At 39.5% G+C, this 72,089-nt stretch overlaps 1 protein-coding gene across 1 annotated transcript; it reads right to left on the minus strand.

Moving 5' to 3' along the window:
• Window positions 1–5,481: 5,481 nt before the first annotated feature.
• UBE2A (ubiquitin conjugating enzyme E2 A) lies at window positions 5,482–45,649 on the minus strand. Its single transcript, XM_089684905.1, has 6 exons — window positions 45,111–45,649; window positions 44,949–45,029; window positions 31,813–31,838; window positions 11,006–11,095; window positions 6,865–6,953; window positions 5,482–6,771 (listed from the first exon to the last, which is right to left on the minus strand). Exons 1-6 carry the CDS (start codon window positions 45,152–45,154, stop codon window positions 6,643–6,645), a joined length of 459 nt encoding a protein of 152 aa, XP_089541031.1. The 5' UTR covers window positions 45,155–45,649; the 3' UTR covers window positions 5,482–6,642.
• Between the last annotated feature and the right edge of the window lie 26,440 nt (window positions 45,650–72,089).

Raw genomic sequence — 72,089 nt, forward strand, 5'->3', positions numbered from 1 at the left:
AGTCAAAAGGTTTGCCCACCCCTGGTCTAATCTGTAATTTGATGCCTTTTGGAGATTTTTCCATCTTTCCTTGTCTTCTTTATGCACATTAATACAAATTTTTAGCTGGGGTGCCCAAACTTTCAATCCCCACTGTACATGTGGTTTATTTCATTTTTTATTTTTAATAAATTGTAAAGATTTAAAAAAGAAATTATTTCACGTTGTCATTATGAGGTAATGTTTGTAGAATGTTGAGGAAAAAATGAATTTAATCCATTTTGGAATAAGGCTGTAACATAAAATGTGGCAAAAGGTAAGTGCTGTGAATACTTTCCGGATACACTGTATACTATCCTATACCCACATGCATACTGTAATAACAGCACAATTTATTTACTATTCCTCACATTTGACAGTACCTAGATGCACTCCATTCTTCTTGCCACCCAGAGCATCGATAGCAGAAACAAATACCATCAACTTATGCCCTGCTTTAGATTACATTGAAGGTCAGCAAGGAAGCAGGTCTAGGAGCAAGAGCTACCCAGTGAACGCACAGCTTTACTAACAGCACTCATAACTGTCACACGTGAAGAGAAAGTGGGCCTAGAAAGAAGTACAGGTGCTGGAGTCCTCCTTTAAAAGAGTGATATTCACAACTGACCTGTCTTGCACCGTTTAGGAGATAAGGTTGCCAATAAAAATATGCACAAATGCCAGCTTACCTGGTAATACCAACTACAGTAATATGTGAAAACCCAGGTAAAAGTGCTCTTTTAAAACAGTTTGAGAAGAATTTTACGGTTCCTATTCCCATTGGAGAGATTTTACCTTGCTTCCTGGTCACTAGTTCTGGCACAAAACTGAGGCAAATCTATTCAAAAGACACCTATAATAAAAAAAAAAAACCCAGGAAAGGTCTTCTCAGTCTTGAATTGTACTATAAAAAGAGAAGTATGGCCAAAGTTGGGTCAAAGGAGTGCACCTATTTTTAAACTCCTTCTACACTCCAGTGACCCAGTTTCAGCCAACAACAGGGTAAAATATTCTGTTGGCTAAAGTCACAGAGCCAGTCCAGTTTTTGCAGGGATCCAGACAATAATGTCAAGATCCTCCCAGATGCCTGACACTGAAAGCCTGAGCCACCCCCTCCACAACCCAACACTCCAGTTAGCACTGGAGGGGCAGAGTGCAGAGTTGGTGACTGTTTTTGCTCATGAGAACTGAGCAATCACACAAATCCTCATTTCTTGGCCTTAGAACCAGCAGGGGACTGATGCAGCCACACAGGGGTGGGGATGTGTGTTAATTTATTTATTAGATATCCCATGCTTCTACTTTAGGACTGGAAGCACATTTCCTTTTGTTCTCTTGATGCATTGCCCAACAAGTGTGAATTGATGTGCAATAGAAATGAGTGCGGGCAGCACAGTGGCTAAATGGTTAGCACTTCCGCCTGGCAGTACTAGGGTCGTTGGTTCGAATCCCAGCCACGGCAGCTCCTGCCTGGAGTTTGCATGTTCGCCCTGTGCCTGCGTGGGTTTTCTCCAGGTTCTCCGGCTTCCTCCCACACTCCAAAGACATGCTGGTAGGTGAATTGGATCCTGTCTAAATTGTCCCTAGTATGTGTATGTATGAATGTAAGCTAGGGCCCTTAGATTGTACACCCCCTGAGGGTTAGGGACTGATGTGACTGTAATATATATAAATATATAAAAAAGAGAAGTATGGCCAAAGTTGGGTCAAAGGAGTACACCTATTTTTACACTCCTTCTACACTCCAGTGACCCAGTTTCAGCCAACAGCAGGGTAAAATATTCTGTTGGCTGAAGTCACAGAGCCGGTCTGTATACTATATACAGTCAGGTCCATAAATATTGGGACATCGACACAATTCTAAAATTTTTGGCTCTATACACCACCACAATGGATTTGAAATGAAACAAACAAGATGTGCTTTAACTGCAGACTGTCAGCTTTAATTTGAGGGTATTTACATCCAAATCAGGTGAACGGTGTAGGAATTACAACAGTTTGCATATGTGCCTCCCACTTTTTAAGGGACCAAAAGTAATGGGACAATTGGCTTCTCAGCTGTTCCATGGCCAGGTGTGTGTTATCCCCTCATTATCCCAATTACAATGAGCAGATAAAAGGTCCAGAGTTCATTTCAAGTGTGCTATTTGCATTTGGAATCTGTTGCTGTCAACTCTCAAGATGAGATCCAAAGAGCTGTCACTATCAGTGAAGCAAGCCATCATTAGGCTGAAAAAACAAAACAAACCCATCAGAGAGATAGCAAAAACATTAGGCGTGGCCAAAACAACTGTTTGGAACATTCTTAAAAAGAAGGATTGCATCGGTGAGCTCAGCAACACCAAAAGACCCGGAAGACTACGGAAAACAACTGTGGTGGATGACCGAAGAATTCTTTCCCTGGTGAAGAAACCACCCTTCACAACAGTTGGCCAGATCAAGAACACTCTCCAGGAGGTAGGTGTATGTGTGTCAAAGTCAACAATCAAGCGAAGACTTCACCAGAGTGAATACAGAGGGTTCACCACAAGATGTAAACCATTGGTGAGCCTCAAAAACAGGAAGGCCAGATCAGAGTTTGTCAAATGACATCTAAAAAAGCCTTCACAGTTCTGGAACAACATCCTATGGACAGATGAGACCAAGATCAACTTGTACCAGAGTGATGGGAAGAGAAGAGTATGGAGAAGGAAAGGAACTGTTCATGATCCTAAGCATACCACCTCATCAGTGAAGCATGGTGGTGGTAGTGTCATGGCGTGGGCATGTATGGCTGCCAATGGAACTGGTTCTCTTGTATTTATTGATGATGTGACTGCTGACAAAAGCAACAGGATGAATTGTGAAGTGTGTCGGGCAATATTATCTGCTCATATTCAGCCAAATGCTTCAGAACTCATTGGACGCCGCTTCACAGTGCAGATGGACAATGACCCAAAGCAGACTGCAAAAGCAACCAAAGAGTTTTTTAAGGGAAAGAAGTGGACTGTTATGCAATGGCCAAATCAATCACCTGACCGGAATCCGATTGAGCATGCATTTCACTTGCTGAAGAAAAAACTGAAGGGAAAATGCCCCAAGAACAATCAGGAACTGAAGACAGTTGCAGTAGAGGCCTGGCAGAGCATCACCAGGGATGAAACCCAGCGTCTGGTGATGTCTATGAGTTCCACACTTCAGGCTGTAATTGACTGCAAAGGATTTACAACCAAGTATTAAAAAGTGAAAATTTGATTTATGATTATTATTCTGTCCCATTACTTTTGGTCCCTTAACAAGTGGGAGGCACATATGCAAACTGTTGTACTTCCTACACCGTTCACCTGATTTGGATGTAAATACCCTCAAATTAAAACTGACAGTCTGCAGTTAAAGCACATCTTGTTCATTTCATATCTGTTGTGGTGGTGTATAGAGCCAAAAATTTTAGAATTGTGTCGATGTCCAAATATTTATGGACCTGACTGTATGTATATATGTAAAGCGCTGTGTAAATTGACGGCACTATATCAGTACCTGAAATAAAGCAACCGTATTTTTATTTTAAAAAGAAGATGCATCAGCAAAAAATGCACTGAAACAAAAAAAAAAAAAAAGTATGTTTTGGAGCTCAAATATCTAGATATGTTTCACTTTAGTCAGACCAGTAAATAAAGAAATGGTTGTGATGGCTGACATATTGCTCTTTAAAAGGATCACCTTTCAAAAAAAAAACGTTCCAAAAAGTGAATTTATCCTTTACCATCCTATAAACTAGTAATTGGTGGGGAATGAATATTCAGGAAACAAATAAGTGTTACTAAACCCAGTACCCTGCATTCACTATATCCAGTCTCCCACAGTACACAGAACATGGAAATGCAATTATTTTGGTAAATAGAAAATGCTAAATACCTTTTCTCATCAGTAGTATATAGCAGTCTTGTGACTTCTATCAGTGTCCAATTGAACACTGGATAAACTTGTGGGAGTTTTCATTCTATTCTGACTGTCCTATGAGGCTGCATGACCCCTGCCCCTCTGTCTGGACAGTGCTGATCACATGCACCCTCCCAAAGAAAAAAAACAAAAAATAAAACAACCTCTCTAGCAACACACACCAAACAGAGCATGTGCAGACTTGCCACTGCTGCTCTGTACTATGGCAGATGGATTGGGGACAGTAAAAGGAAGGGAGGATCAGAAAAAAACAGGATCAAACAGCCTTTTTACACAATGAAGAGGATTAACCTCTTAACCCCTTTCCACCAGCGCCTCCTGGCCCTTTAAGAGTTTCAGGAGCTGGGACGGGCGGGGTTTAGGGATCATGTGACCGCCGTGACGCGTCATCACGGCGGTCACATGATCAGGAAAGGTCCCGATCGAAAGAGCAGACCGGGACCTTTCCATGAGTACTGGACATGTGTGCTGGGTGCGCGCTCTCAGCACATATGTTTTTTGTTAATTGCACACAAATGTGCGGCCGCTCGGTGTTAAGGCCCAGACGCCAGGAGACCGCACATTTGTGTGCTACTGGCGTGAAGAGGTTAAGTTCCACAGTGAGTATAACAAGCATGCTTTACTCTTGTGTGTGTATAGTAACACTTTAAACGGCAACAACTTTTGCAACTTCTGTAAGCATTTTTCAAATGTAAGTTTACCATTAAACTTTGTACAGGTGTACATTGGTTTACGAATTTAATGCGTTCTCCGGGACGTTTCGTATTGCTAACAATTCATAAACCGAAATGCAGTTTCCCATAGGAATGTATTGAAAACTTTTTCTGATCTCTGGAATGGATTAAGTTAAAAAAAAAGTCACTGTCACTATAGGTCAGTGCTGCTTTTTAAATGTAATTACTGGATTTTTTTTTTCTTCACTATAGCTCAGAGAATCAGCTGTCACTTTCCCCCCAGCTAAAAGAAAGTTTCCTCCTCCCCCCCCCCCCCCCCCCCCTGCTAAAAGAAAGAAAGTTTCCTTTTAGTTTATTTCCCTGAGTTAACAGAAAATGTTTCTTTTTAGCTTGTTTCCCGAGATAAAAGAAAAAAAAGTATCCTTTAGCTCTGGGGAAAGTGACAGCTAATTCTGTGAGCTATAGTGAAGGAAAAAAAAACAAAAAAAACAAAACAGCAATTGCATTTAAACAATTGGCACCGACATACACTTCATATTTTGAAAAAAATAATAAGCAAACCGAGGCTGTTGTAAACTTGGATACACCTGTATTACCATTTTCACTAAGAAAAAAAACCTCAAAATCCTTTTGTCCCTCAGTGAAAATTTACTTTTGTGCACTTGACAGATTATATATTCATAACCCTTAACACAAACCTTCATGTATATTTGTACCGCTTAGAAAAAGGGCGGAGGGGTCTAATATGGCACACACTTGGCAACATGGCCAAACTGGCACCTATTGTTCTACACCATCTGTGACACTTCATGCTTCCATTTTCCAAGTGATAATGTTGCATAAAGACAGATAGGTTATTTTCTTTTTATTTACAAGTTTAGATGATGTACAGTTTTACATGGGTTACTTGTACAAAAATGAAGCAGTGTCAGTATAAACTATGCAGATGGAACCAAATTGGACTTAAAAAGGAGGCTTAAAGAAAAAAAAAAAAAAGCACACAATTCAGATTTTATGTTTATACAGAAAAAACACAGTCAGATAAATTGAAAGTAAAACATTTTTGTATTAGTCTAATGATTGGCTGAAATAAAAAGGTGTCCCATAATTAAGGTGAAAACTTTGAGTACAGTACATTAAAATGATAATTCTTCTTGCCCTCAACATACTATAATAAACTTGAGTAGAACCATCTCACAGATTGTTTTGGTCTGATAAATACACCAAAACCCCATCTGATTAGAACCCCTCAGGTTTTAGTATGGGTCCCCGTTGTGAAGTTTCACCCTCACTTCCTGTCCCAGAGAAATTCTTCCTACAGCAAGAGGGAATACCACCTTTGAAAACTGACAAGAACGTGTCTCCTGTATACATTTTCCACACATCTCCTGTTCTAATGACACTACATTTTTGTATTTTACCTCCCCCTCTCTCAGCATTGGTACAGAAAGTAAGAGTGACTATCAGGGTCCAACAGAGCAATACAAATCTGAGGGATTCCTATCCTTTCCCATGCTATCCAAGACCAAAAAGGTGGCATTCCACTTTATACCTGAACAATGCTTTTTTTGTCATCCTAACCTGCAAAAAAACACCCTGTAAAAGAAATCAAAATAAAACCTAATAAACATTTTCTATGCCGATCATCAGCACTGCTAACTTGATGTCCTTGAATGTTGGTGTGGACACAACCTGCCTATCCATTGCTCTTCAAACAGACTGCAGATGACTCTCATAACCTACAACAGTGAATCAATTGTGGACCACAGACGGAAATAAAGGAAAAGGTTTTGCAAGTAACCCACGTATGGTACATTTGATTTCAACACAAATGCTTTCAGGTGTCCAAAAGGTGGGGGCAAGCATCAGCTGGGGGCCAAGGAAGGTGGCGACAGCACAACAGCCATTTGCGGTCGATGTAAATGTAAAGGTTCTAGCAAGAGGAAGATCACCCAAACACTTCATATATATAATTTTCCGCATGGTCAGTGTTCATATACAAGGGCAAGGGTCAACAGTCACGCCAGCTTTGTTCCACTATTGCAGAAACTCTTTTCTCATATTCTCGCTTGTTTTCCTGGTACAGCTGTGCTGCCTGGCTATTTGCCGGACTGTTTGGATTTGGTTCATCCAGCAGGGACTGGAAACAGAAGAAGAGAAAGATCAGAAGCTGCATACTGGACACTAAAGGACAAGCAGTAAAATCAACACAACTAGCTTTGACTGAACCTACTTGTATAGAGGTTAAAATAGAAGAAACGTCATAAGTTGGACTCCAACGATTCTGAAGAATGTCCAAACATATACTGCCATCAGCATACACTAAAAAACAAAAGAAAAAAAAATGTTTAAAAAGTAAAAAACATTGCGCTGTAACTTTCTTTCACACAGTAGCTGCACTCCGATGAGTTTTGCTTTATGGGCACTCTTTAACCCCTTCCTGTCCCAACTCCATATCTCTTTAATAGGATTTAAATTCTGGAAGGCGGAGAGGGGCATTCTGATCATATGACAGCTGTCATGGCGATTACATAACTGGAAGCTCCCAATTGAAAGTGTGCGTCGGGAGCTTTCCATGAGATTTGACTTACTGGGCTGGGAGTGCATCCCCACCTTCTCTACGCACACATATCAGTGGCAAAGACCACCCAAAGGCTGCATATAAAAGTGTACAGCTGGAGGGAACAGGTTACACCTCCAATCTGGGCAAAATATGAACAAGCGCGTTCTACTCCCTTATGTCTGCCATGCAGATCCCTCACCTGCGCAGAGGACCACTAACCCAAATGATGCAGATGGTCTCTTGCAGACCAGTCTCCTACAGTTCCCTCACACCGTCACTCCTCTGAGATCATAAGATGATTCTAACGCTGGACAACAAATAGGGAGTGCCCGTGTCAAGCAGGCTGCAACATGGACACCTGAAGAAGGACCCCAATGGATTTTAAAAGAACAGGAGAGAAGACCCAGGGCTGAAGTATGACATGACCTCAGCTTAGGCAAGTAAAAAGAGCTTTTATTCTATTCAGCGATCAGACACTGGCACTCCTGTGTTCATTCTTTCCAGATGACCTCTCCTGGGGTTAGAAAAAGTTAAAAATGTTTCTGCTTTCCTGATCCCCTTTCCCTGCATTTAGATATTCCTTTAAGGGCTCACTTACATCAGATGCAGTCAAATACGTTTTTAAATGCAGTACAAGTGCATATTACAAGAAATATGAATGCATTTCTATTAGCCTAGTTAACATCATTGCAGTGCTCTTATGAGTGTTAAACAAAAGAAAAAAAAAACCACCCATAGCATGCTCCATTTTTTTTTTTTTTTTACATCACATGCATTTACAGCAGGTAGAATAAGTTCTGAACACATCACCATTTGTCTGGGTAAATATATTTCTTAAGGTGCTATTGACATGAAATTTTCACCACATGTTGGTAACAAACCATGCAGTCCATACATACAAAGAAACCAAAATAAGCAAGTTCATGTAATTTTTTCCTGCAAAAAAAAAAAAAATGTGCATTTATTTCTGGAGGCTCATGCTGGCCTCGTCTTCCGCACAGCCCGTCACTCACAGGAGAAGGGGAGTGCCAACACCATTTTTCTGCGTGTTGGATTTACTCTGTTCAGAAGAGCAGAGAGGATTTCTGGAGAAGGGCATTGCTTCAAAATACCAAACTAAGCTCAAATGCTTAGTAAAAAAGGTAAAATCTATTCAACTGTATTAGATTGATTTTTGTTTTTTAGGTTTACAACCACTTTAAGTTATGTGTAATAAAATGTAATGGACGTAGGGAAAAAAAAAGTATTGAATATGCCAACAACATTTATTCAATACTTCGTACAAAATCCTTTGTTGGTAATGACAGCTTTAAGACACCCCCTGTATAGAGAAACTAGTCACATACATTGCTCAGGTGTGATTTTGGCCCATTCTGCCACACAGTCATCAAATCTTGAATGTTCCATGGACCTCTTCTATGAACTCTGATCTTAGTTCTTTCCATAGATTTTCTATTGGATTCAAGTCAGATGATTGGCTGGACCATTCTAGCAGCCTTATTTTCTTTGAAACCAATTGAGCATTTCCTTGGCTTTGTGTTTGGGATCATTGTCTTGCTGAAATGTCCACCCTCGTTTCATCTTCATCATCCTGGTAGATGGCAGATTTTTATCAAGAATGTCTTGGTACATTTTTCCATTCATCCTTCCTTCAATGACATTGAGTTTGTCAGTACCGTATGCTGAAAAAACAGCCCCGCATCATGATTTTCCCACCTCCACGCTTCACTGTTATGTTGTTTTTGGAGTGATGTGCAGTGCCATTTGACCTCCAAACATGTCACGTATTATTGCATTAAAGAGTTCAATTTTGGTCTCATCTGACCAGACTATATTCTCCCCATATTTCACAGGCTGGTCTAAATGTTGATGCCTCCCAAAAAGAAGCCTCAAGGTCTAAGAGCAATAAATGGTCCAGGAGTCCCCAATCAAGGATCCAAATGTAAACCAAACTAAAATGATTAGTTATGGACTCACCCAGGACTAATAGGTTTTTAATTAAATTATACTAAACATTAAATAAGGCTGGTGGTCAAAAAACACATGAACGACTCCTTTAATGAAAACATCTTTAAAAGCATGACAAAAAAACACTGCACTCCACAGATCTCACATTCTCCCCTTTTTGGGATTTGGGGGATATTAATAGGCCATATATAAACATCGACATTATTCCAGAATGACCAACAACGCTCTGCATGTGGAATTCCATAGTTAAGGAAGTCCTTGTTAAAGAGACGTTCCTCATGTCATGACTTTATGCCATTCGGAAAAAAAAAAAAGATGTATTGCAAAAGTATTTTGTAGAAATGATAATGTGCAGTCCAGAGGAGGAATTCTTTAAAAGGCTTATGTCAGAAATCTTGTGAAGAGCACCTGCTCGTGGCCGATTTATGGTGAAATCATGTTCTTTTCACTTCCAGATTATGGTCCCAACACTGCTCACTGGAACATTCAGAAGTTTAGAAACCCTTCTGTAACCAATGCCATCAGTATGCTTTGCAACAATAATGTTGCGAAGGTCTTGAGAGAGCGCTTTGCTTTTACCCATTGTGAGAGATTTCTTGTGCGACACCCTAGTAATAAGACACCTTTTTATAGGCCATCAGTTGATAATGAAGGGGCAGGACTGCTAATTACTGATCAGGGGCGGACTGACCATTTGGAAACTCGGGCACTGCCCGAGGGCCCAGGGGGTCAGTAGGGGACTCCATGAGATGCCCCTGGTACCTTTTTCATAGGCTTTTTTGAGTTTGGGCAAGGACACAGGGGCCCCATGATCCCCATGAGTTGTCAGTCCTCCCCTGTTACTGATAGATTTCAGCTGGTGTCCTGGCTTTCCATGCTTTTTTGTACTTCCCTTTCTTCATGTGTTCAATACTTTTTCCCTGTGTCTTTCCATTTTATTACACATAACTTAATTTCTTAACTTGTTTTTGGTGAACATTTCATGTCAATAGCACCTTTAGAAATATATTTACCTGGAAAAATGGTGACATGTTCAATACTTACTTTATTCCCTGTTTAGAAATGTCCCAACAATGCAGGTGTGACAGTGCCAACATAAATGTGGTCTTAGTAGATTGTTTTAACACAGTCTGACTATTCACTGTCATAGAAATTCTACTCTTAATTTTAAACTATACATGCTACCAATTGTTATGAGGATCATGTTATCTAAAATGGCTCCTATTCTACATAAAAAGAAAATAAAAATAGATTATGGTTCAAGTAAAAACAATTTATCAAAATCCTGGATATTTACTTTCATATTTATATTAGCATTAAAGGGGAAGTAAATGGTATTTTTAGAAGAAATTCTGCATTTATACACTGCTTGATATATAGTTTTCTTTGGACATTACATGCACTAGAAAGAGACAATGGGGGAGATTTACTAAAACTGGAAAGTACCAAATCTAGTGCACCTCTGCTTAGAAACCAATCAGCTTCCAGGTTTTATTGTCAAAGCCTAATTTAACAAGCTGAAGTTAGAAGCCAATTGGCTACCATGTACAGCTGCACCAGACTTTGCACTCTCACCAGGTTTAGTAAATCAACCCCATTGTGGCAAAACCGGCTGTATTTTCTTCTGTCAGACTTTCACCGATTATGGTTTTGGACATTTATGGGACAGTACCACATTAAAGAGTATTCAAATGTAAGATGCCAGAAACAAAATCACATCATCAAAAATCAGGTCTTGTTCTCAAACTTTCTTCATGGGGAAAAAAAAAAATAAGATATAGCTAGAATATTTGAAGATATGGCCACAGTGCAACTGCACAGCTGAATGTTATATTTTACTTACCATTGGGGTGAAACATTTTAGATACAAATCGAACTGTAGGTGGTTTATTAGGATATTCTTCTGTAAATTCTATTGTGAGTTTAAACGTGCCTAAGAACAAAGAAAGAAAAACAAACATGAAATCCAAATGCTATTGCTTCCAACGGTCATTGATAGGCCAGCCAGATGCCCCCCTTTTCCTCTTCTTATTCTCATCTTTATTTCCCCACTTATGTCATCTTTCCCCTTTTTTCTACTCCGTGTGAACTTCATATTTTTGTGGCTCCTGTTTCTACTCTCAGCTTAGGGTAGAGTGTTAGTATTACAAAGCCTGATACTTTAGGTAGCTCTGTTGATCTATCGGATGTTAATGCCTTAGACCAGAGGTCTCCAAACTTTAAGAAAAAAAAAAAAAAAAAAAGTCCTTCAGACGACTTTAGAAGGGCCAGATTGTGGCCAGCAGGATTGGAATATTTTCCTGGATCAGTGAGTGTAAGCATCGCAACAGTTGGTATGAGGGGAAGGAATAGTGCCCCACTGTTGGTTCTAGTGGAAGCAATGATGCCCCAACGTTGTCAGTTGGCAGAACAGTCTATCAGTGGGAGGAAAGGTGCCTCAAGGGCCAGATAAAAGCAAGCAAAGTGCCACATCTGGCCCCTAGGCTGACGTTTGGAGACCACTGCCCTAGACCAATAATACTTAGCTTGTTGGGTTTGTGACTCATATGTAAGCCCTTCATGTATGCACACTAGGCTGCAGAAGTAATAGAATTATAAAAATGTGTCCTAAACCATTGTTGGAAGGCACAGTACACTGAGATCTCTCTCTGAATTGTATGCTCACACTGACTTTGTCCTACTCTGTTTATATAGTTATACACACACACACAGACTCAAAAAGGACAATCTAGAATAAGTTTATTTCCTTTCCTGAAACCATGCATAGACGTATTCTTCTGGTTTTCAGTACAAAACTAAAAAGGTGCAGGCAGCTCCTCAAGTATGATTCGAGGTTGAATAAGAACATGGATTTCCCAGTGGGGACTCTGAGGGAATTTCCCATCTCCCTCTCACTTTGGAGACAATTTTCTTTCCCTCCTTGTTTGGCTTTAGGATAAAGGACCCGTTTTTAGGGTGGAACATGTAACATGTTCCCATAGCCACAGACACGCCCGCAACCCCCCCCATAACAGATAGTATGGGGAGAAGTTTCTCCGTACGGTCAGATTTGAAAACAGCGGGACCATGAGGGGCTCCATACACACGGCCGTATCACTCATTCTCAGTGTTCTGGGAGTGAGTGCCTACAAGTCCCGACAGCCTTAGTGGCTGCGGGCTTGTAGTTTTCAATGAACTACCATGGCGCTGTGGAGCACCGTGGTAGTCCATTGAAGCTTCCCCTCAGTATATCTGCTTGCTTTTTTTACCTCCAAAAAAAGTGCATTTATTTTTGTCCAAAAAGTGAGCTTATCCTTTAACCACCTCCCGCCCGCCATATAGTAAAATGATGGACGCAAGGTGGCTCTCTCGTTCTGGAAGGACGTCATATGACGTCCTTCCATTCTCACCGCGCATGCGCGGCGATCGACGGTTATCTGCATTTCTCTCCCCACGAGCTGTCACGCTGACAGATCGTGAAGAGAAGAGAGGAGAGGAGAGACGGTAATTGGCATTCCTTGGAGGGGACATGTACACAGATCATCAGAGCACTGATGATCAGTGTGCCCTGATGATCTGTGTAGCCCCAGCAGTGCCACCTGCCAGTGTCCATCATTGCCACATCAATGCCACATATCAGTGTGGATCGAAGCTGCCTTTCAGTGTCACCCATCAGTGCCACCTATCAGTGCCAGTTAGTGCAGCCTCTCAGTGTGCAGAGCCGCCTATCAGTGGCATATATGAGTGCTGCCTTTCAGTGCCCATCAGTGATGCCTGTCAATGCCCATCAGTGCCTATCACAGCAGCCTCATTAGCGCACATCAGTGGAGAAAAAAAACAAAACAAACACTTTACAAAATTTTATAACAAAAAACTAAGAAAAAAGGTTTTTTTTTTCTTTCAAAATTTTTCAGTGGTTTTTGGTTTAAGAAAAAAAAAAAAACAAACAAAAAAAAAAACCCCAGAGGTGATTAAATACCACCAAAATAAAGCGGTCACAAAAAAAAAAAAAAAAAAGATAAAAATTTCATATGGGTACGGTGTTGCATGACCACGCAATTGTCATTCAAAGTTCAACAGCACTGAAAAATGGAAATTGGCTTGGGCAGGAAGGGGGTATAAGTGCCCTGTAGGCAAGTGGTTAAACCCTACTCCAGAGCTCAACAAATTCCAGGCGCCAGGTCCCCATGGAAACTAGAAATTGCGTCCTGGCACGTGGTTTTGTCAGCTCATTCACGGTTGATCTGAATAATGTGTCTGCCTGAAACCCAGACACATTCAGACAAGAATATGGTTGGAGTGGGGCCTGGCGGGAGGGTAAGGGGAGTCCATTAAGGAAGGACAAGCAGGGGACTGCTGGTGAGAGTGAGAAGAGCAGAGGAGGCAGCACCCGACCTGTGAACTAATGGCAGAGCCAATCAGGGTCCCGGGTTCTGATTTTGCCTAGCTACATGCAGCTGGTGATGGATCCAGGGGACAACAGGAAGGTGAGACGACGCAGGGATATTAGATGACATGACAAGATACAGACTCCCTCACCACGGCTGATGTAGTGATCAGGGAACCATGCTGATGGGATCTGGGTACATTACAGGCATCTGAAAGCATTATATGGGTGTCATTTTAGAGGATCTCCCGGTGTAAAATGTGGGTAATATGTCAGTCCTGACTTCTCATCCACCCCCCCTTCCGGAAAGCCTATAACCGTGATGTAACAGCGTTATTGGCTGGCCGCTCTGCTGTAAATAAGGGGGTGCATATTACTTGCTTTGAACCAGGCACTAACAACCCATGCTATGCAGAAACACACACACACACACACACACACACACAATTTGAAATGAAAAAAAATATTTGGGCCTTAAAATACATCTGAACCATCAGTGAGTGTATAGATACTTGACTTATCCTAAAGATTTAATGAACAATACGGCATGCACTATGCTGGAGATAGAGCGTTAATGGTTGCTATGAGTACAGCAATGAGTACTGCATTTTATACATGGCACACTGCTCACTGGCACTTTTTCTGAATAAATCTGCTAAAGCTACAGCATCTCCCAGAAGTGAGTCCACCCCTCACATTTGTGTAAATATTTTATTCTATCTTTTCACGTGACAACACTGAAGAAATGACACTTTGCTACAATGTAAAGTAGTGAGTGTACAGCTTGTATAACAGTGTAAATTTGTTGTCCCCTCCAAATAACTCAACACACAGCCATTAATGTCTAAACCGCTGGCAACAAAAGTGAGTACACCCCTAAGTGTAAATGTCCAAATTGGGCCCAAAGTGTCATTATTGTGTGGCTGCCATTTTCCAGCACTGCCTTAATCCTCTTGGGCATGGAGTTCACCAGAGCTTCACAGGTTGCCGCTGCAGTCCTCTCTCTCCTCCATGATGACATCACGGAGCTGGTGGATGTTAGAGACCTTGCACTCCTTCACCTTCCATTTGAGGATGCCCCACAGATGCTCAATAGGGTTTAGGACTGGTCAAAAATGGTGGCCACATAAAATATTGACACTTTGGGCCCAATTTGGACATTTTCACTTAGGGGGGGGGTGCACTCACTTTTGTTGCCAGCAGTTTAGACATTAATGGCTGTGTGTTGAGTCATTTTGAGGGGACAGCAAATTTACACTGTTATACAAGCTGTACACTCACTACTTTACATTGTAGCAAAGTGTCATTTCTTCAGTGTTGTCACATGAAAAGATAGAATCAAATACTTACAGAAGGGAGTACACCCCTCACATTTTTGTAAGATACTGTATATTTGAAGAATTCAAATATGGCTGTGGCAACATGGCCTATAACAGTGGTCTCCAAACTGTGGCCCTTTACTTGCATTTGTCCAGCCCTTGGGGCTCTATGCCTCCCACTGACACCAATGATGGGAAACGTTTCCTCCCACATGGATACCAACGATGGGACACTATTCCTCCCACTGATATCAAAAAAAAGAGCACAATTCCTCCCACTGACAAAGAAAGAGCACAATTCCTCCCACTGACAAAGAAAGGGTACAATTCCTCCCACTGACAAAGAAAGGGTACAATTCCTCCCACTGGCACCAACAATGCGATAGGATTCCTTCCGCTGATACCAACAATGGGGCACTATTTCTCCCACTGACACCAGTGATGGGGCAATATTCCTCCCACTGATACCAAACGATGGGACACTATTCCTTTTTCTAATACCAATGATGGGACACTATTCCTCCCACTAACTCCAATGATGGGGTATTATTCCTTCCACTGACACCAAGGCACTAGTCCTTCCACTGACACCAAAGATAAGGCATCGTTTACTCTCACCGGCCCTAGTCCGGCCCCCCTAAAGTTTGAAGGACAGTGAACTGGCCCTTTGTTTATAAAGTCTGGAGACCCCTGGCCTATAACAGTTGAGAAATGAAAATATTTCAAGATGACTAACGTTTGAGGTATGGTGTATGTGACGGGAGTCACTTTGGGTGGGGGCTCATGGAACCCAGCTTACTTTGCAGAGGTTGGGAGACCCCTGTCTCAGCTCCTCATATCCCTCTTATGTGCAAGTCACCCTGTGTCTCTTAGTGGCACAGTGACTAATGGACACTGAGAATGCGGTTGGAATTACTTCAGATGGGACAGTAATATTTATCAGCCATATGAAGACTATTCCTGGTTGTTGAATCTGAATTAGACATGTGAATTGAAAGAGCTGATCACGCTGGCCTCTCCTCTACTCCAGTGTAGGAGCTGGACCATCTGCTCTTTAGTGAGATCCCAATTCATCAAACCATTGTCTAGGTATGAATTCCCATTCACCTTTTGTTTTGGTCACCCAGCTAGCTAACCTAATTAACTTACCGTTCAGAGTGTGACGTCTATTTCTGTATATAGCTGAGTTTGCATATGATCATGTGATCAGTCTGTGTGTATTGTATAAAAAGCCCATCTGAGTTTAAAATAAAGAATACCATGTTCAGACAGACTGGTGTTGTCTAGTCTTGTATGGTCAGCTGTGGTGTCTGTTGTCTGTGTTCAGACAGGGAAGCGGTATTCTAACGGAAGTATTCAAGCCCAGTCTGGGTCGGTTCCATTACAGTGTATGCAACCATGTTTCATGTTCATCTCCAAGGTCTTGTTCACAATAGGGCGATTTTATCTGTGCCCGTGCAGGGCTGTGTTTACCCTCACAGGAACACAGAAGTGCCTTGTGCATCCCAGTGTGGGCAGTCACATTCCTGTCTAGTGGGACACTAGCAGCATGAGTACATATCCCCAAAACACACCCTAGGTGCAATTGGGGTTGTGCACCCACATGGATGTCACATTGGAAGCAGTAGTTGTGTCCATATGGCTGCTGTGTCCCAACAGCTATAGGACTACTGGCACAAAGATGCACCCAGCACCTGTGCATCCCCATGTCAGTAAAATACTGCCCTGCACAGGCATTAAGCTCCCTGTGTGAATGAGGCCTAAATATGGGTGTACATGAAGCATGGTCTAAAATGTGGACTTTCAGCTGAATGGTTTTGGTTAGGGATATTATGTACAATATTGTGCAAAGCAATATTTTAGTTGCAGTTTAGATGCAGGCAATAGCATCTCATCATGAGCTAAGGAGACAAGAGTGTGAGCTGTCCATGTACCATAGGGAGAACAGTTTAACTATGTCTGAGCATATCAGGAGGCAGAGAAAGTTGACTGCTGTTTCTGCTCTATATTAATACCAGGCACAGTCGTTATGGGATTGGAAGCAGATAAGGACCTGATCATGGACTGGAGGTCAAGAGGAGAGGAGGCACAGAGGGAGCTGATCAAGGATATAGACTAGAGGAAGGAAAAGGGAGGGGGCACATATGAATTGCTCTAAGGCGGGGGGGGGGGGGGCAGTTTGTTCCTGTACGTCATCCCAGGCCTGCCAATCAATGTGGATGAAGACTCTGGACCCAAACGACGGCTAGACGAAGTTGTCAGTATTGGCGATAAAGTGTTAACATAGATCACAATCATTGCGTTGCTGGAATAGGATGCTTTTGCTACCATGGTTGCCATAATGTGCAAATACATGTGCATACTTGCACATTATGACAAGAATCCTCTGAGACCTATGCAGTCAGTTCAGCTTTAATATCTGCTGGGATGTACAGTTTATCTCCACTAATGTAGACAGGAAAGTGTACAGAGAAAAAACATACCACAGAAAAAAAAAAAAAAAAAAAAAAAAAAAAAAAAAGGGTTCATACCAAAATAATTCTCATATGGTTAAAAACAAAAAATACTCGATATCAAATCCAAAACTGCACAATATGCTAGTACAAAAGAAGGTGTTTGAATAGTGCATTATGCATTACCGCATATACGCTTTACAATTGTTAGACCCATGTCCTCAGTGGCGATTATATTTACCAGGTACCACTGCTGTGATTTTGTACTTTGAGGTTTAGATTATACTTCTTTTATTATAGGTTGGCCCACCACATAGGGCCAGTGAATAACTGGAGTTTTGTCTTTAACTTAATGGGTTAGGGTGGGTGTAGTTTCTATAATAAATTCATTTTTACAATTTTTATTTCAAAATTGGTGGCATGAGCATGTTTTTATCCTTCGCATATCTCTCTCTCTCTCTCTCTCTATATATCTATCTATCTATATATCTATATATCTTTGCTGTAATACTTATAGCAGCAGCAAACAGGTAAACATTTAGAGCAGGGTGTCAATATTTTCAAACAAAAAGGGCCAGTTTATTGTCCATCAGACTATAGAAGGCAGACTGTGGCCAGTCGGGGTAGAAAACCTAGGCCAAGCATCAATGAGAATAAACATTGCCTCAGGGCTGGTGGTCAGTATGGAGTACTATTCCAGTAGGAAGAGGAATAGTGCCCCATCATTGATATTGGTAGGAGGAATAGTACTGTATCAGAGAGAGCACGAGAGTGTGCGTGTGATAATTTCCTCCTGTACCACTTTCCCCTCCCTCCTAGATTGTAAGCTCGAAAGAGCAGGGCCCTCGAACCCCTCGTGTATTGTATTGTTACTGTCTTGTTTCATGTTCTGTCCCCCATGCTATTGTACAGCGCTGAGCATACCCTTTGGCGCTATATAAATACTGTATAATAATAATAATAATAATAATAATAATGCCGCATCATTGGTATTGACAGGACGAATAGTGCCCCATCATTAGTATCAGTGGGAGGAATAGTGCCCCATCATTGGTGTCAGTGGGGGGAATAGTGCCCCATCATTGGTGTCAGTGGGGGGAATAGTGCCCCATCATTGGTGTCAGTGGGGGGAATAGTGCCCCATCATTGGTGTCAGTGGGAGGAATAGTGTCCCATCATTGGTGTCAGTGGGAGGAATAGTGTCCCATCATTGGTGTCAGTGGGAGGAATAGTGTCCCATCATTGGTGTCAGTGGGAGGAATAGTGTCCCATCATTGGTGTCAGTGGGAGGAATAGTGTCCCATCATTGGTGTCAGTGGGAGGAATAGTGTCCCATCATTGGTGTCAGTGGGAGGAATAATGCACCATCATTGGTATTGGTAGGAGGAATAATGCACCATCATTGGTATTGGTAGGAGGAATAGTATCCCATCATTGGTATCAGTGGGAGGAATAATGCACCATCATTGGTAGGAGGAATAGTACCTTATCATTGGTATCAGTGGGAGGAATAGTGCCCCATCACTAGTGTCAATGGCAGGACTTATGCCCCACTGTTGGCATCAATAGGAGGAATAGTGCCTCATATCATTTGGTGGAATAGTGCTCCAAGAGCCGGAAATAAGCAAGAAAAAGGGCCGCAGTTTGGAGACCACCAATTTAGAGCAAAGCAATAGGTTTGCGTTAACTACAGCTCCTTCACTTACCTGCCACAGTGCCATGAACTGAAGGAAATACCAGATATGTCCAGGTATACAAAAAGAATGTTAATCAGTGCTGTCACAGTAGCTCATTGCATAGATTTCTTTTAATGCCACCAACTGAATGAAGCAACAGAGAACATGGACAAAGCACAGATTCACAGTATGCTAAGACTACAATAGCTCAATGTGTATTTACAGAGAAGACATGACATTTTACCTTTGAGATAATGCAATATCACCCAAACTGTCCTCTCCGCTCCTCCCTCGACATCCTGCTCTCTAGATCCCTTGTCTCCTCCTCCCATACTCATCTCCAGGACTTCTCCAGAGCCACCTCCATCCTCTGTAACTCTCAATCTATCAGACTATCGCCGACTCTTAGGCGATCTCTGAAAACCTCTCTTCAGGAAAGCCTATCCTGCCTTCAGCTAATAAAGGAATCTTCTATTCATTCTACCAGTCCATCCCCCACAGTTAATTACCTTTTGTACCACCAGTCCCTTCCTCTTAGGAGGGTTCTGCTCCTTGAAGCTTACAATCTAACCCCCTTGTATTGAACAGTATGGTCTCCCTTTATTTTGTAAAGCGCTGAGCAAACTGTTGGTGCTATATAAATCCTGTATAATAAAGTAATAGCAGTGCTTAGTTAAAACAAATTTCAGATTCTGCCTGAATCTGATAGACACAGATAGACAGAAAGACATAATTCTTAGGGAATTCTAGTACTATTAAAAAGCTCTTTACAAGGTAGGTTATATTATCCACAACAGCTATAAACTAGCAGGAGGAATCTAAGCGATGGTTAGATGTCAATATGCAGACCTCCCAAGTGAGTAATACAATCGAAGGTTACTATAGCAATACAAAAAAGAAGGACTGCCTCACTGGAAAGAATAAAAACTTATCAGGAAAGTGGAAACCTAATCGATTTCAATTTTCTGAGCTTACTATAAATCAAGTGAAATAATTACAGGCCAGCAATAAACAGCCATGTCATATGAAACAGACCCCAAGATGCAGAAAAATACGGTTTATGCCCTTTTTTTAAAAAAAAAAAAAAAAAAAGTAAGCATTGCTAATTACACATATCAGCTTTGTTTAAAATAAAACTGGGAAGACTTCCCAGCCATCAGAATCCACTGATCAGCGCCCCTGGGAAAACAGATAGGGAGGTTGTACAACTATTGATTGGTAGATTGACTTATGTACAACTAGCCTGCCCCATACATGGATCAAAATTCATCCAGTCTCTGCTTAACCGATCAAATTTCTACCCATGTATGGACAGCTTTGCCTAAACCCTAGAGCTAATCTTTTCTAAAGCAATCCCACAGAAAATGAATAGGCCAGTTCATGTATTTTACAGCAAGCTGACATCAATGTCATCTAGATCCACATATACACTATATTACCAAAAGTATTGGGACGCCTGCCTTTACACACACGAATTTAAAAGGCATCCCAGTCTTAGTCCATAGGGTTCAATATGGAGTTGGCCCACCCTTTGCAGCTATAGCAGCTTCAACTCTTCTGGGAAGGCTGTCCACAAGGTTTAGGAGGGTGTCTATGGGAATGTTTGACCATTCTTCTAGAAGCACATTTGTCAGGTCAGGCACTGATGTCGGATGGGAAAACCTGGCTCACAGTCTCCACTCTAATTCATCCCAAAAGTGTGTTCTAATCAGGTTGAGGTCAGGCAAGTTCCTCCACCCCAAACTCGCTCATCCATGTCTTTATGGACCTTGCTTTGTGTACTGGTGAGCAGTCATGTTGGAACAGGAAGGAACCATCCCCAAACGGTTACTGCAAAGTTGGGAGCATGAAATTGTCTAGGTATGCTGACGCCTTATGTGTTTCCTTCACTGGAATTAAGTGACCAAGCCCAAAATCTGAAAAACAATCCCACACAATAACCCCCCTCCACCAAAACTTTACACTTGGCACAATGCAGTCAGGCAAGTACTGTTCTCCTGGCAACTGCCACTCGTCACTCCAGGGCACATGTCTCCACTGCTCTAGAGTCCAGTGGCGGCGTGCTTTACACCACTGCATCTGACACTTTGCATTGCACTTGGTGATGTAAGGCTTGGATGCTGCTGCTCAGCCATAGAAACCCATTCCATGAAGCGTTCTACACACTGTTGCTCTGCTAATGTGAAGGCCACACAAGTTTGGAGGTCTTTAGTTATTGACTCTGCAGACAGCGACTTCTGAGCACTATGCGCTGACCCAGCTCTGTTGTTTTACGTGGCCTACCACTTCATGGCTGAGTTGCTGTTGTTCCCAGTTGCTTCCACTTTGTTATAATACCACTAACAGTTGACCGTGGAATATTTAGTAAAAAGGACATAAAAAGATGTCCAAAGCCTTGAATATGCCAATCAGTACTGGTAAATCACCTACTAAGAAGTGGAAAGTTCAGGGATCTCGATACCAAGCCAAGGTCAGGTAGACCAAGAAAGATTGCAGCCATAACTGACAGAAGGATGCCAAGGATAAAATGGACACTACCTTTCCTAGCCTTGCAAGGTTGCTTATCTCATCCCATCACAACTATACAGTGGATATAAAAACTCTACACACCCCTGTTAAAATGACAGGTTTCTGTGATCTAAAAAAAAAAAATGGGACAAAATAAATCAGTTCAGAACTTTGCCACTTTTAATATAACCTATAAACTGTACAACTCAATTGAACAAAATGAAATATTTTAGGTGGAGGGAAGTAAAAATAAAAACTAAAATAATATGGTTACTTATGTGTGCACACCCTTAAACTAATACTTTGTTGAAGCACCTTTTGATTTTATTACAGCACTTTTTTTTGGGTATGAGTATCAGCATGGCACATCTTGACTTGGCAATATTTGCCCACTCTTCCTTGCAAAAACACTCCAAATCTGTCAGATTGCGAGAGCATCTCCTGTGCACAGCCCTCTTCAGATCACCCCACAGATTTTCCATCGGATTCAGGTCTGGGCTCTGGCTGGGCCATTCTAAAATTTTAATCTTCTTCTGGTGAAACCATTTGTTTGTTGATTTGGATGTATGCTTTGGGTCGTTATCATGCTGAAAGATGAAGTTCCTCTTCATGTTCAGCTTTCTAGCAGAAGCCTGAAGGTTTTGTGCCAATATTGACTGGTATTTGGAACTGTTCATAATTCCCTCTACCTTGACTAAGGCCCCAGTTCCAGCTGAAGAAAAACAGCCCCAAAGCATGATGCTGCCACCACCATGCTTCACTGTGGGTATGGTGTTCTTTTGGTGATGTGCAGTGTTGTTTTTGCACCATACATCTTTTGAAATTATGGCCAAAAAGTTCAACCTTGGTTTCATCAGACCATAACACATTTTCCCACATGCTTTTGGAAGACTTCAGATGTGTTTTTGAAAAATTTAGCTGGGCTTGGATGTTTTTCTTCGCAAGACAAGGCTTCCGTCTTCCACTCTACCCCATAGCCCAGATATATGAAGAATACGGGAGATTGTTGTCACATGCACCACACAGCCAGTACTTGCCAGATATTCCTGCAGCTTGTTTAAATGTTGCTGTAGACCTTTTGGCAGCCTCCCAGACCAGTATTCTTCTCATCTTTTCATCAATTTTGGAGAGACATCAAGTACTCGGTGATGTCACTGTTGCGCCATATTTTCTCCACTTGATGACTGTCTTCACTGTGTCCCATGGTATATCTAATGCCTTGGAAATTCTTTTGTACCCCTCTCCTGACCGATACCTTTTAACAAGGAGATCCCTCTGATGCTTTGGAAGCTCTGAGGACCATGGCTTTTGCTTTAGGATGCGACTAAGAAAATGTCAGGAAAGACCTACTAGAACAGCTGAACTTTATTTGGAGTTAATCAGAGGCACTTGAAATGATGGCAGGTGCGTACTGACTCTATTTTGAATGGGATTGCAAAATTCTTAAAACACAGCTACATTCCCATTTATAACAGGGTAAGCACACTTATGCAACCACATTAAGTTATTTATGTTTACTCCTCCCCTAAAAGATTTCAGTTTGTTTTTCAATTGAGTTGTACAGTTTATAGGTCACATTAAAAACGTGGAGAAAAAAAAAGTTCTGAAATTATCTGTTTTTTTACAGCACAGAAGCCTGACATTTTAACAGGGGCGTGTAGACTTTTTATATCCACCGTATATACTAGTCAGCTAAAAGCCTACCACATCACCAGCTAACGGCCTGTTCAAAACCATGTACAGTGGACTGTGCAAACTGAAATGCATGATTTCCAATATGTCCAGTTCGCTCGAATTTACTGCAAAGGTTTGTAGTGAGTAACAAATGGAGAATTCTGCATCACAATGCCCTGAAAAAACACATTACAATGTGCAACAGCACATGTTAAAAGGAAAGAATGTGTTTTTGCTCCTGTTGTGAAAAAAAGCCCCACATCAATGCAACCTGTTAAAATATAGTTAAAAAGAAATACAAATGTTAATGCACATTAAAGTATGCCAAGCATGAAAGAAATAATCCAGCATGAACACCATCCCGTGCATGAACTTGGCATACAAATGCCTTACTTTTCAGTCCATACCACTCTGTAGGTAGATGGAGTTTAAGATTGCAAAGAAGGATCCTCCACTCTGCTATTACCCTGTAACACTCCAAAATGGTGGAATTATAGAGATAGTAAAGTCTGCTTAGTCACTTTTACCTATAGGTAAGCTTGTAATATAGCTTACCCGTAGGTAAAATAAATATTTCCTAAATGTGCAGTTTAGGAGATATTTGTATGTTTAGAAGCCAGCGAAGAAACTGGCACATGCACACTGTGCTCTGAATTGAGGGCACAGCGAATGTGCCATCAGTCCAGAGCTCTGTGCTATGGCCATGACTCCCATGCACATGCCCAAACGTTCAGAGCCCATGAACCCCAGAAGGAAAACTGGGTGAAGGCAGAAGACCTATCAGATGCGACTGCATACTGCTGGGGTGCTTTGTTTTACAGGTAAGTCTTTCAGAATGTGCTAGTATTGCACATTATGCCTTTACCTTGCAGGGGCCTGGATTTTAAATTTTTTTTATTTGACTTTACTTCCATTTTAAGGATCACACAGATGAGATGCTGATGCAGAGATTTAGCAGCTGGCTGAAGGAAGTAACTCTCTGGGTTACTTAGCACCCGGGTCCCTTCCAGTTCATTTATGGCTGGCGGAACAGGACGTCGAGCATGGTCCCGGCCACCGCCAGCATCCCGCTTTCAGCAGTCTGAATCAAAAATGTCCAAACACTTGGGGCGACACATGGAGGATAACAGCCCAGGTACTGAAGGTGATGGTGACCCCTCCTGGATGGGTGCGCAGTTCCTTCTGCCCCAGCCAGTGCTCCTCTACCACCAAGGGAGTCCCCTACCTCCACAGAATCTCTGCTAGCCCGCACATTTGATGGTCTTAGGCACTCTCAGCCCATTTTTCAGCCCCCTAGTCCAGACGTGGCAGCCATGTTGCCTAACCTTTCTCCTTTAGTGGATCTGGGACACCAAGCACTTTTGGATAAATTTTCTGAGCTGCTGGAGCAAGGCCTTACCAAAACAGCGGTGCAAATTACTGCTGACAAAAAAAGGCACCAAGGTTGAGACAAAGCTTCAAACAACCATCACTTGCACTAATGAGCACATGCAGCGTATTCAGGACTTGCACTAAAATAGATGACCTAGAGAATTGCTCCAGGCACTATAATTTTCGGATCCATGGATAACTGGAATCGGAGAACACCGACACTGTTGTTCACCCCTTCCTCCATGACCTATTCCCAGATCTTCTGGATCATTGCCTGGAATTAGGCAGAGCACATTGGGTGCTCCAAGCTCCGATGGTCTCCTACGCGATACTATTGTGAAGCCACACTACTATGCTACAAAAAAACAAAAAAAAACAAAATCATCATGAAATCCTCCAGGACTGCTGTGGCCTTAACCATCTGTGGGCACAAAGTGCAAATTTGTGTACATATTTCACCCTATACTAGCCAGAAAAGGTGTGCCTTGAAATCACTTCTGCAAGCCCTGGCTCACCAGGATATTAAATATAAACCTTACACCTTCTCTACTTTGCAGGAAGGGGAGATAACTCCGAGGTGGAGCAGGAGTTTCTGAAGAAGCCTACTCGCAAAGATCAGTCCATCCACCACATCATCTCATCGCCCAATCTCTTCATTCTGGAGGTCTCAAGAATGCACCTTGATCTTCTCCCCCCACCACCTATTGATGTCCATACCTCCTTGGAAACTGGGGTTGGCCATCTCACCTGATGACCTTTTGATCTTACTGAGAACTCTAAGTTTATTACCCTCTCATTCCTTCTACAGTATGCCTTAAAGGATATGGGGTTGCTCTCCTTATCCTGGAATATTTCAGTGGACATTGCAGTTCATGTAACATCTGACCAGGAGGGCGGGGGGAAGGTGTCTCTCATCTATTGCTTGCTTGGCTTTTATCTGCAGTTTCTGTTTTTAGGTAGCAGTAGGGCCATTCTGCCCGTTATTTCTTCTTTTCACTATTATTTTGGTCTCGGCAGGTCATGGTGAGCCCTGGTATGGGTGTGCCCCCTCTGACTCACGATACAGGTTTTTCCTGTGCTCTTACTCAGATTTGGTCTGCGGATCTGCAGGCCTTGCTTATCCCTTACCGGTTTTTATTTTCTTTTTAAAAGAGGATGTACTGCGCAGTATCATTTGTTCTTTTATCATTTTTCTCTTTTACTAATCTGTGGGAAACCCAGAGAACAACTGGTGACATTTGCATTCCTGGACTGCTTTGAGAATTTGGATCAAGCAGAATCAATCGATGGTAAGCAGCAACTTGGCTATGCTTTTTCCCTCACCCCCTCTGAGTGCACACCATGGCTTCCTCTAAACCTCCATTCCTAAGACTTCCTTCTCACAATGCCCAGGGTCCTAACTCTCCAGTTAAGCAGCGTAAAGCTCTACAATATTATCACTCCCAAAAAGCAGACTTTGGAGTTGATTAACAAAAGGTAAAATAGGCTGAGCACCGCAAGTGCGCTAGATCTGAGAGGAACATGCAAAGGCAAAAAAAAACAAAAAAAAACCCACCATCACCCACCAATTTGTTTGCACATGATTGGATGAAAAATCAGTAAAGCTTAGTCTCATTTTAGAGCTTCCCCTCGGACCAAATTATCTTCTTGCAGGAAACCCATTTTCCTGTAACCTATAAACCACTATTTTTACATAAACATTTTCCAGTCTTTTACACCACTAATGCGGAGACCAAAGCAAGCATGTCTTCTTTTCTTTGATTCAGGAGATTAAGGACCCTGATGGCCATTACCTTCTATTGAAGGGTTACACTGGCACCCTTTTATAGACTTTTCTTTCGTACTACGCTCCTAATACTGGGCATGTAGCCTTTTTTACCAATAGGTTTTGAACTCTTTAAGGGTAATGTAGTATGTGGAGGGGATTTGAATCTTGCCTCGGATATCAGTCTTCATAAATCAAAACCTTTAGGTGCACAGTTGCGCCACTCTTCCAGGGCCAGTCTTTGTCTCACCAAGCTTCTACATTTGGTTGGCCAAATAGACATCTGGCGGGAAAAACACCCCCCTCTGCGAGATTTTTCACACTACTCCCATGCCCACAAACTACTCCAGGAAAAATCATGTGTTCACTTGCTCTCCTCTCATTTCCTCCATACATAAAGCCTGTATTAGGAAGACTGCCTCGTCTGTTCATGCCTTTATGTCAGTCTCGTTTGTGAGCATCGCATCTGAAGACCACCAACGCAACTGGCAACTGAATAAATCGTTATGTGCTCCGATGCCTTGAACTGGAGAAATGCATAGACTAATATTTCCAGCTGAACTGAACTGATCTGATCTCTCTGGTCATATTATTGGTGGCTCAAAGCAACCATGCGCGGTAACATTATCCAAGCTGCCTCGGAGATCAAAACGGGATCATAGAGTATATATACAGTCAGGTCCATATATATTTGGACACAGGCACAATTTTAGTTTTTTTCAGGTATTTAGCAAAAAACATATTCAAGCTATAGTTATATATTAGATATGGGCTGAAGGTGCACACTCAGGTTTAATTTGAGGGTATGCACATCCAAATTGGAGCAAGGGTTTAGAAATTACAGCTCTTAAAGTGTAGCCATCCCCCCTTTTTCAAGGGACCAAAAGTAATTAAACTGAATCAAAAGCTGTTTGACCAGGTGTGGGCTACTCCGTTATTTCTTCATCAATTAAGCAGGTAAAAAGGTCTGGAGTTGATTCTAAATGTGGTATTTGCATTTGGAATGTATTGCTGTGAATCTACATCATGTGTTCAAAAGGAGCTGTCCATGCAAGTGAAAAAGGCCATTGTAAGGCTTCAAAAATTAAACAAATCCATCAGAGAGAGATAGCAACAGTAGGAGTGGCCAAATCAACAATTTGGTACATTCTGAGGAAAGAAGAATGCACCGGTGAGCTCAGCAACACAAAAAGGCATGGACGTCCACAGAAGAACAGTGGTGGATGATCGCAGAATCCTCTCTATGGTAAAGAAATACCCATTCACAACATCCAGACAAGTGATGAACACTCTCCAGGAGGTGGGAGTATCATTGTAAAAGTTTACAATCAAGAGAAGACTTCAAGAGAAAATACAAAGGGTTCACCACAAGGTGCAAACCATTCATAAATCTGAAGAATAGAAATGCCAGATGGCCAGAAATGCCATCTAAAAAAGCCAGACCAGTTCTGGAAAAGCATTCTTTGGACGTATGAAACAAATTAATCTGCACCAGAATGACGGGAAGAAAAAAGTGTGAAGAAGGCTTGGAACAGCTCATAATCCAAAGCACAGAACGTTATCTGTAAAACATGGTGGAGGCAGTGTGATGGCATGCATGGCTTCCAGTGGCACTGGGTACTTGGGGTGTTTGATGATGTGACAGAAAACAGAAGCAGCCAGATGAATTCTGCAGTGTTTAGAGATATACTGTCAGCCCAGATTCAGCCAAATGCAGCAAAGTTGAATGGACGGCGCTTTACAGTACAGATGGACAATGATCCAAAACACACTGAAAAAGCAACCCAGGAGCTTATGAAGGAAATTGAGTGGAATATTCCGCAATGGCCAAGTCAATCACCTGATCTCAACCCAATTGAACATGCATTTCACTTGCTGAAGGCAAAACTAAAGGCAGAAAGACCCACAAAGAACAACTGAAGACAGCTGCAGTTAGAGCCTGGCAAAAGCATCAGAAAGGAGGAAACTCAGCCTTTGGTAATGTCCAATGGGTTCCAGACTTCAGAAACTCCTTGCCAGTAAAGGATTCTCAACAAAATATTAGAAATTAACATTTTATTTATGATTATATTAATTTGTCCAATTATATTTGAGCCCCTGAAAATGGAGGGACGGAGTATAAAAATGGTTGCAGTTCCTAAAAATTGTACTTGAAACTTATGTTCAAATCCCTGAATTAAAGATGAAAGTCTGCACTTGAAATTCATTTGGATTTTCGTTTTAATTTAATCTTGTGGCATACAGAGCTAAAAGTATGAAATTTATGCCTGTGTCCAAATATATATGGAACTGTAGAATGATCAGACAAAGAACTCCAATCTCTTTGCGCAGCCCACAAACAATGCCCTGATGCACTCCTAGCTCTCGGAGGCTACTCAGCTATCCCTAAATTTATAATTAACTACACGCGCTGAAAAGAGCTAATGCTGGTCTGCCTCCAAATTCTACATGCAGAGGGATCGCATCGGGCCTATGCTGGTTGCAAAGCTTAATCCTAAAATACGGAATTTGGCTCCCCTAAAATTCGCTGTTCCTCTGGCATCTATATTCAGGACTCCAGGAAGGCCTTATCCGAGTTCCACAGCTTTTATGAGAAACTATCAGGTGGTGAATCCAGAGAGCTCCTTGGCCTTTTAGTCGGTTAAGACTCCCAGATTGACAGCAGCCCACAGGGAGCTAATGGACGCCTTTATTACAGTTAAAGAAAATCTCCAAGTCGTTAAGCAGATGAAGCACTCCTTTGCACCTGGCCCAGATGGTTTCTTAGCAGTGTATTACTAAAAATTAGCTGCAACCCTGACACCTTATTTGGAGCAGTTCTTCAACTCCCTGAGGGCTAGTCCTAACGGATTCAGATATGAATACTACATTCATTTCAGTGATCCCCAAACCGGGTATGGATCCAGGTGAAGCTGAAAACTATAGGCAGATTTCCCTGATTAATAACGATCTGAAATTGACCAAAATTCTAGCTAATAGACTAGCTTCCTTCATCAATACTTCATCCCTGGTAGACAGGGCCCTGACCAAGGTAGACATGTGGTCAACCGTATTTCCCTATAGTAATCAGGTTGGGATGTAGTGGAGCCTCAAAAAGGAGTATGTTGCCATCTATTGACCTTCAAAAGGCATTTGATTCTGTTTCCTGGCGCTATCTTTTTGACTTGGTAGAATTTTGGGGCTTTGGGACCCACTTCCTTTCTCTTTGGACACTTTATGCAATGCCATGGCCAAGGTCCAGCAACAAGGACGCCACTCTGACCCTATCCACATCAGGCACTAGACAGGGGTGCCCCCTCTCTCCCCTTATTTTCACCATTGCAATATTAGTGATTGCGATCAGGTCTGATCCAAACATTCAGATCCACTAGTGTGCGCTGTTTGCGGAATATTTACTTTTTATTACATCACTCCTGACCTCATTCCCTAGCCTAACCAACCTCTTGTATACTTTTGGTTGGGTCCCAGACCTCCAGGTGTATAAATACACAATCGGTCACAAGGAATATCAATGTTCCTTTGCCTTTAGTATCCCTACAACAGGAGGTGTTTTCCTTCACCTGGAGGACAGATTGTGTCCCCTATTTGGGGATCTGTCTGACACCCTCTTTACCCTCCTTATACAGATCAAATTATCCCCTTTTATTCATGAAGTTGGAGGACCTTCAGGGATGGGCAAATCCATGATCTTGGCTAGGTAAAATTAATTCTGTTAAAATGATATTATTGCCCAGTATTTTATACTATTTCCGCTCCCTACCGAAAGCAATTGTTCATTCGGATCTATCCAAATTCCAGTCCACAATTCTTCACTTTGTGTAGAGTAGGAAGCGTTTCATGCTCTCTAAAGTCCTTTTTGCCCATAAAAAAGGTTGAAAAGGCTAGGCTTTCCCAACCTGGCGAGATATTACCAAGCCGCCCAATTGTCAGATTACTCCCGCTTGGAGAAACTCAACTGGGTTTCTATGGAACAACCAATATGGTCCCGCTAGACTGTGTCAAATAGCAGCCTGTGAGGCAGAGGACGCCCATACCAGCCCCCACTCTATCCAACTCCCTGCGTGCTTGGGAGAGAGTGCGAAACAATTCGAAAATTAATCTCATCTTTTCACCCACTGTCCCATCTTTTCAACAACCCTGCCCGGAGGCCTTTTTAATCGGGTTGAACAAAGGCCTGTATCGGATTGGCCATTTTTTTTTTTTTTTTTAACACCCAGAGGCCCTTTTACTTTAGCACACTGCTAATCCAAGTTAAAAATGCCTCCCTCAGACATTTCAATTCTATCAAATCTCTCATTTCCTATGCTCCTTGGGCCAGCAGTAACTAAAGACTCCAAAGTCACTCTGTATGAATCATGGTACACACAAGAGGCATGACACAAGTGAGAGATATCCGTTGTTTACAAGTTGCTGTTTGCTTCAGACGATAAAAATTTCCTTTTATGCTGGCATGGGACTCCGATTTAGCCTCTGAGAAGGATGTAGAACATTGGAGCTCTTCTTTCCACTTGGCCTACAAGGGCTTATTAAATATTTATCTAGTGGAAACAAATGTAAAAAAAAAAAAAAAAAAAAAAAAAAAAAAAGTAATGACCAGATGGTACATGGTCCCTTCTAGTCTTGAGGCTGTATCCGACCTCCTCACCCCTCTGTTTTTGGGGCCATCAATTGCTTGGCACTATGTAGCACATAGGGTGGGAGAGTCCGAAGTTGCAGGGCTTCTGGAACAGGGTATCTGCCCTGATACAAAGGTCTTAGGGATTCCGGTTCCACAACAACTTCACACTGCTTTACTAAACAAATTGGCAGAAGAATGCTAATCTTTATGTTCTTAGCTGCTAAACTCACTATAGCCCGCTCTTGGAAGAAACTCTGTTTATATGTCTTTGTATAGACATAAAAAGGTCTCTTGGATTATGCTAAATGAACTCACTAGTGTGATCACTGACACCAAATGATTTGAGGCTGTCTGGGAACCCTGGGCCAACTATGTCCATGTTGAGTTGTAGAGGATTAGTACTCTGGTATAAACCATGCAGGGCTTTCCACATCTCCTCTCCCTCTGGGTTTCCCTTTTCTCCTCTCTTTACTGCCTTCTGACATTTCCTATCTTTTTCTGTTTGCTTTGGCCCTGGGGCTGAGTCTGGTAGCCTGATAACATTGAGGAAAAAAAAAAAAAAAAAAAAAGAAGGTTCCTTTATCAGATCTAAAGTTTGAGACACTAACTTAGCATTTATGACATGGCCTCATTTTTATAAACAGAACTGTATTTGATGCTTTATCTGTTCACCGTCCTGGATGGACATAAAATGCTGTTTGTCCTCAGCGTAGCTCCCCTATGCTCTTATTTTTACTGGCTCTTTGTTGCCTATGAGCATTACCACCAGGGCACTGGCCACTGTATTTTTGTAAATGGTGTCTCGATAAATCTCTTAACAATAACAAAAATGATTGAAAGTAAAATCATGCTCAAGCCTCAAAACACATTCTACACAGCACACCTCTAGTGATTACTCACCATCTTCAAATGGCGTTCCCTCTGGCCTATGGAGAAAAGAAAAAGAAAAAAAAATATATTAAAGCTCACTGTACGTTTCTAGAACAATTCTCTTACATACAGATAATAGAGCTAGGAAACCACCCTGTTATTGGTTACATTTGAGCCAGTACCTCCCAGGAATATTGATAGAAAAAGGCTTCAGTCGCACTTCCCAGGTCTCTTTTCATAGACCTATGCATTACATTTGTTAAAATGTCTGTCTTAGAAGTTAATTGGACTTTGACAGAACAGCCTTACCACTCACATACGAACAGCCTCACCACTCACATACGAACAGCCTCACCACTCACATACGAACAGCCTCACCACTCACATACGAACAGCCTTAACCACTCACATACGAACAGCCTTAACCACTCACATACGAACAGCCTTAACCACTCACATACGAACAGCCTTAACCACTCACATACGAACAGCCTTAACCACTCACATACGAACAGCCTTAACCACTCACATACGAACAGCCTTAACCACTCACATACGAACAGCCTTAACCACTCACATACGAACAGCCTTAACCACTCACATACGAACAGCCTTAACCACTCACATACGAACAGCCTTAACCACTCACATACGAACAGCCTTAACCACTCACATACGAACAGCCTTAACCACTCACATACGAACAGCCTTAACCACTCACATACGAACAGCCTTAACCACTCACATACGAACAGCCTTAACCACTCACATACGAACAGCCTTAACCACTCACATACGAACAGCCTTAACCACTCACATACGAACAGCCTTAACCACTCACATACGAACAGCCTTAACCACTCACATACGAACAGCCTTAACCACTCACATACGAACAGCCTTAACCACTCACATACGAACAGCCTTAACCACTCACATACGAACAGCCTTAACCACTCACATACGAACAGCCTTAACCACTCACATACGAACAGCCTTAACCACTCACATACGAACAGCCTTAACCACTCACATACGAACAGCCTTAACCACTCACATACGAACAGCCTTAACCACTCACATACGAACAGCCTTAACCACTCACATACGAACAGCCTTAACCACTCACATACGAACAGCCTTAACCACTCACATACGAACAGCCTCACCACTCACATACGAACAGCCTTAACCACTCACATACGAACAGCCTTAACCACTCACATACGAACAGCCTTAACCACTCACATACGAACAGCCTTAACCACTCACATACGAACAGCCTTAACCACTCACATACGAACAGCCTTAACCACTCACATACGAACAGCCTTAACCACTCACATACGAACAGCCTTAACCACTCACATACGAACAGCCTCACCACTCACATACGAACAGCCTCACCACTCACATACGAACAGCCTTAACCACTCACATACGAACAGCCTTAACCACTCACATACGAACAGCCTTAACCACTCACATACGAACAGCCTTAACCACTCACATACGAACAGCCTTAACCACTCACATACGAACAGCCTTAACCACTCACATACGAACAGCCTTAACCACTCACATACGAACAGCCTTAACCACTCACATACGAACAGCCTTAACCACTCACATACGAACAGCCTTAACCACTCACATACGAACAGCCTTAACCACTCACATACGAACAGCCTTAACCACTCACATACGAACAGCCTTAACCACTCACATACGAACAGCCTTAACCACTCACATACGAACAGCCTTAACCACTCACATACGAACAGCCTTAACCACTCACATACGAACAGCCTCACCACTCACATACGAACAGCCTCACCACTCACATACGAACAGCCTCACCACTCACATACGAACAGCCTCACCACTCACATACGAACAGCCTCACCACTCACATACGAACAGCCTCACCACTCACATACGAACAGCCTCACCACTCACATACGAACAGCCTCACCACTCACATACGAACAGCCTCACCACTCACATACGAACAGCCTCACCACTCATATACGAACAGCCTCACCACTCATATACGAACAGCCTTACCACTCATATACGAACAGCCTTACCACTCATATACGAAAAGCCTTACCACTCATTAACGAAAGGCTATCAACTAACAAAGGAGGGTGAAGAAATGTATTCAACAGGAAAAGGTGCAAACCTATCTGACACTAGACGAGCTCTCCCTAAAAGCTCACAAGGAAAATTAAATGGCTAACTGTATGACTGCCTCTGGCTTCAATACTTTAAGTCAGTGAACTGGAACAATCATGCAGATCAGGAAGCGACAGGAATGTCAGAACTCCTGATCAGCACATCTGTTCTACATCTATGACTCAGACCACATTGAAGCTACAGGATCTGCATAACAGCCAGGTAGCTAGCATTTTCAAAAGGAGAGTGCCACAGTGGCAGCCACCATATTCTCCAAGTACAGGACAGGACAGCAGAGGGTAGGGCAATGGGCAGTATGCGCAAAGAGCCATGTGAAAAGTATTGCCAAACAAGCAGTCCAGACACCAGTGGAGGGCAGTGCCTATTTGTATAGCACTCACTGTGTAGCCATACTGCTGCTTTATTAATGAAACCCTCAGTTTACTAAGCTCTCCAAGTATTCAAATGGGGGGGGGGGCGTGCGCAACGACTTCCTGAAGCATGTTCTATGTCGCTTTCACTCTGCTAATTGTATCAGTCAGACTCAAACTTCCAAGGCTGTAATGAATTTGATGGTGGTTGTGAAATACTTCTTAGAACTCAAAATATATCTATCAACTCTTCCACGTGTGAAACAAGGCGCAGTCTGCAGTAAGTGTGCTTGAGTTTACTTCTCCTGCATTATAGTGTTATGACTGGAGATGCTCATAAATTGACCAAAGTCTATGAGGGTATACTGCGGTAGCATAGACAGGGCTGAACAGGATTTCATCCAGGAAGACATCAAAGCCATTTCTCAGGGGGAAGATGTGCTCCTGAGGCAATTAAAGCAGTTGGTTTACATTATAGAAGGTTGATATGAAGATCAACTCTGAGCTCTTCTTCCCACTAAAACAAAAACTACCTAACTGCTCCATGAACTCACTAAAATCAGTGGTAAGAACGCTCAGGTCCCAAGTCTATTCTCCTTCTGAGCACAGGAGGTGGGGTCTTTTTTCAGGAATCCATGTCACCATCTACGTGACATGCAGGACTTCTTATCGGCTGATCCCAAACATTTGGCTGGAGTGCCACTTTAAATACTGCAGAATTCCACAAAACATACTGAATCTAAAGGCCAGGCACCCAAATTTGGGGTTCCATTTTGCATGGCTGCTAGCAAGTTCAGTTACACACTGGCTTCTCATACTGTATCTCTCAGTTATGGCCATTTAAAGCCACGTAGTAGTGTCACACCACACTGAAGAATTTCCCATAAAGAAGAATAAATAATTGGAAAATTAGCCACAGAAGCATGACAATTTTCTGCTGATGACGTGAGAAAAGGCAGACACATGCGTAACCACAGAAAGATATTACCACTGGAGACTCCCAAGGGATGCAAGCAACCAGCACATAATCCTTTTCAGCAGTGCCCAAACAAAAATTAAAAAAACACACTAAGCACACATATGTGATCACAATGTTAAGCTAACACTGTAATTAACACTAATCAAATAAGTGTAGGGGTGTGGAAATTTAAAAAACAAAAAAAACCCCCATAAATAATAATCAAAACTGTATTTAAATCTGCTTTAAGTAATGTTGGGGGCTTTTAAAAACAAAAAGGGGCTTTATAGTGACTTAAACATTGCAATGTTAAAAATATTAAAACATTTATCTCCTCCTCCCCTCCCTGCCTGTCTGTCTCCAGCACTGCACCTAGAACTAGCAGGGAGGGGAGAGACCTTCCAGTGTAATGAGCACCGATTGGGTGCTCATCAGGAAAGGGGGGGGGGGGGTCAGACTTATCCTTTATCCATTTCGCTGCCAGAACTGTTTTTGCGTTATTTGCACACGTTTAAAAATCATTTTAGGCTTGAAGATGACAGAAACCCCCCAAACATGATCATTTCTGAAATCAGAGATCCTAGAGAATAAAATAGGGGTAGTTCCAATTTTTTATGTCACATGATATCACAAAGGTCTAGGAAACACAACATTTCAGTAAAAATACAATTAAGTTAATGTTAGGGCACAAAAAGCAAAAAATAATCCATTTTTTTTATAAAAAATAAAAGATGAGGTTGCAGCAAGTAAATAGATATCCAACATGTCAAACCTTAAATTTGAGTGCGCTCGTGAAACGGCAACAAACTTTAGTACCCTAGATTTTCTATAGGTGACACTTTTAAAGCCTCTTATAGGTCATCTGCAGTGTACGGTGGAGGTCTGGTGCTAGAGTTATTGTTCTCATTCTGGCGTGCGCTGCGATATGTAACATGTGTACCGCAATCCACGTTTTCACGTGTAGGTGCCAGAGTATGTGCTTTTACGTTTGTGCGTACATATGTGGGAGTGGGGGGCATTGAAAATGTGGAGGTGTTATATGCTTGGGTGTAACTTCCATTTAAAAAAAAAAAAAAATTTTTTTTTTTTTTTTAAATCACATTACAGGACAAAAAGTCCCCTATGTGATGATTTTTGGTAACAGGTTTTCTTTGAGACATGCAGGGTCTTTCAGACCCTGCATGTCTTCCCTGTACTACACTGAATGCAATGCGGTGCATTACATTCTTTCCCGGCCTTGGTGATGGGGAATCTGTCAAACGGGGACCCGGAAGTGACATCACATCACTTCTGGATCAGGAGAAGGGGAGAGGAGCAGATGTGTCCATTATCCTCCTCCCTCCCCTATACCACATCCTGCGGCACCCGCCGAACCAGTCTCGGGCCCGCAGATGGGCCCGGGACATATAGCAAGAGGAGAGGCAGACAATGCGGGCTGTGTGGAAGCAAATGGGCGGCAGCGCTGCTGCCTGAATGCTTCTGCCTGACAGGTGAGCCCTGCTGCTTGCCCGCAGCAGGACTAAGGACAAAAATAGAGAAAAAAAAAAAAAAAAAAAAAACACACCTGTCCAGCGCCTGGAACTACATGTCCCGGGTGTCGGGCTGGACATCCCAGAGGTGTGCTTGAAATTACGGTATCTTTCACTTATAAAATATATTATTTAGTTCCACATAAAAACAAAATTGGTTTTAGGTGATGTACCCATTACAGTTATGAAGTCATTTAAAGAGTAAGTTTTTATTTTAAAAAGAGTCCCCTCTGGGTGATCTATGTACATTGCAAGGATTTTAACAAACTTTGTTGCAGATTCGTACCTTTGGTTATCCTGAAGAAACAGCTGTTTGTCTGTGCAACATGTGCAGAGCAAATCTGTATGGTAGTGGTTTTATCATTATCAATTACCTGCTGCACCTTCAGGGCTCTGAGGAAAGTGGCAGGGTCTGCATCCCTATAGAAGGGATTTACCTATGGTAGACATTTTTGTTGCAGGGGATGCCGAAAATATGACTTGTATCTTAGTGCAGACTTCCAGGTAAATCAGTGAGCCAATCACACAAGCAAAAAATGACATTTTTAGGGGGCGTTCTGTACACCATCAGTGTACAGAAAACCACCAGGTAGACATATTGCATTTTACAGAAAATTACAACAGTCCAGATTGAAAAAGAAAGGCAATTCTTAATAACATTCAACCACAACAGACTTGAGCCACAACTGTATAGGCCCTTTTTTTTGCCTATTTTTTCCCCTCCATGAAAGTGGAGTTAACTTTTCAGCTGTATATTACTAAGCAATATGTCACAGTGGATATCAAAAGGTGACTGCACTTGCCTCATTTTCTTCTAAAATTGTCTCCAACACACCCAGGGATGAGTAAAACACAGATACACTCTACATGCAAATAACGATCCAAAACACAAATAGGTTGCTAAGGCACACAGCTTGTGTTGCAAGAATGGGGAAGGGTGGTGACACTCTGCATTGGAACCCATGTCGAAGTCTAGAAGACACGCAGCAGGGGAGTCCTTTACGATAAAAGGAGGGCTCTGAAGGAACCCTAGGTATCTGCTATTAGCAACATTTTACCTTGGAGTTCTGAGGTTTAGCCTAAAGCCAAAAGGCAACTTTTAATATGCTGCATTCCAGCTATAGGCACATAAAGCCGGAAAACATGGCAAAGGAGACAAGTATGCAAATGTTGCTCAGTTCTGCATCATTAACCATAGCTTGACATTTGCATGCATGTCTATCCCCATTCTAGCTCACTTAGATCATCCACTGAGCACCTGTGTCAGTGAACAGGAGATAATGTAACTGGTGACAATGTTAAACATAACTGATGGCATTAAACAAGAGTTTCTTTTTCAGGACGTCTTTTGATCAAGAGATATATATATTATACACACACACTATCTCCCAGAAGCGAGTCCACCCCTCACATTTTTGTAATTTATTCTCTCCTTTCATGTGACAACACTGAAGAAATTACACTTTGCTACAATGTAAAAGTAGTGAGTGTACAGCTTGTATAACAGTGTAAATTTGCTGTCCCCTCATAATAACTCAACACACAGCCATTAATGTCTAAACCGCTGGCAACAAAAGTGAGTACACCCCTAGAGTTAAAATGTCAAAATTGGGCCCAATTATTCATTTTCCCTCCCCGATGTCATGTGACTCGTTAGTGTTACAAGGTCTCAGGTGTGCTAAATATGGTGTTATCGCTCTCACTCTCTCATACTGGTCACTGGAAGTTCAACATGGCACCTCATGGCAAAGAACTGAGGATCTGAAAAAAAAAAAAAAAAAAAAAAAAAGAAGGAAGAAGGAACTGTTTAGACCATAAAGATGGCCTAGGCTATAAGAAGTTTGCCAAGACCCTGAAACTGAGCTGTAGCACGGTGGCCAAGACCATACAGCAGTTTAACAGGACAGGTTCCACTCAGAACAGGTCTCGCCATGGTCAACCACAGAAGTTGAGTGCACGTGCTCAGCGTCATATCCAGAGGTTGTCTTTGGGAAATAGACGTATGAGTGTTGCCGGGGGAGGGGGGGTGCTACAGCTCATTGAGGGAACCATGAATGCCAACATGTACTGCGACATACTGAAGCAGAGCATGATCCCCTCCCTTCGGAGACTGGGCCTGTCTGTTCTCAGACTGCACACTACATCAAAATTGGTCTGCATGGCTTTCATCCCAGAAGGAAGCCTCTTCTAAAGATGCACAAGAAAGCCCGCAAACAGTTTGCTGAAGACAAGCAGACTAAGGACACGGATTACTGGAACCATGTCCTGTGGTCTGATGAGACCAAGATAAACTTATTTGTTCAGAATGTGTAAAGCGTGTGTGACGGCAACCAGGTGAGGAGTACAAAGACAAGTGTGTCTTGCCTACAGTCAAGCATGGTGGTTGGAGTGTCATGGTCTGAGACTGCATGAGTGCTGCCGGCACTGGGGAGCTACAGTTCATTGAGGGAACCATGAATGCCAACATGTGCTGTGACATACTGAAGCACAGCATAATCCCCTCGTTCGGAGACTGGGTTGCAGGGCAATATTCCAACATAAGAATGACCCCAAACACGCCTCCAAGACCACCACTGCCTTGCTAAAGAAGCTGAGGGTAAAGGTGATGGATTGGCCAAGCATGTCTCCAGACCTAAACCCTATTGGGCATCTGTGGGGCATCCTCAAACGGAAAGTGGAGGAGCGCAAGGTCTCTAACACCCACCAGCTCCGTGATGTCATTATGGAGGAGTGGAAGAGGACTCCATTGGCAACCTGTGAAGCTCTGGTGAACTCCATGCCCAAGAGGGTTAAGGCTGTGCTGGAAAATAATGGCAGCCACACAAAATATTGACACTTTGGGCCCAATTTGGACATTTTCACTTAGAGGTGTACTCACTTTTGTTGCCAGCGGTTTAGACATTAATGGCTGTGCGAGTTATTTTGAGGGGACAGCAAATTTACACTGATATACAAGCTTTACACTCACTACTTTACATTGTAGCAAAGTGTCATTTCGTCAGTGTTGTCCCATGCACAGATATAATTAAATATTTACAAAAATGTGAGGGGTGGACTCACTTCTGTGGGTATGTATGTATGTATGTATGTATGTATGTGTTCACCTGAAGTCTGCCCCTTTCAACTGCCTGACCTTACAAACCACCTTCCAACTCCAAAGTGCGTAGAACGGTTGTCCACATTCTTCCTACAGGATAGGTTCATCTTTTGTAACATATACTGTGCTTCAGACCCCCCCTTGATATGGCAGCAGGCAGTGAATCCTTTCCTTGCACCTGCTGTCACATTCTAAATATAATGCGACTAGGTGCAACTCTGCCCACACTGATCGTATCTATGGAGGAATGTACAAGTGCTGTCTGCCATCATGGCAGACAGCTTGTAGTTCTCAATGGACTGTGAGGGTGCCGATGAAAGCTCTCCTAGTTCATTGACTCAATCAAATCAATAACTGTCTGCTCGTGTGGGAGGTACGGACAGACAGACAGACAGAGGGGGGGGGGGGGGAGAGAGAGGCTTACATTGGGTTACAGGCTGCAGTGTAACATAATTAAATGCACACTTTATCTGCAAAATCATGTGTATTTATTATTTTTTTAAACAAACGGTAAACTGATCCTTTAAAGCAGACCTCTCCCTTACCGTAAACTAGAATTCCAGCCTACACCCAATTAGTCTTAAAAATGCCTCATCTTAACTTCTACTTCCAACAGGTACTTGCTTATTTTCAACTCACTCCAGTCTAGTCACATGATCCTGTGTCAGCCAGTGGTAGCTGCACTGGAGAAGCAGGGGCACTGACAATGGCTAGGATATGGGAGCCTATGGGTGACATCACTGCTCCCAGGCATTCCCAGCCATTGTCCAGCGATCTCCTCTATCCTGCAATCACCACTGGCTGTCAGAGGATCACATGACCAGACCAAAGCAGCCTGAACACACATTTTTTTCCTCCACACAAGGGACAAGCACAAAAATTTCTCGTAGGAGAACAGAATGAACGATTTTCATGCAATTCATGTAATATGTTACAAAAAAAGTGACCGAGACCATGCATGCTCAGAAACGAAAATATATTACATCATCGCAGGAGTTGTATTCTGTGTTACGAGAATTTTCATAACTTTAGCAACCTATTTGTTTTCAATATGAGACTAGCATGGAAAAAAATATAAAAAATACAACAAACAACACACACACACAAACAAAATGATCAATTTGTCCGATATTCTCATCATGTGTACCAGGCCCTATCTATATCACCAGTGCATCTAGAAACCAATACATGTGATAAACCATAATTAAAAAAATATTCCATATGATTTGCACGTTTTTAGATCAGCATTCAGAGATGCATGCACCTAGACCAGGGGTGGGCAAACTTTTTGACTTGAGGGCCGCAATGGGTTCATATATTGGACCCGGGGGCCGGACCAAGAGTAGATGAATGATGTGTATGTGTCATCCATAGTAAGTATAGTAATATTCCCCCATAGTAAGCATAGTAATTAATCCCCCATAGTAATTCATCCCCCATATAGTAATTCATCCCCCATATAGTAATTCATCCCCCATATAGTAATTCGTCCCCCATAGTAATTCGTCCCCCATAGTAATTCATCCCCCCTATAGTAATTCGTCCCCCATAGTAATTCATCCCCCCTATAGTAATTCATCCCCCATAGTAATTCATCCCCCATATAGTAATTCATCCCCCATAGTAATTCATCCCCCATATAGTAATTCATCCCCCATATTAATTCATCCCCCATATTAATTCATCCCCCATATAGTAATTCATCCCCCATATAGTAATTCATCCCCCATATAGTAAGTCCTCCATATAGTAATTCATTCCCCATATAGTAAGTCCTCCATATAGTAATTCATTCCCCATATAGTAAGTCCTCCATATAGTAATTCATTCCCCATATAGTAAGTCCCCCATATAGTAATTCATTCCCCATATAGTAAGTCCTCCATATAGTAATTAATTCCCCATATAGTAAGTCCCCCATATAGTAATTCATTCCCCATATAGTAAGTCCCCCCTATAGTAATTCATCCCCCATATAGTAAGTCCCCCATATAGTAAGTCCCCCCCCTGTGTCAATTCACTTACCTTTGGTCCGCGCGTTCCTCTCGTATTCCCGCGCCGTTCTGGTCTTCAGGGAGGACTGTGAGAGGAGTTCGTCACGCTGCCCCGCCTACATCCTGGCTGCCCCGCCTACATCCTGACAGCTGCAGAGTCCTGACGTCCGAGAGGAGGGAGGGGGGCGGCCATCCGAGAGGGGGGGCGGCCATCCGAGAGGAGAGGAGGGGAGAGGAGGAGGGGAGAGGAGGAGGGGAGAGGAGGAGGGGAGAGGAGGGAGGGGAGCGGGCGCCCGGCACACAGGAGAGCCGCATCTAAATTTGTAAAGAGCCGCGGCTTGCCGACCACTGGCCTTGCGGGAGCCTAGCTCCGCGGGCCGGATTAAAAGGTCCGCCGGGCCGTATACGGCCCGCGGGCCGTAGTTTGCCCATTGCTGACCTAGACATTTTAGCTTTTGGGGATAAATATAAAGGATACAATACTTTAAAAAGAGATGGGGCCGACTGACTCTCACGATGTTACATAAATGCCCACAACCAAGCTCAGAGTTGGAGGCCACATCCTCCAATTGTAGAGAAACCTATTCCTGCAACTAAATGGCTTCCCACTAGTGTCTACAGAGCAAATACTGTGCATGTGGAGTATGCCACTGCCTGCGAGCTCAGGCATGTGGACAAAGATTGGTACTAATGAGTTGGGCAAGTGCGGGGGCAGCTGACTCCATTTTTATTTATGGTATAGCTATCCCATACTGTTTGCCTGTTATTCCACTTTGTTATGCACACTTTCAGGAGTCTAGGTGTGTCACCACCAGGCATATGCATGTGACATTTATCCTTACAGACAGTTTAACCCTCCCATAAACCTTGAAAGACATTTTTATACACCACAAAACTTGCCTGTTTAGCTTGAACAATGATATGGGTGCCTTTACAACCTCTGGACACCAAGCTGTAAGTGCATGTCAGCTTAGAGTCCACAAGAGACTCCCATCCTAGGGTGACAACGCTACTTCTGTTTGTTAGTTGCTCAAGACATGTTGCCCCTTTAGAAAATTAAACTGGCAGGATCACCAGGTGAATTAAAACAAGAACTGAAGAAACGCCAGCTAGTATATGAATTTTCATAAGCTTCAGTAAGGCTAAATTGGTGTGCAAACAATATATATTTATACGCAAAAATCTAAACACAACTGCTTCTCTATAAGAGGGAAGTGCTTTTCTTGACCTGGAAAATGATGGGACATCACCAGCACTCTGCTGCATACACTAACTTATTTTTGCATCTTTCATTACATTGCGAATTGCCACTATGTCCCCTTGAGGCAAGAACCCTGCTAGACCCTAAAACGTTGGCTTATTCAACTAAAGTGACACTGCGCTAATTAATGAGTGCTGCCGCCGCCTCATCGTTTTACTATGATTTAAGCGGTGTCATCTGCTACAATCATTATGAGCGCTCGTCTGACAAAAGGCCGAACACTAAAAAAAAAAAGAGTGCAGTCCTCATCATCTGATTCATGTGTCTTCTCTTGACCTGCTCTGGTTTTCAGCAGTAACCGAGTAAATTGGCCTCGTGTGTTAAATATATAAAAAAAAGGGACAAAAGCAAAAAAAGACAATATACAGATTTAAAAGTATGCAAATCACAGAATAGCTGCACTACACTACATACATTTTCCCAATATTATTGGGGGCTCCCATATTTGTAACTGGTGACCTCTGACTGCAGCATGGCCCAGTGATGGGATGCTCCCATAAATTGTGCCTAGAGACCTCTGACATGGCCCAGTGATGGCACATTTACCAGAATCTGACGGAAGGGTTCCCATATTTGTACCTTATGACCCCTGCAATGTTTCATTTACATCTTTTTTTACCTGAATATGATGGAGGGCAGGGGTCCACACTGCTACCTGATGACCCCTGACATGGCCCAGTGATGGCTCTTACCTGAATAAGATAATGGAGTGTCCCTAATCTTTAGCTGGTGACCTCTTACCCTGACAAGGCCAAGTAATTACGCTCTTACCAGAGTAAGACTGAGGGAGGGGAGGTCCCATATTTGCACCTGATGACCCCTAACCCAGTGATGGCCATCTTACCCAAGTATGTTGGAGGGGTCCCAAATTTGTACCTCATGCCCCGACATGGCCCAGTGATGGCTCTCTTATTTGAATAGGATAGTAGGGGGGAGGTCCCTAATCTTTACCTGGTTACCTCTTAGAATATGGCCCTCTTACCTGATTAAAATGTGTCTGTGGAGGGACACGCATATTTTGTACCGGATGACCCCTGCAATGTCCCATTGATGGTTCTTTTACCTGAATATGATGGAGAAGAGCAGGGGTCCATACTTCTACCTCTCATGGCCCTCTTACCCAGATAAGATAGGAGGAGAGGGAGGGGGTCCCTATCTGTACCTGAAGACCCCTGACTCAGACATGGCTCTCCTACCCAAATAGAATGTGGATAGCGGTGTGGGGGTCCCAAATTAGTATCTGATGACCCCAGACATGGCCCGGTGATGATTATCTTACCTTTGATAATGGGGGGTTCCCTAATCTTTACCTGGTGACCTCTTACCTTGAAATGGGCCTCTTACCTGCATACGATGGAGGAGGGGGGTCCCCTATTTGTAGGCCTGACCCAGACATGGCCTGATGATGACTCTCTTACCTTTGATAATGGGGGGGGCTCCCTAATCATTACCTGGTGACCTCTTACCTTGAAATGGGCCTCTTACCTGCATACGATGGAGGAGGGGGGGGGGGTCCCCTATTTGTAGGCCTGACCCAGACATGGCCTGGTGATGACTCTCTTACCCAAGTAAGATGATGGAGAGGTCCCATTTTGTAGCTGATGACTCCTGACATGGCCCAGTGATGGCCTTCCTACCTGACTATGGTGATGAGGGGGTGCCATATCTTGAACCTGCTGCCCTCTTAGCCTGACATGGTTCTGTTCTATGAGTATGATGGGGGAGGGGGGCCCTATCAGTACCCGATGACCTCTGACCTGGCCGGTGACGTCTCTTACCCGAAGATGACGGCATTCCACACCATGATGTTGTTCTCGGACGGGGCTCCGCTGACTCCGGCGGGGGGATCCTCCTGTAGCCTGTGACAAGCACACAATACACGGTCAGCTACCCGTACACAAGCCGCCGCCGCCCCCCATCCCCGGTACTCCCCGTCTTACCTCTTGAAGTCCCTCATGAGGCGCCGTCTGGCCGGGGTTGACATTTGTTACCGGAAACCAAAGAGCCGGGCTGTAGAGAGACAAAGGAGGGAGAGGCAGGAGGAGGCCGGACTTCTGGGCTCCAACGTCTAGAATGTTCCACACCAGATGTCACGGCGGTCACCCCGGGAAACACCAAGAAAACAGAGCGAGCCCGGCGGCGGCAGAACACCGAACACCCAGCCCTCTTCCGGGAGCTCCGACCCTGGCGGAGGGATATGTGATCACAGCGAAAGAAAAACAAGTCCTGCCGCTGGGGCTGGGTAACCTCACCTCTTGTGAGGAGGGGGGGACGGCCCGCGGTACCAGCTACTGCCTCTCCGTCCTACACGAGCGGCAGAGAATAGGGCTGTAGGCGTGCGGGAAATGTGTGTATTATCACACGGCAGAGAAGGATTTACACACGCGCAGTTCGGCCCCCTTCATGGCTTGAGACAAACCCACCCTACGGCCGGATTGGTACAGTCTCTCTAGTGTCGTCGGCTAAACAGCTGCTCCACCAAGGTGACGTCAATGTTTACGCCCCTCGCCGATGATTGGCGGACCTGTGAAGTCCCGGCGTCCTGGGACAGTTTGCAGACAGTTCTGGCGTGTCTGGGGCGGAGCCTCATAGACCGGCTGTGGGCGGGGCTGTCATCTCATCCCTGTACTGATGATGTTAGAGGTGTCTGGTGTGCGCTCATTGTGCGGCCAATGGAATGTCAGGGAAAAAAACGTGGCTTCGCTTTAAATACCCAATCATGTGCGAGAGAAATAAAAACCTAGGATTGGTGGATCCAATGAATATACTGTAGTTACTATGCAATACTCAATCTGATTGGACAGTGTAAAAGCAAAATTATTTTTGTACATTTTGTATAGTGTGCCCAGGGATTAGACCCCCCTGTCAGGTTTTTATTGCTGTCTGTGCCCCTGTCAGGGAGAATCCCCCTCTCTGTGTCCTGTTATCATTCAGAGCCAAGGTAAAAGAAAATCCCACATTTTGGGTTGTCCCCAGAACAGGAACAGAAGGAACATCTTCCAATGGGGACACTAGTTCTGGTGACTATGGTGACAGCCAGGGATTTCACTCACTTTGGAGGGATTTCACTCACTTTGGAGGGCTTTCACTCAGTGTTTGGCTATGGGACGGGAAGTGAAGGGAAATCACAATGGGACACAGATGGCAAAAAAAAACTGACTGGTGATATAACTCTCCTTTACTAGATCTAAAAATGAAAAGGGGGTGGGTGCAGCTGCCTCCAGCACTCATCCACATGATGTGAGAGGTGGAGCCAGCTGTCAATCAGGCAGCCAGGTGGATCCCAACAATATTGTCAGGCTCCTTCCAGAACCCGGAGCAGCTCTGTGATGTCAGCTGATTACAGGCTGATTCTGGGTCACAGAAGAGTATAAGTAAGTGCACTCCTGTGACCCACAAGAGAAGTATGACCAAAAATGTTTTAGCCATACATCTCTTTTAGGGCAAGTTCATACTACATGCGTTTCAGTTGCTTTTTTTTCTGCATCCACAGAAAGTAGGCTATATGGTGGTCAATGTCATAGTTCACATCAGTGCTTGCAGTTCCAGTGCGTTCTGGTTGCAGAAAAGAAAGTAGAACAGACTGCATTTTTTCTGCACAGAACTGTACTGGAATGTGGTAAAACGCATAAAAAATGCACCAGAATGCACTGGAACACACCAAAAATGAAAGGGAACACACATGTCCCTATTTAAATTGAAGAAAAAGAAAGGGGGAAAAATGAACTAGAATGCATAAAAATACACTGGAATGCGTAAAAAATGCATCAAAACGTGCATGCGGAAACGCATCCGGAACGCATCTAGACTGCGTTTCTATAGTGTGAACCGTCCCTTAAGGCTACATTTATGGCTGTAAACATTTACTGATTTTTTCTTTAACAAAAGTTTCTTCATAAATGATACTTGCTCTTGGGCTAGGTTAACATCTATACAAGCTGCGGTTGATGCGTTTTTCTGGAGTGTTTTGCATTTTTGAACACTCGTTTTTGATGCAGTTTTGATACGTTTTGATGCATTTTGCATTTTTTGGGGGGGGGGGCTAAAAAGAAAGTATGACAGTTGTGTTCATGTAATGTGACTTTGATGCTGTTCGAGTGCTAGAAAGTAAAGTCGCACTTCATGAACAGAACTGTCAGACTTTCCTATTAGCCAAAAACAATGCAACTTTGGACACATAAAGATCCCTGCACTACTTTGATGTGACTTTCCTGCTACCTGAGTTCTAGAGAGTGTAAAGTCGCATCAAAGACAAGACAAAGTAATGCTACATGAACAGAAGTGTCATACTTTCCTATTAGCCAAAAAAAAAACACAAAAGGCATAAAAAGCATAAAAACGAAACATTTGCATTTTTGGTGTCCATTGGAAGTCTGTTACATGCAAAATGGAATCTGCTGTGGGAAAAATATCCCTGACCCTTTCCCAAAAAAACACACCGCCCCCAAACACACAGATGTGAACTAGATCCATAGGAAACCAAGTTAAATGGACTGCAGTGCATTTCTGCAAAATGGAAAACACACTAAAAAAAATGCATAAGTGTGAACCAAGGCTTAGATCTGTTTTAACCAGCTGCCACCCGCCAGTAGTACATGTCCTGTTGGCAGCTGACATCTCCAGGCACTGTAACGTACCTGTATGTTAACTTCCTGGGTTAGAGGTGTGCACGCCCCATGCTGATCTGTGCTGTGATTGGACACATCACAAGTTTATCAGCAGGTTACAGTTAATTATTTTGACTGGATACTTGCTAATTGGCTGTGGCCATTCACAGCACAGAGATCTGTGTGTTTGTGAACACAACACCCAGGTTCTGACTGGATGTCTCCCTTCTATCAGTTACTATTCAGAACTGAAAACCCAGACAGATTTGTGAGTAAAAGAAGCACACATACAGTACACTTATTAAGCACACAGTTAACCCCCTGATTGCCCTCCTGGTCACTCCTGTCACCCAGCCAGTGTCATTAGTACAGTGTACAGTATTATCACATTAGTGTCAGTTATGGTCCCTCCCAGCCAGTGTCAGTTAGCGCCAAATTTATTGCCAAACTCTCAGTCACACTATACAGTAAGTCTCATTACTAGTATAGTGTCTGCACGGATCAGTATCTTGATCACGATCAGAACCATACTAGTGTCCCCAATAGAATAGTGTCCCCAAAAAGGCAGAGTAATGCAGACCATAGATGGGTCGAAAATCGGCTGATTATTCGGCCGAAAAAAAAATTGTCCAATTTCCGCACCATTAATTGGTTAATTAATTGGGTTAATTGGTTGGCCGTTTTTCGGCGTTTTGGCACTTTTTTTTATCAGTAAAGTTGGAAAAAAATCAGCCGATTTTGCCTTTCGGCCAATTTTCCCGGCAATGATGGGCAAACCGTTAAAAAATCTGCGCATGAGCCGTGACCTGCAAGAAGAAGAAACAGAAAAAAGAAGAAGATGAAGAAGAAGAAAAAGGAGAAAAAGTAGAAGAATTCCAGTCCGCTATTATATTTGACATGAAAAAGTATTGCAGTTGCAACAATGTATCTATTTGTATCTGATTAAAACCATCTGTATCCGAAATGGATACAAATAGATACATTGTTGCAACGGCAATACTTTTTCATGTCAAATATAATAGCGGAGCTCTCTGCAAGGGATAGAAATAATTAAATGCCAGCCGTAAACAGGACGAAAATCAGCCGATTTTTTTTACCATTGGTGATAATGTCGGCCTATTGAACGACCAATTTTTTTTTTTTTAAATGGCCGATTTTCAACCCGTCTGTGGCCTGCATTAGATGTGGGATTTTTTTTTTACCAAAGGCATGTAGCAGAATAGATTTTGTCAAAAGTTATGAAGAAATGTGATTTTATTGTCTGCATGCACACAGGGGCGGTGCGGGAAACCTCCCTGCCATGATCCTATGCTGTCACAGAAGGAAAACCCTCTTCACAGGTCTGGGGATTTGAAATCTGTGCGGCTCTCTCTCCTTTCCATGCAAGGATGACAGTATGGGCTAGACAGCTTTTGATTGGTCAGCACTGTCACGGGTGAGGGTGCTACACTATGATCAGAAATATTCACATTATAAAATAACCCTTTCATAGACATTCTTTAGAATTTCATTGGGCCTCTGCTCCACAATTGTCAGTGCTTTCAACAGATTCATGTACCTATCAGAAACAGGTACATGAATCTGTTAGAGGCCATCACAGAGTGAGTGTCCATGTGTCTAATATACTTATTTCCAATGATCATCAGTTCTATCCAGTGACTATAATGCATTATTTTCCAAATTGTTTTTTTTCAGGAAAATGCAGCTTTGTGACCATCAGATGAAGTTGACTATCATATCAAATAAACATATTAGCAACATATCAGCAATTACTATGTGAATGCTCGAGGTATTTACACAGCAATTTTTTAAAAAAATAAAGAAACCACTAACGGTGGGAATACACGATTAGAAAATCGACCGATTGGTCATCCGACGACCGAGAGGCGTTTGTTCATTGGTTGAAATTGTGGCCCACATTAACCAATCTAAAAAAATTGTTCGTCGGGCAATACGTAGTGTTGACATCTTCCGTACAAGTGGAAGTGATGCAGTGTGCGTGTGACTTTGTGGCCACGCCCCTCCGGCCAGAACAAGCGATATACACAACAATGACCAGCAATGAGTATAATCTAGTTTATTACATCATCTATATACATAAATAGTGATACATAAAATATAATATGCAGAATTCTGCTTTCATTATCTCAATCACAATCTACTTTTAACATTTGGATTTTTCGTTCGTGTTTATGAAGATTCCTTGGACATAAACATCCGAGTCATCTTCTGTTTCCGCTCATGCGTGATAGCGCTTGATAGATTTTTTCGTACGACCGTCATACCACCACATAGAAAATCGGTAGTTCGTATGCAAAACGACAACATTTTTCACTGTTGTTCAACTGGATTTTTTCGTTCACAATATCATTATCGGTTAAAACATCCTGCTCATCAACGAAGAGAAAATCGTTCGATCAGTGGTTCCGCAAAATTTTTCATACGATTTTCTTATTGTGTGTATGGGACATTAGTATCCATGTTGAAACCTGGGCTGGGTCTTTACCCACCTCCCGTCCGGCCATTGTATATAAACGGCCGGACGGTGGCAGTGCACGGTTGGGTGGCCGTTTATAAATGGCCTCCCTGCACCCTGCTTGTGCGCGCTCCCTGGGAGCGCGCAGCACCGCGATCCGGTGCCCACTGTGTCCGGAGGACACAGTGGAACACCAATCGTCGGACGGGACCTCTGTGCTAGGTCCCGATCATGTGATCACTGATTGGCCAATCAGTGATCACATGCAGTGCAGTAAGCAAGATATCAGTTGTGACATCATTGCTTACTACGTGTGAAATCTGTAAATGATCACAGAGGTCACATGGTACAAACGTTTAATAAAAAATAAAGTAGGTGTTGTACTCACAAACGACAATATAGTCAAGGCACATCATAAAGGAACAGCTGGATCAACACCGCGCTGAGTAACAGTCCGCAATAGGGAGTTTAGACATCCAAAAGGCTGACGCGTTTCGAGGACTTGCCTCTTACTCAGAGGGCTCTGAGGAAGAGGCAAGTCCTCGAAACGCGTCAGCCTTTTGGATGTCTAAACTCCCTATTGCGGACTGTTACTCAGCGCGGTGTTGATCCAGCTGTTCTTTTATGATGTGCCTTGACTATATTGTCGTTTGTGAGTACAACACCTACTTTATTTTTTATTAAACATTTTTTATGGTAATGCACTAGGCCTGTGCGCCCTCTTTTTGTTCTTTCCCCATTCAGTATATTTGGATTCCCCCGCAAGCAGCAAGGTGTGCATGTTCCAGGACATTCTTAATGTGGTTGTAGCATCGAGTCCATCCCCAAGCGCAGGAGCATTTGTGTTTGATGGTCACATGGTACAAGGCTATTCACAACAGCCTTGTACCATGTGACAAGCTGTGACCAATCACAGCTCACTCAGTAGTTCTCAATGGCTGCAAGAATGCAGCTAGAGAAAAGAAGGAATGATTGCTTTTACAGCCTTTATGGGTGTAAAAACAATCAGTGTACAAAAAAAAAAAATCTTCATCACCCCCCACAAGTAGTACAGTGTCACCATAGTGACACTGTACTGCTAGGGTGACAGTATGTAAAAAAAAACAAAAAAACAAATAATATAAAAAAAAGTAAAAAAAAGTAAAAAAAAATGTTTAAAAATTATAATTTTGGTTATGAACTAATTTGGGTTATTTTTTTTTTTTTAGTAAAAAGATAACGGAATAAATTTTGGCCAAGATTTATGATGAAATACTATTTATTTGCAAAATTTTATAAGAAAAACACTTTTTTTCAAAATTTTTGGACATTTTCATTTACATAGCAAAAAAAATTAAAATCCCAGTGGTGAATAAATACTACCAAAATAAAGCTTTATCTGTCTCAAAAATATGCTACAAAATTTATATGGGTACAGTGTTGTATGACCTCCCAATTGTCATTCAAAGTGTGATAGCGCTGAAAGCTGAAAATTGGCCTGGACAGGAAGGGGGTAAAAGTGTCCGGTCTGGAAGTGGTTAATACCAACAGGCAAAGCATGGCTGTTGCTAGAAGATATACTCTTGGATATAATTATAAAGAAGTGAATATGACATTCACTGTAGGTGAGTTTTCCTTGTGCATGTGTTTTAAATGACAATGATCGATTCACCACCAGTGAATATTTTGTGAAAGTCACCTTTATTGTTTTATAAATATGGCCCTGTGTCTTCAACATTAAAAATATCTAACCTTCCTGCACACCAACTTCTTTGGAATGTAAAAGGTTCAGGACAGGTTTAGGTCTGGTTCAGGACAAAACTAAATGACTCAGGACAGGTTTGGATCAGATTCAGGACAGGATTATTATTAAGTGTTCTTGCATAGCAAGGAACACTTATTGTTATCTCACATATATATTCTTATTAAGTGTTCTTGCATAGCAAGGAACACTTATTGTTATCTCACATATATATTCTTATTAAGTGTTCTTGCATAGCAAGGAACACTTATTGTTATCTCACAAGTATATTCTTATTAAGTGTTCTTGCATAGCAAGGAACACTTATTGTTATCTCACATATATATTCTTATTCTTATTCTTATTCTTATTATAGCCATATTTGCCACGCTAACTCCTCCCACAGTTTTTACACTACAAAGACAAGTAATATATCAAAACGTGCGCATTGATCCCGATCGGATTGCTATTACTTTGTAGAACGTTTCGCCGAATCGTTCAAGAAATATCGCGGTTTTTGCGGCGAAATTTTCCCATAGGAATGCATTGAGCAGCACAGCACAGCTAGAGTGTGCAAAGGAAAAATCAGAAAAATCAGAACATGATTTGTAAACTGCCATCACTCTTTCATTTTCAAGCTCACCTACACATATCTTATATCAAAACGTTCAGCTAACCCTGCTGTCACTAAAAATGTTCACGGCTAAGCCATACTCCTGATAGTTTTCAGAATATGACCATTTGTTTGCACATCACCCCTCCCATTGACTTTCATTGAAACTCCACTCTAGACACCAGACATTTTAAGGGACGTTTTTAAACTGCGACTGTGCCTTCATTTTTAATATTGCAGAGACATACTATACATCAAAATTTAGGCCTTTTTCTTGTGATTGTCGCAATATAAACCTTTTCACGGTAGCATTTATACTTTTAAAACTACAAGCGTTTGAAAATGGCAATCGCCAGTGAACTTGGCAAGTTTAAACAGCCTGTTTAGAGCAGACCTTCTCACACACCTGTGACTGACTGAGGTAACAGGTGCAAGCAAAGGTCACTCAGGGGGCAGCTGAGTCACATTAGAGTGAGAATGCTGCAGTGTGAAAGGAAAAATCAGAACATGATTTGTAAACTGCCATAACTATGTCATTTTCAAGCCCACCTACACATATCTTATATCAAAACGTTCAGCTAACCCTGCTGTCACTAAAAATGTTCACGGATGCCAGTAGTGTACCGCGCTCCAATATATTCTACCTTATGTGATATAATGAATTCATAAGTGTACCACCGATAATCAAATAATTACATCAATTAATTATACTTAAATATATGATTTGTGTAAATATATAAAATAAATTAATTTATCAATGTGAAAAAACAAAAACTATGAATGCAAAATATAAATAAAAAATAAAAAATATTTGCAGTGGGAATGACAGTTCCTTCTGTATAAATGAGATGGTGTTATTATTCAGTCTGGATAAAAATAAAATAAAATTAAAATAAAAAAATAAAATAAAATTAAATTAAAATAAAAATAAAATTAAAAATTAAAATTAAAATAAAAATAAAATGAAAAATAAAATAAAAATTAAATTAAAATTAAAATAAATAAAAAATATTTGCAGTGGGAATGACAGTTCCTTCTGTATAAATGAGATGGTATTATTATTCAGTCTGGATAAAAATAAAAATAAAATAAAAATTAAATTAAAATAAAAAAAAAATAAAACTAAAATTAAAATAAAATTAAAAATAAAAATAAAAATTAAAATAAAAAAATTAAAATGAAAATAAAAAATTAAATAAAAATAAAATTAAAAATAAAATTAAATTAAAATAAAATAAAAATAAAATCAAAATTAACATAAAATTAAAATTAACATAAAATTAAAATAAAAATAAAATTAAAATAAAAAAAAAAATTATATTAACATAAAATTAAAATTAAATTAAAATAAAAGTAAAAATAAAATAAAAATAAAATAAAATAAAAATTAAAATTAAAATAAAAAAAAATTAAAATAACATAAAATAAAAATAAAAATAAAATTAAAATAAAAATAAAATTAAAAATAAAATAAAATAAAAATTAAAATTAAAATAAAAAAAAATTAAAATAAAAATAAAATTAAAATAACATAAAATAAAAATAAAATTAAAATAAAAATAAAATTAAAAATAAAATAAAATTAAAATAAACTAAAAATAAAATTAAAATTAACATAAAATTAAAATTAAAATAAAATAAAAATAAAATTAAAAATAAAATAAAATAAAAATTAAAATTAAAATAAAAAAAAAATTAAAATAAAAATAAATAATTGATATCCCGGATAAGACACTATGTTTCTTTTCTTTAATATTTAATTAATACTAATTTTAGCACGCAATTGAACTTGGCAAGTTTAAAAAGCCTGTTTAGAACAGGCATGCTGACATTCCTCTCAGAGTGAGTTGTCATAGCAACCCAGCTGTCTCAGCACAGTGAGCCTACTCCGCCCTCTCCAGGTGCAGCAACCAAAGGTCACTCAAGAGGCAGATGACTCATGAGGCTGGACTGTGAGGTTCAAAATACAAGCTGAAATGCATTTCTCACTATCAGGCTTGCAATGTGCACTGCTTACATTTCATCAATCATTTGGTAAAGGTTGCGGCAAGAACACTTTACACAATTTCCCCAGAAATTGTAGATTGTCTAGTTAAGTGTTCTTGCATAGCAAGGAACACTTATTGTTATCTCACATATATATTCTTATTCTTATTTTTATTCTTATTCTTATTATAGCCATATTTGCCACGCTAACTCCTCCCACAGTTTTTACACTACAAATACAAGTAATATATCAAAACGTGCGCATTGTTCCCGATCGGATTGCTATTACTTTGTGGAACGTTTCACCGAATCGTTCAAGAAATATCGCGGTTTTTGCGGCGAAATTTTCCCATAGGAATGCATTGAGAAGCAGAGCACAGCTAGAGTGTGTAAAGGAAAAATCAGAAAAATCAGAACATGATTTGTAAACTGCCATCACTCTTTCATTTTCAAGCCCACCTACACATATCTTATATCAAAACGTTCAGCTAACCCTGCTGTCACTAAAAATGTTCACAGCTAAGCCATATTCCTGATAGTTTTCAGAATATGACCATTTGTTTGGACCTCATCCCTCCCATTGACTTTCATTGAAACTCCACTCTAGACACCAGACATTTTAAGGGACGTTTTTAAACTGCGACTGTGCCTTCATTTTTTATCTTTCAGAGACATACTATACATCAAACTGTAGGTCTTTTTCTTGTGATTGTCACAATATAAACCTTTTCACGGTAGCATTTATACTTTTAAAACTACAAGCGTTTGAAAATGGCAATCGCCAGTGAACTTGGCAAGTTTAAATAGCCTGTTTAGAGCAGAGCTCCTCACACACCTGTGACTGACTGAGGTAACAGGTGCAAGCAAAGGTCACTCAGGGGGCAGCTGAGTCACATTAGAGTGAGAAAGCTGCAGTGTGAAAGGAAAAATCAGAACATAATTTGTAAACTGCCATAACTATGTCATTTTCAAGCCCACCTACACATATCTTATATCAAAACGTTCAGCTAACCCTGCTGTCACTAAAAATGTTCACGGCTAGGACATACTCCTGATAGTTTTCAGAATATGACCATGTGTTTGCACCTCACCCCTCCCATTGACTTTCATTGAAACTCCACTCTAGATACCTGACATTTTAAGGGACGTTTTTAAACTGCGACTGTGCCTTCATTTTTAATATTGCAGAGACATACTATATATCAAAATTTAGGTCTTTTTCTTGTGATTGTCACAATATAAACCTTTTCACGGTAGCATTTATACTTTTAAAACTACAAGCGTTTGAAAATGGCAATCGCCAGTGAACTTGGCAAGTTTAAACAGCCTGTTTAGAGCAGAGCTTGTCACACACCTGTGACTGACTGAGGTAACAGGTGCAACCAAAGGTCACTCAGGGGGCAGCTGAGTCACATTAGAGTGAGAAAGCTGCAGTGTGGAAGGAAAAATCAGAACATGATTTGTAAACTGCCATAACTATGTCATTATCAAGCCCACCTACACATATCTTATATCAAAACGTTCAGCTAACCCTGCTGTCACTAAAAATGTTCACGAATGCCAGTAGTGTACCGCGCTCCAATATATTCTACCTTATGTGATATAATGAATTCATAAGTGTACCACCGATAATCAAATAATTACATCAATTAATTATACTTAAATATATGATTTGTGTAAATATATCAAATAAATTAATTTATCAATGTGAAAAAACAAAAACTATGAATGAAAAATATAAATAAAAAATAAAAAATATTTGCAGTGGGAATGACAGTTCCTTCTGTATAAATGAGATGGTGTTATTATTCAGTCTGGATAAAAATAAAATAAAATTAAAATTAAAATAAAAAAATAAAATAAAATTAAAATAAAAATAAAAATAAAATTAAAATTAAAATAAATAAAAAATATTTGCAGTGGGAATGACAGTTCCTTCTGTATAAATGAGATGGTATTATTATTCAGTCTGGATAAAAATAAAAATTAAATTAAAATTAAATTAAAATTAAAATAAAATTAAAAATAAAATAAAAATAAAAATTAAAATAAAAATAAAATTAACATAAAATTAAAATTAAAATAAAATTAAAATAAAAATAAAAATAAAATTAAAATTAACATAAAATTAAAATAAAAATAAAAATTAAATTAAAAATAAAATTAAATTAAAATTAAAATAAAATTAACTTAAAATTAAAATAAAAATAAAATTAAAATAAAATAAAAATAAAATTAAAATTAACATAAAATTAAAATAAAAATAAAATTAAAAATAAAATAAAATAAAATAAAAATTAAAATTAAAATTAAAAAAAAATTAAAATAAAAATAAAAATAAATAATTGATATCCCGGATAAGACACTATGTTTCTTTTCTTTAATATTTAATTAATACTAATTTTAGCACGCAATTGAACTTGGCAAGTTTAAAAAGCCTGTTTAGAACAGGCATGCTGACATTCCTCTCAGAGTGAGTTGTCATAGCAACCCAGCTGTCTCAGCACAGTTAGCCTACTCCGCCCTCTCCAGGTGCAGCAACCAAAGGTCACTCAAGAGGCAGATGACTCACGAGGCTGGACTGTGAGCTTCAAAATACAAGCTGAAATGCATTTCTCACTATAAGGCTTGCAATGTGCACTGCTTACATTTCATCAATCATTTGGTAAAGGTTGCGGCAAGAACACTTTACACAATTTCCCCAGAAATTGTAGATTGTCTAGTTCTTATTTTTATTCTTATTCTTATTATTATAGCCAAATTTGCCACGCTAACTCCTCCCACAGTTTTTACACTACAAAGACAAGTAATATATCAAAACGTGCGGATTGTTCCCGATCGGATTGCTATTACTTTGTGGAACGTTTCGCCGAATCGTTCAAGAAATATCGCGGTTTTTGCGGCAAAATTTTCCCATAGGAATGAATGGTGCATCTAGAGTGGCAGCAGAGCACAGCTAGAGTGTGCAAAGGAAAAATCAGAACATGATTTGTAAACTGCCATCACTATGTCATTTTCAAGCCCACCTACACATATCTTATATCAAAACGTTCAGCTAACCCTGCTGTCACTAAAAATGTTCACGGCTAGGACATACTCCTGATAGTTTTCACAATATGACCATTTGTTTGGACCTCACCCCTCCCATTGACTTTCATTGAAACTCCACTTTAGACACAAGAAATTTTAAGGGACGTTTTTAAACTGCGACTGTGCCTTCATTTTTAATATTGCAGAGACATACTATATATCAAAATTTAGGTCTTTTTCTTGTGATTGTCACAATATAAACCTTTTCACGGTAGCATGTATACTTTTAAAACTACAAGTGTTTGAAAATGGCAATCGCCAGTGAACTTGGCAAGTTTAAACAGCCTGTTTTCAGCAGAGCTTCTCACACACCTGTGACTGACTGAGGTAACAGGTGCAAGCAAAGGTCACTCAGGGGGCAGCTGAGTCACATTAGAGTGAGAAATCTACAGTGTGAAAGGAAAAATCAGAACATGATTTGTAAACTGCCATAACTATGTCATTTTCAAGCCCACCTACACATATCTTATATCAAAACGTTCAGCTAACCCTGCTGTCACTAAAAATGTTCACGGCTAGGACATACTCCTGATAGTTTTCAGAATATGACCATTTGTTTGCACATCACCCCTCCCATTGACTTTCATTGAAACTCCACTCTAGACACCAGACATTTTAAGGGACATTTTTAAACTGCGACTGTGCCTTCATTTGTTATCTTTCAGAGACATACTATACATCAAACTGTAGGTCTTTTTCTTGTGATTGTCACAATATAAACCTTTTCACGGTAGCATTTATACTTTTAAATCTACAAGCGTTTGAAGATGGCAATCGCCAGTGATGTCAGCAACTTGGAGCAGTTTGTTTATAACCATGACTCTGCCCTTGGTGTGGAGGGAGTTGCCATAGGAACCCAGCTGTGTGAGCAGGAAGCAGAGAGACAAAAGCTAACCTGCCCACTCCAGTTGTGTGGAGGCCAGAACACCACACAATTTCCACAGAAATTGTGAAGACGCCAGTGAAGTAAGCAATTTGAAGCAGTTTGTTTTTAACCGCTCTTCTCTGCCATATTTGAAATCTAATTCTTATTCTTATTATAGCCATATTTGCCACGCTAACTCCTCCCACAGTTTTTACACTACAAAGACAAGTAATATATCAAAACGTGCGCATTGATCCCGATCGGATTGCTATTACTTTGTAGAACGTTTCGCCGAATCGTTCAAGAAATATCGCGGTTTTTGCGGCGAAATTTTCCCATAGGAATGCATTGAGCAGCACAGCACAGCTAGAGTGTGCAAAGGAAAAATCAGAAAAATCAGAACATGATTTGTAAACTGCCATCACTCTGCCATTTTCAAGCCCACCTACACATATCTTATATCAAAACGTTCAGCTAACCCTGCTGTCACTAAAAATGTTCACGAATACCAGTAGTGTACCGCGCTCCAATATATTCTACCTTATGTGATATAATGAATTCATAAGTGTACCACCGATAATCAAATAATTACATCAATTAATTATACTTAAATATATGATTTGTGTAAATATATAAAATAAATTAATTTATCAATGTGAAAAAACAAAAACTATGAATGAAAAATATAAATAAAAAATAAAAAATATTTGCAGTGGGAATGACAGTTCCTTCTGTATAAATGAGATGGTGTTATTATTCAGTCTGGATAAAAATAAAAATAAAATTAAATTAAAATAAAAATAAAATTAAAAATTAAAATTAAAACAAAATAAAAATTAAAAATAAAATAAATATTAAATAAAAATTAAAATAAATAAAAAATATTTGCAGTGGGAATGACAGTTCCTTCTGTATAAATGAGATGGTATTATTATTCAGTCTGGATAAAAATAAAAATAAAATAAAAATTTAATTAAAATAAAAAAAAAATAAAATTTAAATTAAAATAAAATTAAAAATAAAATAAAAATAAACATTAAAATAAAAATAAAATTAAAATAAAAATTAACATAAAATTAAAATTAACATAAAATTAAAATAAAAATAAAATTAAAATTAAAATAAAAATAAAATTAAAAATAAAAATTAAAATAAAATTAAAAATAAAATAAAATTAAAATTAAAATAAAAATAAAATTAAAATTAACATAAAATTAAAATAAAAATAAAATTAAAATAAAATTAAAATTAAAATAAAATTAAAATTAAAATTAAAATAAACATAAAATTAAAATTAAAATAAAATAAAAATAAAAATAAAATTAAAAATAAAATAAAATAAAATAATAAAAATTAAAATTAAAATAAAATTAAAATAAAAAAAAAATTAAAATAAAAATAAAAATAAATAATTGATATCCCGGATAAGACACTATGTTTCTTTTCTTTAATATTTAATTAATACTAATTTTAGCACACAATTGAACTTGGCAAGTTTAAAAAGCCTGTTTAGAACACACATGCTGACATTCCTCTCAGAGTGAGTTGTCATAGCAACCCAGCTGTCTCAGCACAGTGAGCCTACTCCGCCCTCTCCAGGTGCAGCAACCAAAGGTCACTCAAGAGGCAGATGACTCACCAGGCTGGACTGTGAGCTTCAAAATACAAGCTGAAATGCATTTCTCACTATCAGGCTTGCAATGTGCACTGCTTACATTTCATCAATCATTTGGTAAAGGTTGCGGCAAGAACACTTTACACAATTTCCCCAGAAATTGTAGATTGTCTAGTTCTTATTCTTATTCTTATAGCCAAATTTGCCACGCTAACTCCTCCCACAGTTTTTACACTACAAAGACAAGTAATATATCAAAACGTGCGGATTGTTCCCGATCGGATTGCTATTACTTTGTGGAACGTTTCGCCGAATCGTTCAAGAAATATCGCGGTTTTTGTGGCGAAATTTTCCCATAGGAATGCATTGAGCAGCACAGCACAGCTAGAGTGTGCAAAGGAAAAATCAGAAAAATCAGAACATGATTTGTAAACTGCCATCACTCTTTCATTTTCAAGCCCACCTACACATATCTTATATCAAAACGTTCAGCTAACCCTGCTGTCACTAAAAATGTTCACGGCTAGGACATACTCCTGATAGTTTTCAGAATATGACCATTTGTTTGCACATCACCCCTCCCATTGACTTTCATTGAAACTCCACTCTAGACACCAGACATTTTAAGGGACGTTTTTAAACTGCGACTGTGCCTTCATTTGTTATCTTTCAGAGACATACTATACATCAAACTGTAGGTCTTTTTCTTGTGATTGTCACAATATAAACATTTTCACGGTAGCATTTATACTTTTAAAACTACAAGCGTTTGAAGATGGCAATCGCCAGTGAATTTGGCAAGTTTAAACAGCCTGTTTAGAGCAGAGCATTCTCACACACCTGTGACTGACTGAGGTAACAGGTGCAAGCAAAGGTCACTCAGGGGGCAGCTGAGTCACATTAGAGTGAGAAAGCTGCAGTGTGGAAGGAAAAATCAGAACATGATTTGTAAACTGCCATAACTATGTCATTTTCAAGCCCACCTACACATATCTTATATCAAAACGTTCAGCTAACCCTGCTGTCACTAAAAATGATCACGGCTAGGACATACTCCTGATAGTTTTCACAATATGACCATGTGTTTGCACCTCACCCCTCCTATTGACTTTCATTGAAACTCCACTCTAGATACCTGACATTTTAAGGGACGTTTTTAAACTGCGACTGTGCCTTCATTTTTAATATTGCAGAGACATACTATATATCAAAATTTAGGTCTTTTTCTTGTGATTGTCACAATATAAACCTTTTCACGGTAGCATTTATATATAATATCTTATATCAAAACGTTCAGCTAACCCTGCTGTCACTAAAAATGTTCACGAATGCCAGTACTGTACCGCGCTCCAATATATTCTACCTTATGTGATATAATGAATTCATAAGTGTACCACCGATAATCAAATAATTACATCAATTAATTATACTTAAATATATGATTTGTGTAAATATATAAAATAAATTAATTTATCAATGTGAAAAAACAAAAACTATGAATGAAAAATATAAATAAAAAATATTTGCAGTGGGAATGACAGTTCCTTCTGTATAAATGAGATGTTATTATTATTCAGTCTGGATAAAAATAAAATAAAAATTAAATTAAAATAAAAAAAAAATAAAATTAAAAATAAAATAAAATTAAAATTAAAATAAAAATAAAATTAAAATTAACATAAAATTAAAATAAAAATAAAATAAAAATAAAAATAAAATTAAAAATAAAATAAAATTAAAATTAACATAAAATTAAAATAAAATTAAAATAAAAATAAAAATAAAATAAAAATAAAAATAAAATTAAAAAAAAAATAAATAAAAATAAAATAAAAATAAAAATAAAATTAAAAATAAAATTAAAATAAAAATAAAATTAAAAATAAAATAAAATAAAATAAAAATTAAAATTAAAATAAAATTAAAATAAAAATAAATAATTGATATCCCGGAGAAGACACTATGTTTCTTTTCTTTAATATTTAATTAATACTAATTTTAGCACGCAATTGAACTTGGCAAGTTTAAAAAGCCTGTTTAGAACACACATGCTGACATTCCTCTCAGAGTGAGTTGTCATAGCAACCCAGCTGTCTCAGCACAGTGAGCCTACTCCGCCCTCTCCAGGTGCAGCAACCAAAGGTCACTCAAGAGGCAGATGACTCACGAGGCTGGACTGTGAGCTTCAAAATACAAGCTGAAATGCATTTCTCACTATCAGGCTTGCAATCTGCACTGCTTACATTTCATCAATCATTTGGTAAAGGTTGCGGCAAGAACACTTTACACAATTTCCCCAGAAATTGTAGATTGTCTAGTTAAGTGTTCTTGCATAGCAAGGAACACTTATTGTTATCTCACATATATATTCTTATTAAGTGTTCTTGCATAGCAAGGAACACTTATTGTTATCTCACAAGTATATTCTTATTCTTATTCTTATTCTTATAGCCAAATTTGCCACGCTAACTCCTCCCACAGTTTTTACACTACAAAGACAAGTAATATATCAAAACGTGCGGATTGTTCCCGATCGGATTGCTATTACTTTGTGGAACGTTTCGCCGAATCGTTCAAGAAATATCGTGGTTTTTGTGGCGAAATTTTCCCATAGGAATGCATTGAGCAGCACAGCACAGCTAGAGTGTGCAAAGGAAAAATCAGAAAAATCAGAACATGATTTGTAAACTGCCATCACTCTTTCATTTTCAAGCCCACCTACACATATCTTATATCAAAACGTTCAGCTAACCCTGCTGTCACTAAAAATGTTCACAGCTAAGCCATATTCCTGATAGTTTTCAGAATATGACCATTTGTTTGGACCTCATCCCTCCCATTGACTTTCATTGAAACTCCACTCTAGACACCAGACATTTTAAGGGACGTTTTTAAACTGCGACTGTGCCTTCATTTTTTATCTTTCAGAGACATACTATACATCAAACTGTAGGTCTTTTTCTTGTGATTGTCACAATATAAACCTTTTCACGGTAGCATTTATACTTTTAAAACTACAAGCGTTTGAAAATGGCAATCGCCAGTGAACTTGGCAAGTTTAAATAGCCTGTTTAGAGCAGAACTTGTCACACACCTGTGACTGACTGAGGTAACAGGTGCAAGCAAAGGTCACTCAGGGGGCAGCTGAGTCACATTAGAGTGAGAAAGCTGCAGTGTGGAAGGAAAAATCAGAACATAATTTGTAAACTGCCATAACTATGTCATTTTCAAGCCCACCTACACATATCTTATATCAAAACGTTCAGCTAACCCTGCTGTCACTAAAAATGTTCACGGCTAGGACATACTCCTGATAGTTTTCAGAATATGACCATGTGTTTGCACCTCACCCCTCCCATTGACTTTCATTGAAACTCCACTCTAGATACCTGACATTTTAAGGGACGTTTTTAAACTGCGACTGTGCCTTCATTTTTAATATTGCAGAGACATACTATATATCAAAATTTAGGTCTTTTTCTTGTGATTGTCACAATATAAACCTTTTCACGGTAGCATTTATACTTTTAAAACTACAAGCGTTTGAAAATGGCAATCGCCAGTGAACTTGGCAAGTTTAAACAGCCTGTTTAGAGCAGAGCTTGTCACACACCTGTGACTGACTGAGGTAACAGGTGCAACCAAAGGTCACTCAGGGGGCAGCTGAGTCACATTAGAGTGAGAAAGCTGCAGTGTGGAAGGAAAAATCAGAACATGATTTGTAAACTGCCATAACTATGTCATTTTCAAGCCCACCTACACATATCTTATATCAAAACGTTCAGCTAACCCTGCTGTCACTAAAAATGTTCACGAATGCCAGTAGTGTACCGCGCTCCAATATATTCTACCTTATGTGATATAATGAATTCATAAGTGTACCACCGATAATCAAATAATTACATCAATTAATTATACTTAAATATATGATTTGTGTAAATATATCAAATAAATTAATTTATCAATGTGAAAAAACAAAAACTATGAATGAAAAATATAAATAAAAAATAAAAAATATTTGCAGTGGGAATGACAGTTCCTTCTGTATAAATGAGATGGTGTTATTATTCAGTCTGGATAAAAATAAAATAAAATTAAAATTAAAATAAAAAAATAAAATAAAATTAAAATAAAAATAAAAATAAAATTAAAATTAAAATAAATAAAAAATATTTGCAGTGGGAATGACAGTTCCTTCTGTATAAATGAGATGGTATTATTATTCAGTCTGGATAAAAATAAAAATTAAATTAAAATTAAATTAAAATTAAAATAAAATTAAAAATAAAATAAAAATAAAAATTAAAATAAAAATAAAATTAAATTAAAAAAAAAAATTAAAATAAAAATAAAATTAACATAAAATTAAAATAAAAATAAAATTAAATTAAAATTAAAATAAAATTAAAATTAACATAAAATTAAAATAAAAATAAAATTAAAATAAAATAAAAATAAAATTAAAATTAACATAAAATTAAAATAAAAATAAAATTAAAAATAAAATAAAATAAAATTAAAATTAAAATTAAAATTAAAAAAAAATTAAAATAAAAATAAAAATAAATAATTGATATCCCGGATAAGACACTATGTTTCTTTTCTTTAATATTTAATTAATACTAATTTTAGCACGCAATTGAACTTGGCAAGTTTAAAAAGCCTGTTTAGAACAGGCATGCTGACATTCCTCTCAGAGTGAGTTGTCATAGCAACCCAGCTGTCTCAGCACAGTTAGCCTACTCCGCCCTCTCCAGGTGCAGCAACCAAAGGTCACTCAAGAGGCAGATGACTCACGAGGCTGGACTGTGAGCTTCAAAATACAAGCTGAAATGCATTTCTCACTATAAGGCTTGCAATGTGCACTGCTTACATTTCATCAATCATTTGGTAAAGGTTGCGGCAAGAACACTTTACACAATTTCCCCAGAAATTGTAGATTGTCTAGTTAAGTGTTCTTGCATAGCAAGGAACACTTATTGTTATCTCACAAGTATATTCTTATTAAGTGTTCTTGCATAGCAAGGAACACTTATTGTTATCTCACATATATATTCTTATTCTTATTCTTATTATAGCCATATTTGCCACGCTAACTCCTCCCACAGTTTTTACACTACAAAGACAAGTAATATATCAAAATGTGCGCATTGATCCCGATCGGATTGCTATTACTTTGTAGAACGTTTCGCCGAATCGTTCAAGAAATATCGCGGTTTTTGTGGCGAAATTTTCCCATAGGAATGCATTGAGCAGCACAGCACAGCTAGAGTGTGCAAAGGAAAAATCAGAAAAATCAGAACATGATTTGTAAACTGCCATCACTCTTTCATTTTCAAGCCCACCTACACATATCTTATATCAAAACGTTCAGCTAACCCTGCTGTCACTAAAAATGTTCACGGCTAGGACATACTCCTGATAGTTTTCACAATATGACCATTTGTTTGGACCTCACACCTCCCATTGACTTTCATTGAAACTCCACTCTAGACACCAGACATTTTAAGGGACGTTTTTAAACTGAGACTGTGCCTTCATTTGTTATCTTTCAGAGACACACTATACATCAAACTGTAGGTCTTTTTCTTGTGATTGTCACAATATAAACCTTTTCACGGTAGCATTTATACTTTTAAAACTACAAGCGTTTGAAGATGGCAATCGCCAGTGAATTTGGCAAGTTTAAATAGCCTGTTTAGAGCACAGCTTCTCAAACACCTGTGACTGACTGAGGTAACAGGTGCAAGCAAAGGTCACTCAGGGGGCAGCTGAGTCACATTAGAGTGAGAAAGCTACAATGTGAAAGGAAAAATCAGAACATGATTTGTAAACTGCCATCACTCTGTCATTATCAAGCCCACCTACACATATCTTATATCAAAACGTTCAGCTAACCCTGCTGTCACTAAAAATGTTCACGGCTAGGACATACTCCTGATAGTTTTCAGAATATGACCATTTGTTTGCACCTCACTCCTCCCATTGACTTTCATTGAAACTCCACTTTAGACACAAGAAATTTTAAGGGACGTTTTTAAACTGCGACTGTGCCTTCATTTTTAATATTGCAGAGACATACTATATATCAAAATTTAGGTCTGTTTCTTGTGATTGTCACAATATAAGCCTTTTCACGGTACCATTTATACTTTTAAAACTACAACCGTTTGAAAATGGCAATCGCCAGTGATGTCAGCAACTTGGAGCAGTTTGTTTATAACCATGACTCTGCCCTTGGTGTGGAGGGAGTTGCCATAGGAACCCAGCTGTGTGAGCAGGAAGCAGAGAGACAAAAGCTAACCTGCCCACTCCAGTTGTGTGGAGGCCAGAACACCACACAATTTCCACAGAAATTGTGAAGACGCCAGTGAAGTAAGCAATTTGAAGCAGTTTGTTTTTAACCGCTCTTCTCTGCCATATTTGAAATCTAATTCTTTTTCTTATTATAGCCATATTTGCCACGCTAACTCCTCCCACAGTTTTTACACTACAAAGACAAGTAATATATCAAAACGTGCGCATTGATCCCGATCGGATTGCTATTACTTTGTAGAACGTTTCGCCGAATCGTTCAAGAAATATCGCGGTTTTTGCGGCGAAATTTTCCCATAGGAATGCATTGAGCAGCACAGCACAGCTAGAGTGTGCAAAGGAAAAATCAGAAAAATCAGAACATGATTTGTAAACTGCCATCACTCTGCCATTTTCAAGCCCACCTACACATATCTTATATCAAAACGTTCCGCTAACCCTGCTGTCACTAAAAATGTTCACGAATACCAGTAGTGTACCGCGCTCCAATATATTCTACCTTATGTGATATAATGAATTCATAAGTGTACCACCGATAATCAAATAATTACATCAATTAATTATACTTAAATATATGATTTGTGTAAATATATAAAATAAATTAATTTATCAATGTGAAAAAACAAAAACTATGAATGAAAAATATAAATAAAAATAAAAAATATTTGCAGTGGGAATGACAGTTCCTTCTGTATAAATGAGATGGTGTTATTATTCAGTCTGGATAAAAATAAAATAAAATTAAAATTAAAATAAAAAAATAAAATAAAATTAAAATAAAAATAAAATTAAAAATTAAAATTAAAACAAAAATAAAATGAAAAATAAAATAAAAATTAAATTAAAATTAAAATTAAAATAAATAAAAAATATTTGCAGTGGGAATGACAGTTCCTTCTGTATAAATGAGATGGTATTATTATTCAGTCTGGATAAAAATAAAAATAAAATAAAAATTAAATTAAAATAAAATTAAAATAAAATAAAAATAAAAATTAAAAAATAAAATAAAATTAAAATTAAAAAAAAAATTAAATAAAAATAAAATTAACATAAAATTAAAATAACATAAAATAAAAATAACATAAAATAAAAATAAAATTAAAAATAAAATAAAATTAAAATAAAATAAAAATAAAATTAAAATTAACATAAAATTAAAATTAACATAAAATTAAAATAAAAATAAAATTAAAATAAAAATAAAATTAAAATTAACATAAAATTTAAATTAAATTAAAATAAAAATAAAATTAAAAATAAAATAAAAATTAACATAAAATTAAAATAAAAATAAAATTAAAATAAAAATAAAATTAAAATTAACATAAAATTAAAATTAAATTAAAATAAAAATAAAATTAAAAATAAAATAAAATAAAAATTAAAATTAAAATAAAAAAAAATAAAAATAAAAATAAATAATTGATATCCCGGATAAGACACTATGTTTCTTTTCTTTAATATTTAATTAATACTAATTTTAGCACGCAATTGAACTTGGCAAGTTTAAAAAGCCTGTTTAGAACAGTCATGCTGACATTCCTCTCAGAGTGAGTTGTCATAGCAACCCAGCTGTCTCAGCACAGTGAGCCTACTCCGCCCTCTCCAGGTGCAGCAACCAAAGGTCACTCAAGAGGCAGATGACTCACGAGGCTGGACTGTGAGCTTCAAAATACAAGCTGAAATGCATTTCTCACTATCAGGCTTGCAATGTGCACTGCTTACATTTCATCAATCATTTGGTAAAGGTTGCGGCAAGAACACTTTACACAATTTCCCCAGAAATTGTAGATTGTCTAGTTAAGTGTTCTTGCATAGCAAGGAACACTTATTGTTATCTCACATATATATTCTTATTAAGTGTTCTTGCATAGCAAGGAACACTTATTGTTATCTCACATATATATTCTTATTCTTATTCTTATTCTTATTATAGCCATATTTGCCACGCTAACTCCTCCCACAGTTTTTACACTACAAAGACAAGTAATATATCAAAACGTGCGCATTGATCCCGATCGGATTGCTATTACTTTGTGGAACGTTTCGCCAAATCGTTCAAGAAATATCGCGGTTTTTGCGGCGAAATTTTCCCATAGGAATGCATTGAGCAGCACAGCACAGCTAGAGTGTGCAAAGGAAAAATCAGAAAAATCAGAACATGATTTGTAAACTGCCATCACTCTGCCATTTTCAAGCCCACCTACACATATCTTATATCAAAACGTTCAGCTAACCCTGCTGTCACTAAAAATGTTCACGGCTAGGACATACTCCTGATAGTTTTCAGAATATGACCATTTGTTTGCACATCACCCCTCCCATTGACTTTCATTGAAACTCCACTCTAGACACCAGACATTTTAAGGGACGTTTTTAAACTGCGACTGTGCCTTCATTTTTAATATTGCAGAGACATACTATACATCAAAATTTAGGTCTTTTTCTTGTGATTGTCGCAATATAAACCTTTTCACGGTAGCATTTATACTTTTAAAACTACAAGCGTTTGAAAATGGCAATCGCCAGTGAACTTGGCAAGTTTAAACAGCCTGTTTAGAGCAGAATTTGTCACACACCTGTGACTGACTGAGGTAACAGGTGCAACCAAAGGTCACTCAGGGGGCAGCTGAGTCACATTAGAGTAAGAAAGCTGCAGTGTGAAAGGAAAAATCAGAACATGATTTGTAAACTGCCATAACTATGTCATTTTCAAGCCCACCTACACATATCTTATATCAAAACGTTCAGCTAACCCTGCTGTCACTAAAAATGTCCACGGCTAGGACATACTCCTGATAGTTTTCACAATATGACCATTTGTTTGGACCTCACCCCTCCCATTGACTTTCATTGAAACTCCACTTTAGACACAAGAAAGTTTAAGGGACGTTTTTAAACTGCGACTGTGCCTTCATTTTTTATCTTTCAGAGACATACTATACATCAAAATTTAGGTCTGTTTCTTGTGATTGTCACAGTATAAACCTTTTCACTGTAGCATTTATACTTTTAAAACTACAAGCGTTTGAAAATGGCAATCGCCAGTGAACTTGGCAAGTTTAAATAGCCTGTTTAGAGCAGAGCTCCTCACACACCTGTGACTGACTGAGGTAACAGGTGCAAGCAAAGGTCACTCAGGGGGCAGCTGAGTCACATTAGAGTGAGAAAGCTGCAGAGTGAAAGGAAAAATCAGAACATGATTTGTAAACTGCCATCACTATGTCATTTTCAAGCCCACCTACACATATCTTATATCAAAACGTTCAGCTAACCCTGCTGTCACTAAAAATGTTCACGAATGCCAGTAGTGTACCGCGCTCCAATATATTCTACCTTATGTGATATAATGAATTCATAAGTGTGCCACCGATAATCAAATAATTACATCAATTAATTATACTTAAATATATGATTTGTGTAAATATATAAAATAAATTAATTTATCAATGTGAAAAAACAAAAACTATGAATGAAAAATATAAATAAAAAATAAAAAATATTTGCAGTGGGAATGACAGTTCCTTCTGTATTAATGAGATGGTGTTATTATTCAGTCTGGATAAAAATAAAATAAAATTAAAATTAAAATAAAAAAATAAAATAAAATTAAAATAAAAATAAAATTAAAAATAAAATAAAAATAAAATTAAAATTAAAATAAAAATAAATATAAAATTAAAATAAAAATAAATATAAAATTAAAATAAAATAAAAATAAAATTAAAAATAAAATAAAATAATAAAAATTAAAATTAAAATAAAATTAAAATAAAAAAAAATTAAAATAAAATAAAAAATAAATAATTGATATCCCGGATAAGACACTATGTTTCTTTTCTTTAATATTTAATTAATACTAATTTTAGCACGCAATTGAACTTGGCAAGTTTAAAAAGCCTGTTTAGAACACACATGCTGACATTCCTCTCAGAGTGAGTTGTCATAGCAACCCAGCTGTCTCAGCACAGTGAGCCTACTCCGCCCTCTCCAGGTGCAGCAACCAAAGGTCACTCAAGAGGCAGATGACTCACCAGGCTGGACTGTGAGCTTCAAAATACAAGCTGAAATGCATTTCTCACTATCAGGCTTGCAATGTGCACTGCTTACATTTCATCAATCATTTGGTAAAGGTTGCGGCAAGAACACTTTACACAATTTCCCCAGAAATTGTAGATTGTCTAGTTCTTATTCTTATTCTTATTATAGCCATATTTGCCACGCTAACTCCTCCCACAGTTTTTACACTACAAAGACAAGTAATATATCAAAACGTGCGCATTGATCCCGATCGGATTGCTATTACTTTGTGGAACGTTTCGCCAAATCGTTCAAGAAATATCGCGGTTTTTGCGGCGAAATTTTCCCATAGGAATGCATTGAGCAGCACAGCACAGCTAGAGTGTGCAAAGGAAAAATCAGAAAAATCAGAACATGATTTGTAAACTGCCATCACTCTGCCATTTTCAAGCCCACCTACACATATCTTATATCAAAACGTTCAGCTAACCCTGCTGTCACTAAAAATGTTCACGGCTAGGACATACTCCTGATAGTTTTCAGAATATGACCATTTGTTTGCACATCACCCCTCCCATTGACTTTCATTGAAACTCCACTCTAGACACCAGACATTTTAAGGGACGTTTTTAAACTGCGACTGTGCCTTCATTTTTAATATTGCAGAGACATACTATACATCAAAATTTAGGTCTTTTTCTTGTGATTGTCGCAATATAAACCTTTTCACGGTAGCATTTATACTTTTAAAACTACAAGCGTTTGAAAATGGCAATCGCCAGTGAACTTGGCAAGTTTAAACAGCCTGTTTAGAGCAGAATTTGTCACACACCTGTGACTGACTGAGGTAACAGGTGCAACCAAAGGTCACTCAGGGGGCAGCTGAGTCACATTAGAGTAAGAAAGCTGCAGTGTGAAAGGAAAAATCAGAACATGATTTGTAAACTGCCATAACTATGTCATTTTCAAGCCCACCTACACATATCTTATATCAAAACGTTCAGCTAACCCTGCTGTCACTAAAAATGTCCACGGCTAGGACATACTCCTGATAGTTTTCACAATATGACCATTTGTTTGGACCTCACCCCTCCCATTGACTTTCATTGAAACTCCACTTTAGACACAAGAAAGTTTAAGGGACGTTTTTAAACTGCGACTGTGCCTTCATTTTTTATCTTTCAGAGACATACTATACATCAAAATTTAGGTCTGTTTCTTGTGATTGTCACAGTATAAACCTTTTCACTGTAGCATTTATACTTTTAAAACTACAAGCGTTTGAAAATGGCAATCGCCAGTGAACTTGGCAAGTTTAAATAGCCTGTTTAGAGCAGAGCTCCTCACACACCTGTGACTGACTGAGGTAACAGGTGCAAGCAAAGGTCACTCAGGGGGCAGCTGAGTCACATTAGAGTGAGAAAGCTGCAGAGTGAAAGGAAAAATCAGAACATGATTTGTAAACTGCCATCACTATGTCATTTTCAAGCCCACCTACACATATCTTATATCAAAACGTTCAGCTAACCCTGCTGTCACTAAAAATGTTCACGAATGCCAGTAGTGTACCGCGCTCCAATATATTCTACCTTATGTGATATAATGAATT

Source organism: Staurois parvus, unplaced genomic scaffold, assembly GCF_062004578.1.
Source record: "Staurois parvus isolate SC_StPar_1 unplaced genomic scaffold, SC_StPar_1.0 ptg000361l, whole genome shotgun sequence".
In the NCBI taxonomy this organism is placed as follows: Eukaryota; Metazoa; Chordata; class Amphibia; order Anura; family Ranidae; genus Staurois; species Staurois parvus.

Coding starts and splice junctions, on each gene's coding strand:
- UBE2A (XM_089684905.1), bottom strand. CDS start 45,154: ATGTCAACCCCGGCCAGACGGCGCCTCATGAGGGACTTCAAGAG. Junction 45,030..45,110: donor CTCATGAGGGACTTCAAGAG/GTAAGACGGGGA, acceptor TGCTTGTCACAG/GCTACAGGAGGATCCCCCCG. Junction 31,839..44,948: donor TGGAATGCCGTCATCTTCGG/GTAAGAGACGTC, acceptor TTTTCTCCATAG/GCCAGAGGGAACGCCATTTG.